The sequence below is a fragment of the Hippopotamus amphibius genome, chromosome 9, assembly GCF_030028045.1.
Source record: "Hippopotamus amphibius kiboko isolate mHipAmp2 chromosome 9, mHipAmp2.hap2, whole genome shotgun sequence".
In the NCBI taxonomy this organism is placed as follows: domain Eukaryota; kingdom Metazoa; phylum Chordata; class Mammalia; order Artiodactyla; family Hippopotamidae; genus Hippopotamus; species Hippopotamus amphibius.
The window spans coordinates 121,706,160-121,774,474 of NC_080194.1; the positions used below are offsets into that span (position 1 = coordinate 121,706,160).

Sequence of the window (68,315 nt, forward strand, 5' to 3'; positions counted from 1 at the left end):
GTGTCCCCCTCGCGCCCCTGGAATTCGCCTGCGCTGCCCTGGGTCCGTCCCCTCCCCTTCCGTCTGCCCCCCAGTCTCCGCCGCCATCCTCTCCCACTCCCTCTCTCCCCACCCTGGCCATCCTCTGGCCTCTGGACTCAGAGTCAGGGCAGAAGCCCCAGGGAGACTGAGCCGACAGCTCTGCCCACCACGCCTCTCCAGGCCCAACCTCCCCGCGGTGGGCGCCACAGTGGGGCTCGCCCAGGGGCTGGCGAGGGTGGGTGGTGCAGCCTGGAGGGTTTGTAAGGAGGCTGTGGCTGGAGTGCATGCGGAAAAAGCAGACCGCAGAGAGCGCAGAAACCTCAGGGCGCCCACGGAAGGAGGGGAGGCAGTGGTTGGCGAGCTGTGAGAAGAGTGCAGACAGTGGCCTGGACCTGGGGTTCCCAGGGTGCTTCACCCTGGACTGGGGAGGAGAAGGGGTGAGGCGCTGGCGGCTGGGGATGGAATACCTGCCTCTCCACAGCTTGGCACCTGTGCTCTGGGGCCCACCTGCCCCCTCCCCAGAAGGGAGCACGCGGCCTGGAGGTTCACCTGTGTGCCAGCTCCCCATCCAGCATCCAGGTGGGGCCCTCACCTGCCCTCTTGCCTGGCCCCTGCCCCTCCTGCCCGCCTGGTGTCCGGGGAGAAGGTGAGGGCGGGGAGCCCCTGTGGCCCAAAGTGTGAGGCAGTCCTGGCTGCTGCTGAGCTTCTTGAAGAGAACAGGTGCCTGGGGACAGCGGGCACTGGAGGGAAGGGTGAGGAGCCCCCCCGGAAGATGTGGTCGATGGCACCAGTGACAATGACCCACCCTTGGTCCCAGTGAAACAGTGACTGGGAGTTGTGCGAAAGTGCGCTGGGGGTAGAATGTGGCCTTGGCGACTTCTTGCAGGGCGTGCAGACCCCACAGAGACCCTGAGGAGGGGGCTCTGCTGGCCCGGCCTCCCTGTTGCTACACAGAGCCTGCCCACACCCACCTCAGTTTCCCCTCATGGGGAAGGGATACCCCAGGCCAAGGCTGCCTTAAGGACAGATGAGCGTGTTTCAGGGGAGGGACAGGAGTGGGGTTGCTATAAGCTGCACCCATGAGCCAGGCCCTCTGGGGGGAGGCAGGCCTAGATGGGGGCCCTTGGGTGGTGCTGGGGCCTGTCCTCTTAGCCACGATGTCCTGCCTGTCTGCCCCTGCCCTGCGCAGGTGAGGCCCCACAACCACCAAGCCACTATCTCAGTGGTGTCCACAGCTGCCGCGGGGCCGGCTCCCTCCTGCTAACCTTGCACGGGGTGAGCCTGGAAGGGGTTGGACAGAGCTAGTTCTTCCCTGGGGCATGGAGCACTTGAGCACTGAGGTCCCCTCCCTGTCCCCAGACCACTGGGGAGGCTCTGGCACCTTCTCTGCGGAGCCCAGGGCTCCTGGCACTGGGGAGGAGGAGCTGGGCTGTTTTGGGCAGGCGAGCGGGAGCAGCAGTTGAGTGCCACTGTGTGCCGGGCGTTGCGGCAGCGTCTTGTGTGCCTGGATCCATTTCCTCTGCTCAGTGGCTTTGTAGGAGACACCTGTTACAGGAAGCCAGGGCTCAGAGAAGTGGTGTGACTTACCCAAGACCCTGTGGCCAGTGTGTGGGGGTGGGCTGGGGCAGGAGGGCAGACTCTATTCCCTGTGCCACAGCAGTGGGTGGGTGATCCCTTCCTGGTGGGGGGCTCTGGGTCAGAAAGCCCCAGCGTTGGCCTGTGGTCGTTCCACAGCTGCCACCACCTCCCCCCTCCCCCGCCAAGTCCCTTACCCACAGAGGAAAGGGCCAGAGGGATGAGTCCTCAAGAGTGTGTGATTTCTGTGACCAAGGAGATTGCTGCCTCTGAATAATGGCTCTTGTAGAATTATGCTCCAAAGGGCAGGTGCGGCAAGATCCACCTAAGTTTGTTCTTTGCTGCTCTGAAGTTCAACTCAAGTGTTGGGGTGTCTGGGGGGAAGGGGGCCTGGCAGTCTGCTCGGCCCACTCTGGGTTCTGGGCGGCAGAGGCACCTGGTTGCTTCCGAAAGACAAGGCGCTCATCTGATTTAGAATTAAACTCACATTCAGGTGCACCTGAGCTCCTTCTTCTCCACGTAGTCCCCCCAAAGCCCCTCCTTGGGTATTTTTGGGGAGAGAGTATAGCCGCCAGGACTCTCCACCCAGATGCCCACACGGTCCACCTGGCTGTCTCCAGACCAGCGTCCTTCTAGAATTCATTCTCCATTGTCACCTCAAGGGAACTTTAAACATTATTTTACATTTAGTTTCTTTTTAAAATATGAGGGGGCCCCTCTGTGCCAGGCCCTGGGGAATAGAGATTGGCAGGCTAGCTCTTTGACCACCGGAGTGAGCCTGCAGGCATCCAGTCTCCAAGTGTCCAGGGTGGCCCTTCTGCCAGCTGGGCACCAGCCCTGCCCACTCCTGCCCCCAACCCAGAGCGCAGCCCAAGGGACCCCTAGCTTTGTCTTGAAATGCATCATCCCCAGGCAACCTACCTTGGCCTTCTTTTTAACGGAGTTTTTGTCACACACCTCGTATCAGGTGACAACATACAGCAGGTGCGCACAGCATCTGGACCAGCAAATCCAGCAAAACACAGGGAAAGGTCTGTTTCCCCTTCGGGCTGGCTGGAAGCCCTCCTACAGGTGGGGATTCCAGGGGTGACAGTGTTTCTCTCTCCTCGGGTCCTCTGGGTCCTCCTGGTCCACCCCCCCACCACTGATGGGACCTGTTGTCCTAACCTGCACTGCTCTGGGGTTTCCGGCCAGCCTCCTCACCTGCGTTCTTTAGGGTTTTCTCTTCATCCTTGGTGCTCTGTAGGTCGGCTCTGATGCTTTTTCATCTTTACTTTATCCTGCTTAGGATAGGGTTTCCCTTTCAAGCAGGACTCTTGTCCTCAGTTCTGCACCCCCACCTCTGCACCTGCTCTGAGGGAGTCCCTCAGGCCCTCTTCCAATTCCCTGATTCTCTCTTTATCTGTGTCCAGAATTTTGTGGGCCTTTTTTTTTTGGTCATAATGATGATTTTTTTTCACACCTGAGAGTTGTAATTTTCAAAAATAGACACTTGTTCATTTTATTCCTTAGACAGAAGCCAAATTCATTTCAGAATATTTTTATCCATGCCTAGAGGATTCTAAACATTTTTAGACGCATCTTAAGCACACTTGTTCAGTCATTTATTTTACTTCACCTGAAACGAATCCATTGATCCACCTTCTCACTATTGATTTTCTGGGCCATATTTTCCGGCGTCCGTTAGCATCCACGTGTGTCTGCCCATCAGGAGCAGAGGGTTTTTCCCTGTGGTTGTCAATGTTGTTTATTCTGCCCCCTCCTTGTCTACCAGATTTCAGTTACCCCCAAAACCCTGGGGTCCCCAGTCCAGGCCTGGCAGCTGTTGGGGGTACCTCTGTGCTGAGGCAACCCGGGGGGCACTGGGGGTCACCTGACCCTGGCTGGTCATCACGGCGCTTTCCAGCTCCACTCAGGCTCTTGTCTGGGTCCCCTGGGGGCACTTAGACTCCCTGCTAGCCCCCATCCCCCGCCCGAGGTCTCAGTCCCCATCCTCCCTTCCTCCTTTCCTTCTCATCAGTGGAGGCATTTATTTTCTCTTGAGCACCACCATTTTTATGAACTCTTTTAACATACAGAAAAGTACAAAAACAATATAATGGATACACGTGTGCCCATCACACTGAACTCCAGATGCCATTTCCCCATCTTTGCCTTGACTCTTTCTCTACAAAACCCCATCACCCCTGAAGACTTTCCCTCCATCCACCCTCCCCTTGTTGTTCCCCCCACAGCACACACGCACACACACGTGCATTTCCTCCTGGCCAGTGGCTCAGGGTGTATTTCATCTCTGCCTGTCATGTGTTTGCTTGTCCACCATGTGGGGGTCCTCACCTGCCCCTGCCCTCTCGGGTAACCTCTGTGTGGGGCTTCAGACATGCTGTCCTTGGGATGGGGTGATGGACCCACCCCAGAGCGTGTGCAGCTGTGTCCCTGGTCATCTCCTTGGCCCAGCGACATCCATACTGTGGCAGGTAGCTACTGGGGGCAGAGAAACCAGCTCCTCTTGGCCACGCGGCCAGGGCTCTGCTGGGGTGACACGGACATGGCTCACCAAGTGGATGCTGGCAGAGCCTCTGAAGCCTGAGGTCTGGTTTTTCAGCCACACGGAAAGCCCACACCCTCCCGATGGCTCCAGGAGGCCACCCAGAGTCTGGCTTTGGGGTCACCCAGGAGAGTGGGCCTGGCCCGTATCACTACACTTCCGGCTGGCCTGGGCTGGTGGTGCCCAGCGATGTCTCAGCCTCCTGATCCCTTCCCTGTCCCTCCCCCACCCCTCCCCACCTGTCCTGTGGGTCCCCGGGGAAGTGACTCCCACTGTCCTCAGTCCCTTACCTGAGAGCAGGGGGTATCAGTGCTGCCCCCAGGACTCCCCGAGGTCTCAGTGAGGCGGTGCCGGCCATATACTCGAGGGTGGCCATGGCTCAGCCAGGAAGGGGGCATGGGGATGGGGAGGGGTGTAAGGACAGTCCGGTCTCTGGGAGCCATCGTGATATTAACAGACGGCATCTGGGCTCACGGGGCCGCCTGGCCATTGCCGCCACGGCAGCTGTCCCGCTGCTCCTTCCTCTCTGGGCTTGTTTTCCAAACAATTTGCTTAATGTGATTCCTGGCCCAGTTGAACATGAGTAATCGTGTTTACCTGCCACCGTGGGGTAATCCTGCACCTCCCGGGCAGGTGGGGCCGGGCACTGGGGAGACACCCTCCGGTGAGCCGCTCCATGTCCTTCATTCTCTTGCAGTGGACACGCCCGGCGCCCCCGCTCACCCTGCCCTGCCGGCGGCCGTGATGGAGCCTCTGTTCCCGGCCTTCCCGCCGACAAGCTGGAACACCTCCTCGGCAGCCACCGGTAGCGGCGGTGAGAACTGGACGCTGGCGGGGGCGGTTCCCTCGCCGGGTGCCCGGGCCGTGGTGGTGCCGGTGCTCTACCTGCTGGTGTGTGCGGTCGGGCTGGGCGGCAACGCGCTCGTCATCTACGTGGTGCTGCGCCACGCCAAGATGAAGACGGTCACCAACATCTACATCCTCAACCTGGCCGTGGCCGACGTGCTGCTCATGCTGGGGCTGCCCTTCGTGGCCACACAGAACGCCATCTCCTACTGGCCCTTTGGCCCCGTGCTGTGCCGCCTGGTCATGACGCTGGACGGCATCAACCAGTTCACCAGCATCTTCTGCCTGACGGTCATGAGCGTGGACCGCTACCTGGCCGTGGTCCACCCCATCCGTTCCGCCCGCTGGCGCCGCCCTCGGGTGGCCAAGCTGGCCAGTGCCGCAGTCTGGGTCTTCTCGCTGGTCATGTCGCTGCCACTGGTGGTGTTTGCCGACATCCAGGAGGGCTGGAACACCTGCAACCTCAGCTGGCCGGAGCCCGTGGGCCTGTGGGGCGCCGTCTTCATCATCTACACGTCCGCGCTGGGTTTCTTCGGGCCACTGCTGGTCATCTGCCTGTGCTACCTGCTCATCGTGGTGAAGCTGAAGGCGTCGGGTGTGCGCGTGGGCTCCACGCGGCGGCGCTCGGAGCGCAAGGTGACGCGCATGGTGGTGGTGGTGGTGCTGGTGTTCGTGGGCTGCTGGCTGCCCTTCTTCATCGTCAACATCGTCAACCTGGCCGTCGTGCTGCCCGAGGAGCCCGCCTCCGCCGGCGCCTACTTCTTCGTAGTGGTGCTGTCCTACGCCAACAGCTGCGCCAACCCCCTGCTCTATGGCTTCCTCTCCGACAACTTCCGCCAGAGCTTCCGGAAGGTTCTATGCCTCCGCAAGGGCTACGGCACCGAGGACGTGGACGCCACCGAGCCGCGGCCGGGCCACAGCAGCCGGCTGCAGGAGGCCGCGCTGCCTGCGCGCAGCTGCGAGGCCAACGGGCTCATGCAGACCAGCAAGCTGTGAGCACCGAGGCGGCGGGTGGCGGGAGGGGCCCAGAGGGGCCATCCTGGGGGTGGGGGTGGGGAAAGTGCAGGAACCCGCAGCCACCTCTTCTGCTTTCCCTCCTGGAGACGGAGTGGGGGCTGGAGCAGAAGAGGAGACGTAGCCAGACAGCAGTGGGGGGAGCGGCCTCCCAAGGCAAATAGCAGACTGGAAGGGGCCTGGCGTGGGCGTATGCAAATGCCAGGCCCCAGAGGAATTCGGCTCCCCTGTCCTGGGCGGGAGCCATCCTCTCCGCAACCCCCCACCGTGAGACACTGCTCCCCACCCCAACCCAGGCCCAAAATGGGTCCTGGAGAAGATGCCTGGCAGCCTCGCTGGGAGAGGCCTTGGGCTCCTGGGGGCCTGGGCCTCTCTGCAAGGCTGGAAAGAGAAGAACCAGAATGTGGGGGTTACTTGCTTGCAGGCCCCCATCTGAGACAGCCCTGCCCGGTGCCCCTGCCCACTTGGGTGTCCTTGGTTGGTCCAGAGGAGGATGCCGACCCCAGGAGGGCGTGGGGAGCGGGCAGAGCTGTGCTGGTCACGGGAGAGCCTGGGTCAGGGCTGCCTGGGCCTGGGCTCGGACCCCGGACAGAGGCCAAGCCCTGGAAACGAGATCACGTAATGAGGGTGCTTGTGTTTGACAACCGCTCCCTGAATAAATTAGAGAATAAATGTTTGACTCTTTCCCAGAGCAAATATTGTCCCTGGAGCCGATCGAAGCCAGTGCAAATCAGAGCGAGTGGATCCTACGTGGCTGGGAAGGGGCGGCTGGCAAACACCCAGCTGGAAGTGGGCAGCGGGACACTTAAATGATAAGGCAGGGAAAGTGTACACAAGTCAGCTGAAAGGAAAGGCAGGGCTGGGGCTGCCCCGGCTCAGCTCCTGGAAGGGGAGGGTACGATCAGCATTTGGCCCTGGAGGATGCGGTGAGGTGGTGGGTGGTCTGCTCCTTCCGTGGCTGGTGGGTGTGGAGAGTGGGCGGCTCGTTTGGGGCCCCTGCCCCTGTCCCTGGTTGAAGGGACCCGCTGCCTCCCAAGTCCCAGGCTGAGTCTCTGCCACTCCTGGGCTCCATCTGGGGGGTGGGGGCCACACAGCCTGGCATTGGAGTCATGAGGAGCTGGTGAGCAAAACCACTCCTGCCTGGTCCTAGGGGGACCAGCATCCCGGGGAAGGGTGGGTGCCTGGGAGACACAGGCTCGTTCAACCAGCCACTCCCCACCACAAGGTCAGGCCACCCCCGTGTTCGGATGCAAAGTGCATCTGCTCAGAATGACTTTGGGGAGCAAGCAGGTGGCTCGGAAATATCCACCCAGGTCAATTTCTCCCAATTGATTTGACATCGCGAGCTCCCTCCCCAGGGCAGTGCCATCGAGAGCGCCCGTGTGCGGACTTCAGACGCCAGCAGTGCCCTGATCAGTCCTGCCTGTGAGGGGTGTGCGTGTGTGCGCATGTGCCCGTGTGTACATATGTGTGAATGTGTGGGTGTGCCTGTGTGTGAGTGCATGTGTGGACGTGTGTGCTGTGTGTGTGCCAGGGCCTGATGGGCCACGTGGGTGGAGGAGCAGATCCCAGGCAGCCCATGGACCCTGGGTCTTGGTGGGAGCCGGTGACCAGGCTTGGCCAGTGTGGACAGTCTCTAAAGCCCCAGGCGAGGCTGGGACACCAAGCGAGAGGGAGTGAGGACCCGGGCACCCCTGAGAGCCTGTCAAGGAGCAGGGACAGGAGTGTCCCAGGAGGAGCGTGAGCCCAGGGAGCCGTGGACGTGGCACGCTGGGCCTGGGGCTGCAGCCTGGCCTAGCCATTGCCTTCCGCACCCGGCACAGGCTGGGGACAGCTGCAGGGGCCACAGAGCCACCACACTGTTTGCAGGTCCCAGGTCCACAGGCTCCGAATGGCAGGGGAGGGGACAGAGCAACCACCCTCGGGAGCAGGGGTGACCTGCTTTACCGTCTCTCTGTCTCTCCGCATCGATGGGTTTTATTGGCCACTGGGCTCCAGGGGCTCCCAGAGTGACCTTGCTCAGGAAATCCGGCCTGTGAGGCAGGGTGAGGCCGCCTCCGGGATCGAGATGGGGCAGCGGTGTGGGGGGAGCTGTTTGCTGGGCAGGGTGAGGCGCAGGGTAGGAGGGGCAGGTGGTCGTGGCGCAGCCCCCATAGGCAGAGCCCGTATTGTAGCCCCACAGTGAGGGAAACCGAGGCTGGCCCACCCCGGGGGTGGAGCAAGGGGTGCGCTGGGTGGGGCCCCGAGGAGGGGTCAGGAAGAGCCCACCCTCTTGGGTGTCTTGGGACGGGAGGAGGACAGACCATGGGTAGAGACACCAAGAAGAACTTCCCACGGGAACCTGGGGGCTGCGAACTGTGACACTCTTTGGTGGTGTCGGGAACTAATGGAGAACAGGGTCTTTATTGGTAACCTGTCAGGGCTCCAGCGGAACCCTGGACCTCAAGAGCTGGGGGAGCTGAGGGCCTGGAGAGACCACGCAGTCCATGAACCCCTCCATCCTGGCCGACGGAGGATCCCAGTGCCACAGCGTCCCGTGCAGACTGGCTGATGCCACCCTGGCTCTTGAGGGCTGGTCTGGCCACCGTGAGCCTGAAATGTGTTTGTTGAATGAATAATTGAGTGATTGATGTGATGATTTATTGATAATTGATTGATAATTGAGTGATGGTGGCTCTGTCCAGTGGGGTCCTTACCTTGAAGGTCCAGTGACTGTCCAAGAACCTGAGGGGGGTCAACATCCCTGTCCCTCCCTCCCTGGGCTCTCACCCCTCTCCAGGCCCCTCGCTCCTCCCTGTTCCAGGCCAACCCCCTCCCCACTCCCTCAGGCTGCATATATGGACATGGTGGTGACAGCTATGCATTTGTTGTATCTGCATTGATGGGAGTCTGGGGGATCCATCTGGGGGCCTGCGTGGGTCCCAACATTGAGGGGGCAGAGTCTCCGCCTGAGCAAAGCTCCCTCCCCTGGCCCCTGCCTTTGAGGAGGGGGGTTGAGGCCCCTTCTCGGCCAGTCTCTTCCATGACATCTGCACATACAGGTGCCCCATGGCCATGGGGTATGGGGCACCGGGCTTGTGGGTGCAGGGGCGGGGGCCCCCCAGGAGGGGGAGGGGCATGGTCCTCCTGGTGCCACGCACAGGGGCTGGCTCTCCAGATGGAGGAAACTGACTGCTGGGCAGTGGGCACCGGCCACGATTCCCTTCTGCTCCCACCCTGTGTGGCTCCTCACGCCCCCCAATGTGTCCCCCCCTCCCCCCCACCCCCCAGGAAACAGGCAGCCCCTCCACTTGGGCAGTTTTAGGAGGGTTTAATTAAAGGACATTTTGCAGAGTGGTGAGGGATGAGGCTATCAGGACAAGGAGATCCGGGCCCCCCTGCAGCCGAGGGCAGCAGCCGTCCTGGGGACGGAGTGCCCACCCTCCCCCCTCCCTCTCGCCCATTGCTGGGCACCTGGAAGGTGGCCTTGTCCACAGGGGTCCGTGTTCTGGTGGTCATCAGACCTGAGAGGGTGGTCAGAGGATAAGGGTCCGTTTCCAGAGTCCCCCAACCTCTCCCTACACCGGAGCCCAGGTCCCAACCCTCCACCCTAGCTGAGGCCCCAGGGGCCATGCCGAGGGATCCTGGGAGCCAGGCAGCGGTCCCATGGCTGCTGGTGCGGGGGGAGGGGAAGGAGACCCCTGAGCTGCGCTGCTGCGGCCTCCTTCTCCTGACCCACGGCTGTGGCCTCCTCAGCCCTCTGGACAGCGGGCCAGTCTGCCCGTGTGTCCTCTGGAGCCACCCTGTTGGGGCCCACCAGGCCCTGCCCAGGGGTTCCCTGAGGGACACGGATGATGGTGGTGACCAGGCAGCTTGGCAATGAGCATATCTGGACGCGACACACTTGGTGGTCAGTACGGAAGGAGCATCCTGGGCCCACGACCACCAGGATGATGTTCACTCTTTCCTGCATGGACAAATCTCCTCTCTCCTCTCAAGATTTCCCTGTCCATTTGGGGGCTCCTTAGAAGGCGGGAGCCCCTCCCTTGCTCTCCGCAAGGCAGGAGCACTTCCTAGTGTCTTTTTTTTTTTTTTTTTTTTAAGTTTTGGCTTCAGGACTGACGCGGAACAATATTTTCTATTTTTACAAAGTCAAACCTATCCCTCTTCGGCTTGGCAAATTCCTCCCTTTTTAAAAAAAATCGAGAGGTCTTTCCCATCCAGAGATTAGCTAAATATTCCCACATGTTTTTTAGTTGTGGTAAAATACACATGCCATAAAATGTATACGGAGGGACAACACTTTGTTATCAGTTCGCCATGGATAGATAACCTGTATTGTTTCCACCTTTGGCTGTTGTGCATTGTGTGTGTCCCACATATTTTTTTTTAATTTTATTTATTTTATTTTATTTTTTTTGCTGCGTTGGGTCTTCATTGCTGTGCACAGGCTTTCTCTAGTTGCGGTGAGTGGGGGCTACTCTTCGTTGCAGTACGAGGGCTTCTCAGTGTGGTGGCTTCTCTTGTGGAGCACTGGCTCTAGGCGCATGGGCTTCAGTAGTTGTGGCGCATGGGCTTAGTTGCTCCACGGCATGTGGGATCTTCTCAGATCAGGGATCAAACCCGTGTTCCCTGCATTGGCAGGTGGATTCTTAACCAGTGCACCACCAGGGACGTCCCTCCCACATATTTTTAATGGTTGTATTGCTGACAACTCTTTCCTTCACTGAAATCTGCTTTAGTCTGTGAGGTGACCCTTGAATGCAAATGTCCCCCTGTCCCAGCTCCACTGGTACCTCAGGCTCTTGGCCTCTGGGTGACCAGCCTCTGGGGGCTCCTGTTGTCTACCTGGTGGTCACTGCACACATCACCACATCTTCCATCTCTGTTTTCATGTCCAAGGGAGCATGTGTCCACACAGAACTGAGCAGGTTCCTTCCTACCAGTTCTTCCCAGTGCCCTTCAACACTATTTTACAAAGTTAGAAAGTGGGTTTTATACACAGATGTTCACCATAGCACTGACCATGATAGCCAAACAGTGGGAACAACCTGAATGTTTATCAACAGGTGAACAGGCCAACCGTGGTCTGTCCGCACAGTGGAGTATCCCCCAGCCATGGTCAGGGGTGGGGCGCCAGCACACGCTGCAACGTGGATGGACACGAAGAGGCCACAGAGTGTGTGATTCCACATACGCAAAATGTCCAGAAGAGGCAAATCCACAGACAGAAAGCAGGGGCTGGGGTGGGGGTGGGGTGCCGGCTCACGGGAGTGGGGTTTGTGGGGGTGATGAAAACATTCTGGAATCAGATAGAGGCGGGAGTTGCACGACGTTGTGAATATACAAAATGCCACTGAATTGTTGACTTTAAAACGGTAAATTTTATGGCATATGGATTTCACCCAAATTTTAAAAAATGGATGTTTTGTTGGAATTCCACCAAATGGATAAACTGAGATGGGAAACTAGCTCCCACAGGATCCGGCTCTCGGGCTGCCTGTATTCTAGTCTTTTCCAGCTTTCTTCTCCCACAGCAGATGAGTCCTGATTCCACCGAGGCCCCGCAGTGGGTGCCTGGAGGCTGCTGGTCTGATTGGGGCCGTTTCCCCTCACTTGTGGAGGGATGAGTTTCATCCCTTTGTGGAGATGACATCTTCACCTCACCCCACCCTGTTCTCAGCCACTGTTTTTAAATAAACCTTGGGCGAGGGGCTGGGGGGAAGAGATGCGGACGCTGCCACCCACCTGCAGTGTCCCCTGGCAGGTCCCCATGCAGAAAGCCTCTGGCCGGCTGCCTCTTCGGGGTTCTCGGCCGCACTCAGGGGAGCCCCTCCCCACCATTGGTTCTCTGAACATGGGGGTGACCTTGGATTTGAAGTTGATCAGACACCCTCTGGCCTGACCTGCTCTGCTCTCCTGGGTCAGCGGCTGGGAGCAGGGTCTGTCCCGGGAGGCTCAGCCGAGCTGCCCCAGCACCTCTGGTCCAGGCACCGTGGACAGAGTGAGTGAGAAGGAGGCCGCGTGGCCATGGGGTCTGCAGACTTCACGGCAATGCAACCCCTCCACCGCTGGCCCTGTACCCTCAGGTCCCAGTGCAGCATGGAGGGCTCTGCTCCCAAGGTCGGACGGGGGAGCCGAGGCCACAGGGGGAGCTGGAAAGAGCCCGGGCTTTGTCTGGAGCTGCTGGATAGGGGCTGCCCTCCCGGCCCTGCCCGGTCAGGCTGGCCTGCTGCACGCAGAGGGTCTGGGTCCCAGTCAGAGTGGCAGGGGAGTCCAGGACCTGGGAGGACGTAGGGAGGTTGGGGTCCTTCCAACCCCCCGCATTCCTGTTCGGGCAACTTTATCTCTGCAGCAGAACCCTCCCGGCCACCACAGCCCCCATTAGCACTCCGAGGTGGCTCCCGACGCCCTGCTGGTTGCCAAGTGCCCTGGGCGTGTCCAGTTATTCCAGCCATAAAAGGACACAGGCCAAAGGGCCAAAGTGCAACCTGAGGCTCCTCGGCCCAACTCAGCATCCAGGGAGGGGCTGGGTTCCAGGATGGGGATGGAGGGAAGGGATCCGGGGCCTCCCTCTGGCTTCCTGAGGTCCCTCCCAGTACCCTCTTGTCTCTAGTGGGGCCAGGGCCTCACCAGCCCAGGATGTCCCACTCCAGCCCCTGACCCCTTGGCTGTAACAAGCCCCCCAGAGTCCTGCTACCACCTGCCATGTGCCATGGCTGGGCCTAGTCGTGCCTTGGGGCTCCTGGGGGAAGGGATCCCTTTGAGTCCTCAGTGTGCTGCATCGTGGGGTACAGACCCCTGCCTGTGCTGGGGCTTTGCAGTCACAGCCCCGCCCAGGCCTGAGCTCGGGGACCCATGCCCCTGAGTCTCAGCTTCCTCATGGGGCATCCTCATTGGCTGGAAGGGGCTGTAGGGCCTGTACATGGGATGTGAGGGTCTCATCCCTGGGAGCCCAAGAGCCCCTGCCCCCCCAGTCCAGAGCTGGCCCGAGATCCAGCCTCAGAGGTGAGACTGTCCCAGCCCTCAAGGCCCTGGGGTGGGCTGCTGGCAGAAAGCCCCCTCCCCCTGCAGACAGGGAGTCCCAGCAGCCCCTCCCCAGCGGGCCCCCCTCTCCTGTTCCCCACCCCGGGCCATACTAGGGGAGACAACACAGTGAGTTGCGGGGTCAGCTCCCAGTGCCACCCATGCTTGGGGATCTACACACCCTTGCTGGACCTCAGTTCCCCACCCAGGTCAGGGGTGTGGCCGGTCCCGGGACAGGAAGCCGCAGCCTGTGTGTTTGTGGGGGTGGGCCCTGCTGTCCACAGGTGGGTGTGGGACGTTCCTGGCTCCAGCGTCACTCAGGGTTGATGTTGCTGAGGGGTAAGTGAGCCCCATGGTGCAGGGGAGGGTTCCCTGTGTTCCCGGCTGCGTCTCCTCCTCCAGCGTGGTGACGAGGAGGTGCCTGTTTGTGAAAAGGATGAGTGGGCCCCCCCTCTCCCCACCTCCACCATCAGCTGAGGATGGTCTAGAGGGGGTCTGCGGGGCCGGGTGGATGTGGATCCCAGCCAGTCAGATCCGCCTCCAGATGCGCTGGGCTCCTGGGGCAGGGGGGGCCGTGATGAGGAGATAGGACAAGCCAAGCGGGCGTGCTGTGGGCCCGGGACCCCAGGTGGAAGCCCCCATGCCTGTCCAGCACCCGGGAGTCCCAGGCCAACTCAGCCCAGCCAGCCTGCAGCCCCAGCCACCTCCACTCGGCCCAGGACTTCAGCCAGCTCGCCAGGCTCTGGTGATTCCAGATGCTGCTCCTGCCGGGGCCCAGCAGCCTCACTGGCCCCGAATCTTCACTCGGGAGGGAGCAGCCACAAAGGGGGTGCCAGGGGAGGGCCAGGGAGGAGGCAGCGGGGGATGGGGCCACAGGGCTGAGCAGAAGGTCCCGGGGTGGCCAGAGGACCCGTGGCAGGAAAGGAACAGACTCGTAGTGTTGGAGGGATCGGTAGAGGTACGCAGGACACCAAGGCTTGTAATACAGGAAGCAACGTTTATTGTACCGGTACAGGCCCAGGGGATTCACATCCAAAGTCTGAGACCCGAACCAAAGGAAAGTTTCTCCTTTTATAAACCAGTTCCCGCGCTTTTTGGGAGCCTATAGCTATGCTTATCTATGCAGGAGTAAGGTACAGAAGCCAGAGTGCAGACGTTAGGTTTTCCCTTATCTCCTTGACTCAGATGTCTGGGCTGCCCATGGCAGGATCTTGTGAAGGAGGCCGTAAGTTACTTATTCGCTGAGGCTTGCATTCTCTTATGTTTGCCTTGTCCTTTCCTGCTTTTGTTATTAACCTGCCTCAGTCGTAGACTTGAGAGTGGGGCAGCTTGGTGGCTCTGACCGTCGGGTGGACAGAGGCCTCCTGTGGTCAGGTGAGTGTGGCCAACCTCCACCCACGCACACCCACAGGGGTGGGGCCAGCTTGCCTACTGCCTATCACCACCAGGCACATCAGCACATCTAAGTAGGTGATGATGCCCTGGGGGTCTGGGGCTCCCCAGGCTCAGGTGCGCATCCAGGTATGAACTTCCTCCCCCTTTTAGCCATTCCAGACAGACAAGGGGATGCCACGAGCCCCAGGCCTGGTGGCATGTTCACCAGGGACGAGAGCCATCCAGGCCAGGCCAGCACTCCCACCCCGACCTGCTCTGCTTCATCCCATCTCGTCACCTCTGCTGCCCTCAAACACCCTGGAATTCAGCAGCTTCCTGCTTCCTGCTATAGTTCCCTCCAGGAGGGCCAGTGCCTGCACTTGACCCCACCCCAAAACCCTCCCGCAGCCTCCCCAGCATCGAGCCCAGCACCCAGTAGGTGCTTTGTAACGTTCTCCATGGCGGTGGTGCCTGGCACAGCCTTTATAAGCAGAAAAGGTAGCTCGATCAGGGGAGCAAACTCCATCACATGTGGAGGTGCTCCAGCCCACCCCCCCATCCCCTGCCCACCATGCGCCCACAACACCGGTCTGCTTCCCAAATCTCTTGGTGTGAACCTTCTTCTGTGTCCGTCTCCAGCAGGGCAGGCCCAGGTCTGTCCTGCTCCTGCCACCCCCTGGCGCTCAGCTCAGCCTCTGCACAGAGTCAGTGCTCAGTCCGAGCTGGCATCAGTCCTGGGCTGCGGGGCTCCAGGAGGGAGTGTCACCGAGGGCTGGGCGTGGTGTGGGGGCTGCTAGAGCTCGGTGTCTGGCTTGACCAGGTGGCCACTGAAGGTGACGTAGAGGTCACCGCTCTCGCCGTAGATGGCGTTGTCGCGGTCCCGCTGGAACATGCGCACCCAGACGGCGTCACCCGCAGCCAGCGGCAGCAGCAGGCTCTGCGTCTGCATGACACTGCGCTCGCTGGGCTGCGCGTACAGCACGGCCACGGCCCGCCAGTTGCACATGATGTGCAGATACGTCTCCTTGTAATTCCAGGTGTGCACGTTGAGGCTCAGGAAGTAGATGCCGGGCGCAGCACAGAGGAAGCGGCCGGAGGCCAGGTCAAAGGCGCCGTCCAGGTTCACCAGCTCCGTGTCGAAGGGCACAGCCTGGAGGGCCTCGGTGCTGTGCAGTCCCTCTTGCCGGCCCACCGAGAAGGCTGCGTAGGCGCGCTCGCATGGGGTGCCCGGTGGCCCCACCTGCCCCTTCTGGCCCTTGTGGCCCCGGAGGCCCCGGGAGCCCGGCGGGCCCTCCTTCCCGCTCCTCCCGGAGCGACCTCTGACCCCCGCTTCGCCCTTCTCTCCTGTGGAGGGGAAGGGGAGGCCCCTGGTCAAGGCTTCCAGCGTCAGATTCTCTGGCCACATGACCTTGCAAGTGACCTCACCTCTGCAAGCCTCGGTCTCATCTGTCAGGTGGGTGCTAACCCGCCCTCCACGGGGCAATGGGAAAGCCACACCCTGAGGGCCTGGCAGTTCCGGGGCCTGTGCAGATGGTCACGTGGGGATGGCGGGGATGGCAGGGACGGTGGGGACAATGGAGGTCCGAGAGCTGCCAGAGGAAGGGTCTGAACCGGGCTTTGAAGGATGAGAGGGCTGGGAAGTTGGTGACCAACTCCAAGCTCCGTGCGGCCTCCCTCCAGCCCTTAGGGTACTGCCCTCCTGGAGCTCAGCCTCTCTTGCCTCTCGAAGGGGATGCTGCTCAGGGACCCAGACCGCCTCCCCACCTCCCCTCGGGGAGGGTGCGCAGAACTGAAGGGAGCCTCGGGCCCCCCTCTGTCCACAGCCCCTTCCCCAGCACACCCTGCTTCCCACCGGCGGGGGCGGCTGTGGGGAGCAGGGAGCGGGCCCGCGTGTGTCCCCCCCGGGGCCCAGCCTTCCTTCCCATGCCCCTCAGTGTGGGGTGTCCCTGCGGGGCTGGGGCAGTGGGGCTGCCTCTCCAGGGACACTCACCTTTGAGGATGGAGATGTCGATGGTGGGCCGCACGTGGGGCAGCCCCAACCACAGGTCCCCACTGCTCACACGGGCGTGCGCATGTGGACCAGGGGCGGCGGGGGGCCAGGCTGGGCGGCAGCAGTGCACACACGGCCGGCGTGGCAGCCCCAGGCCAGGCCAGGCCCCTGCGGGCAGCACTAGGAGGAGCAGGAGGGCAGAGGCCACCATCTGGGCCAGAGCCTGGGGCGGGGCAGGGAAGGAGGAAGAGGATGCGAGAGGAAGACGGGGAGAGGAGGAGGGACAGCCCTGCTGAGACCCCACCCCCACAGCAGCCTGGCTGTGCCCCCCTGTGTGGGGGAGACAGTGGATGGGACCAGGGAGCTACCTGGGTGGGGAAGGACAGTTGGGACCCCTCAAGGGGCTGCAGCGGGTGTGGCCTCATCCTGCAACAGACAGAGCTCTTGGCAGAGCCCTCCTGGACACTCAGACCCCCACCCCAACAGACATCACTAATGGATCCCCGCACACTTTCACCTGGACCTGGATGTGGCCTCAGAATCCTCCCTAACACAGCACCTGGGGGACCACCACTGATCGGAGGGCCAGCACAGGGGGCCACTCACCAGAGCCCCTGCAAGTGGCTAAGGCAGCCCCCTCCCCTGGGAGCTGGTGCTTCCCGGTTCCTTTTCTGGGGCTGCTCCCTCCTTGTGCCCCCTCCCTCCCTGGGCATGGGCCTTAGTTCTGGGTGGTAGCAGGTACTCGAACTGCCTGTAGTCGGGGAGTCCCAGTCCCCAAAGCCCCCATGGCTGGAGACCCCACACTGGCAGATGCAGGGGGACCTGTGTGGAGGCGGGGGCTCTGAATCAGCCCTCCAAGTCCCCCACCAACCTGGGCTGGCCAGAGCCCTCGGGGAGGGACAGCTAGGCTGCTTCAGGGAAGTGCAGCAACCCTGCTGCCTTCCAAGTTACCCCCCACCCCGCCCCTCCCCAGCACCTGGGGCTCTGGTCCAGGCTGGTGGGGCCTGATGTGAGGCAGTTTCTGCCAGACTGCCTCGCTGGGCAGAAGGCAGCACCCACAACCTGACCTTCCGGAGGGGAGGGAGGGTAACTTGGAAGGCCACCCTCTGTGGCCCCAACCGTTTATGGAGAAGATGGTCTTTAACCCCTACCAGTCCTGGGCCTCTTGCTTCCACCTCCTCTCCTTCAGGAGACCCTGCCTGACACCTGGTTCATCTGAGTCAGATGGAGACTCCACTTTCTGGCTCAACCAACTGCTGCTGGGGAGCCCTGGGTGAGCCCAACATGGACGTGGGCCTCCGTTTCCCCTGCCCTGGTCTCCCCATGGCTATATCCAAGAGGCTCAGCTAGTGTTGGTTTGCTGCAAGGGCAGGCATGTGAGGTTGGGGTCCTCACTCTTCCCTGTATCCTGGCCACGCTGAGCAGAGACTCAAGCCTCCTCTTCCAGGAAGCCCTCAGGGACTGCAGCCCAGGGTGAGGTCCTTCCTCTTACATAGTAGGTCTGAGACCCACTCCCAGGGTGAGCTTCTCTGGCGGGTGGGACCCCTTCTCTCCACCACGTCCCCCTCAGAGCCTAGAAGAACCTCACCCACCCCCCAGCCCCATTAGACCCTGCAACGCCCTCCTGAATTCCTCCCGTGGAGGAACCTGAGAGGAGCGAGTATCTCCTGGGGAGTCCACCCCAGAGGCAGGCCTGTGCTGCTGGGGTCCCTACCTTGTTCCCCTGGAGTTCTGGGGTCCCAGGCGTCCTGGCCACCTGGCCCTGCCCAGAGTGGCTGTGAAGACCCCACCCGCCCCCACCCTCCTTGTTACCGTTTCACGATCGGGTGCTGTTGCCTGCCTGGCGTCTCCGGCGTCTCTGCCCAGCGGCCCGTGAAAGAGCCCTTTCATTCCCGCCCCCGGTGCCTGTGGCTTCCCTCTGGGCCGTCCAAGACTAACAGGCCTCAGGCCAGCTTCAGAGCTCCGGCGCAGGAGGCTCAGGGGCCTGCCACCCGCCGCCGGCCTGCCACCTGCCGCAGCGTCTGAGCAGCCCTGCCACGGGGTTCTGTGGTCCTCCTGCCAGCGCCTGGGCCAAGGTGTGGCTCTGGGGGCCTGGAGTGTCTGGGACTGGGGGTTTGGGGGTGGGGCCATGAGCTGGCTGCCCTCCGTCTGGGGTGCAGTGACAGGGGAGAGTTGGGGAGGCTGGCTGGAGGCCAAAGTCGGCAGAGACAGACCACCATGCCTCTGCCGAGCCCACCTGGTGACGGGGACGCCCTCCTGTCTCTAGCTGGGGTGTGAGGGCTGGGCCTGGCGGGGAGAACAGCATCTGGCCGGGCCCGCGGTGTCTGCCCCCGCCTCCCACTGCACACTCCCAGGGCCATGGTGCCCAGCGGGGCGAGACGCCTGCTACGACACTGTGCCGGGGGCCCTCGGCACTCGCCCAGCCTTTCAGTGGGTAAGGGCTGTGTCTCGGTGATGCCAAGCCCCCGGCAGGAATGACTCACAGGGTCCCCCAGGCAGCGGCAGGCGGGCGCTGCGGCCACACCAGGGCCTGCCCTCATGCTCGCGCTGGGCCTGAGCACTTGGACAGCGGGCCCAGGGGCAGGGCCTGGCGCCTCAGCCTCTGAACACGCGGACATGTGACTCCCTGGGAAGCGTCTCCCCCACCACCACCACCAAGCCAGGCTGTCTGGCAGGAGGAGGCACTGACGTGGCCTGGGGAGCTGTGGCCGCCATGCCGGAAGGCAGGCAGTGGGCAGCCGAGGCGGGCACAGCCCAGGGTCCGGCTCTCTCCTCAGGCTCCTGACGCCCGCCCTCCTCACAGGGAGGGGCCCTGCCTGTGGGGGCTTCTCGTGTCAGGCTGAGGTGGGGTGGAGCTGGTGAGGGCTGTGCTCGGGGGACCATGCCAGCCGGAGCCAGTTCCCAGACACCCCCCCCCCCGGCTCCCCAGAGCTGACAGGTCACACTCCAGCGGGGCTCGGCGGCCCCCCACGCCTTCTCAGCAAGCACTGCTGGAATCAGGATGTGGGCGGCCTGGATGAAGTCCTCTCTGTAGGCGCCACCCAGGGCTGGACGAGTCCAGGCTCCGGGGGGAGCTGCTGGGCCCAGGACTGGGCCAGGGGCTCCTCTTTGCCCACCCCACTTTTGTCTCTGGGGCTCCTGGGGCTCCCAGAGAAGGGCAGATGTCCGAGCTCCGCTGCTCCCTGCGTCTGACCTCGGTTTCCCCACCTGTAAAATGGGCACCAGTGGACTCAGAAGGGGCTGGAGCGTCCCCTGTGGTAGATGGAAACGGTGCGGGCTCCAGCCACCCTCAGGGCCCCGATGTCCCCTCCGTGCCTCCCCACTCCCCACTCCTGCAGGAGCCAAATCTCTGCAGGTGGGTGTAGCCGTCTGGTCCCTTCCAGACTCCCCAGGAAGGTTAATTCTCCAGCGAGACGCAGCCACAGCCTCAGGAATTTGCCATGTGGTCCAGAGCCACCCATCAGCTCCAGGGCCTGGTCATTTGTGTCTACAAGGGGACAACATGTCCAGCCTCATGGGTGGTCATGAGACAACGGCAGATGCGTGCCCAGCCCCCCAGCTGTGCCTGCGCCCGGCCAGCCGTGGAGATAATGACCTCCGCACAGCACCTCCACTTAGCTCTCCATCAGCAGCCACCCTGGCGGCGGGGGGGCTCTGGGATGAGGAGGCCCTCGGCGCTCATGGGGACACAGTGCCGCACAGCCCGCCTCGGCCTTGGGCGCTAATGGGGGTCTGAGTGGCTGGCGCGCATGTGGCCGAGTTATTATCTCCTGGCCTCTTCATGGACGCTCCCCGGGTCCTGATGTTGAGCTGCTGCTGGGCCGCAGCCCGTGGCCCAGAGCTCGTCTGCGGGGACGCAGTGAGAGGGCCTCATGGCCACCGTGAGAGTGCCCGGCCCTCCTTGGGGGGAGCCCCCGATGCGGTACCCAGTTCTGCCCAGAGCCGTGGACACTGGGTGTGGGGCCAGGTGGGCCGTGGCACTCTGCGGCTCCCACCCGCCCGCCCACAGCCCCGCCTGACTCACTTGCTGGCTGAGGAGGGAGCTGGATGAGGAGCTTGGCCACCGAGGTGAGCAAGGTGGCTGGGGGTGGAGGCCCCCCACCAGGACTGACCCCCTCCCCCCCACAAGCCCCAGCGCAGGGTCTGCCCCCTGCTGCGTACCCTGTGCCCGGTGGGAGTGGACCCACAGCTCCCCCCATGGTCGCTGACCCAGGCCCTGCCCTGCATGGCTGCCCACAGCCCCGGGGCCGCGTCCCTCAGGGGAGAGTTCTGACACCGCGACCCCAGGCTCATCCCCCACTAATGAGGGGAATGCTGGCCAGCCGCTGGTGACAGCGTCCAGGGCACGTGGAAGAAAAGCAGCAGGGCTTCCGTTATCATTGCAGCCACCAGAGGCTGTGACAAGCGGTGACGGGAGGTGACGCTCCCTCTCAAACATCCGGCAGGTGGCCAGGTGGGCAGAGAAACCGTCTGTGCCTTGGCTATGCCCTGCGCGGTCAGTGGTGAGTGATGAGGGGGGCCTCGACGGTCCCTTGGCTGACCCCTCTTCCCAGGTGGTGACTGGCGGTGCCCCAGGCAGGAGACCCTTGGTCCCCCATGGCTGGGATGATGGGGTCACAGGCAAAGCCCACCTACCTAGACACATGCTCTTTATTTGAGGGGGAGATGGGTCACTGCACCCGCCAGGGTGCCCATCAGGTCACTGGTAGCCAGCCAGCTGCAGGACAGTGGGGTAGCGGGCGCGGTGGGCCATGCACTTCTGACGGTCGATGAAGAGGCTGTTGGTCTTGATGGCGATGTCCTCCTCCAGGCTCATGCGCGTGTCCTCCAGGTTGCGCAGAGACTGCTCTGCTTCCAGAAGCTTCTCCCTCAGTGCCGCCAGGGATAGGTTCAGCTCCTCCACCTCGCTCACCAGCCTGCAGGGGTGGGAGGGAGGGGTGAGCTGGGGCCACCCTGGGATGCCTGGCCTTCCAGGCAGGGAGGGCGAGGCCCAAGGTCAAAGGCTGGGAGCCCTGCTGGGGGGTCATGGTCAAGACACTCAGCTATAGAAGTGCCCCCAAAAGGCTCAAAGGGAAACCCAGCAGTACAGCCAGGATGGCGCTGGGCCAGGAAACCCCATGACCTTCTGTTCCTCTGTTCTTGGCGTCTGGAAGTGGGACGTTGGTCCGGGAGCCAAGTGAGGTCCCAGTTTCCTAAAGGAGCTGAGGGGCAGGGAAGGAGGGATGCCCAAGACAGGGGCATGTCTGCTTACAAGGAGACTGGGCGCTCGATAATTTAGAAAACAGAAGACGTGACCCCACCTACACCTCAAGCTGGGGACGTGTGTCCACCGTGACATCAGAGGTATGGACAGCCACGAGCAGGGTGGTCGGGGCAGCTGTGCAGCCTGGGGAGCTCTGCCTCCTAGACCCTGAGATTCCTCACCAGGGTGAAGTGGGAAGTGCGGCTGCCCCTGGCACTCGGAGCCCGACACAGTGTCCCCCAAGGGATGCACAGCGTCCAGTATGCTGGGGCACTAGTGGGGACATGGGAACCTCACGTGTGCACATGTGTGTGTGCGTGTGTGTGTGAGACATGTGCTTGTGTGGGGCCCAATGTCTTTCCTCTTCACTTCCGCGGGGCTGTGTGTGCGGGGGGACTTCAAGGGGGCCTCAGAGGCTGAGGAAGGCCTGGAGGAGGGTGGACGGCACCCGTGTGGTGGATGGTGACCAGGCCCAGCCCAGGACGGCCCCAGCAGCGACAGGCACCTGAACTGGGCAGCTTCTCGGCACAGCTCCACGTTGGGCCGGTGAGAACGCTGGTACAGGCGGGTCTGGGCCACCTTCAGAGGTGCCTCCTTGTCCTTGATGGCCTGCTTCAGTGCCGCAACATTGTGCTCCTGGTCCGTGATCTCCCGCAGCGTCTGCACACAGGGCAGTCCCCGTGGGTCTCCCCATCTGCCCCGAGCCCTGGGCCGTGACGAGGCGGCCCTGTCCACTGGCTCTGGGGGAGGCGTGGGGGCCGGGAGGCTGTGCATGGCCACCTCGGCCCTCCCATGGGCACCTGGAGGCCTGGTTGGGGTGGGGAGCGGACAGCGGAGCTTGTTGCACAGCAGCTCTGGCCTGAGAGCCCCAGCCCTGTGGTCACTAGCCCCTGACCCTGGACAGGAGCTGGAGAGACAAAAGCAGCAAAGGTCACCCTGAGAGCCTAGGGCCAGGGCGTGCCAAACCAGCGTCAGCACCAGGGACACCCCACTAGGCAGCCAAGCCCCACCACCTCCTTCCACCTTCCCTGCTCCTGCTTGCACCCCGCCCCCGTCAGTCACTCTGGTGGCAATGCCACCACCCCCACATGTCACTTGGTTTCTCATCAGCTTAATGAGGGCCCTGGGAGGAGTGGGGTCCCTGCCTCAGGGGTCCTTCAGGCTGGGCAGGGGCCAGGCCAGGTCGTGACCAGGGCATAGTGGCCAGTGGGGGAGAGGTGGTCTGGGCTACCAGGTCTGAGCCTGGTCTTTGTGATGAGCAGGGTATGCCCAGCCCCAAGGGCTGCCCTGGGCGTGGCCAGGTCTTGGGCAGGCTGCGGAATGGGCGTGGCCTGACGGCGGAATGGGCGTGGCCTGACGTGGGCTAGGCGCGGCCGGGGCGGTGGAACCTTGCGCAGGTGGTGCTCCAGCTTGTGGCGCGCGTCCTCTAGCTCCTCGCAGCGTCGCCCGAAGGCCACGTTCACGGCGTCGCACTGTAGTCGCAGGTCTTCTGATGTGTCCTGCAGGATGCAGTCGATGAGCTTCTGCAGGTTGACCGAGGCCAGGCGTTCGCGCTCGGCGCGGTGCAGGTTTTCCTGGGTGAATTTGGCCCAGGTCTCGGGCGTGGAGGCACTGAGGGTGGGGAGTGGACCGGCACCGCGGTCGGTGGGGGCACCTGCCAACGGCTCCGGTGTCCACCTGGGCCTCCCCGCGCCCGCCGCGCCCCATCTCCCCTGAGCCCCAGCAGAAACGACCATCCCCAGTTCTAGCGCCACTCCTCGCCCCACCCCGCTGTCCCCGCGCCCCCAGCTCCCCACTCCGTGTCTCGCGTGCCTCCTGCGCCCCCCGGTGGTTCACCTGCCCCAGTCCCTCCTGCTTCCCTGCGCTGGCGGTGGCCGAGCGCCCCCTGCCGGCCTCATGCTGAGCTGCAGTCAGGTTCCCCGCAGCCCCAGCGCCAACCCCGACCCCGCATTCCGGGCCTCAGGCCGCCTCCCCCACCCTGGGTCCTGCCTCCCTCTGCAAACCCCAGCCCCTGTGGTGAACCCTGTGTGCCGGGCACTTGGGCCGGGGTCCCGCTCGCCTGCCCATCCCCAGCAGCAGAAGCGCTGCACAAAGGACCCCCACTGGAGAGACTGTGAGCCCAGGCGGGATCTCGCAGGTGGGGGCGGGGTGTTTGTGCATCGCCCCAGCAAAACACCCCACCTCTCCTCGAACTTGGCGGAGTGCGGGTAGAACTGCACGTCGGTGCTCTGGTTGTGGTATCGGCAGCAGGCCTCGTCGATGTTGTAGGCCTCCACCTTGTCGGACCAGTCCATCTCGCAGGTCTCCTTGTGCTCTCGATTCAGCCTGAGGACAGCACGCAGGGCCTTTGTCTTTCCGGGTTGGTGAGCTGGACCCACCGCGACGCTGGGCGGGGCAAGCCCTCCAGGAGCCAGGGGCTCCTCATCTGGCAGGGGTGGTCCCCGGGTCCCTGGCCTGGGCTCTGGATGCCCAGGCCCCTCGGCCATGCAGGAATCTGCCACCCCCACCTGCCCAGTGCCCCCACCCAGCCCCTTGCTCCTGGCTGTGACTGGGGACACCCTCACCTCTCTGAGCCTCAGGGCCCGGTCACCCCAACTTCCTGCCCATAGCTGGCCTGAGGGGTAGGGGGCAGGGGTCATCCAGAGGGCCGCCCTGGAGGCTGCCCAGACCCACCGAATCTGGTTCACTGCCTGCATGATGGTCCTTTTCAGGAGCTCCTGAATGTTCCGGATGAGCTCGGCCTCCTGGGGGAGAAGACCCCCATCCCTGGTGAGAGTCTGAGGACGGCCAGGCTGGTGGGGCCCAAGGCAGCCTCTCATATCTCTAGGAGGAGCTGAGATTTGGGTCGGTGATGAGTGGACTTGGGGGCTCAGCCAGAACCTGCCCCCTGCTGGTGGCCTTGGGCCCCAGCCTCTTTCCTGGAAATGGGGGATGAGCCCAGCTTTCTTGCCTGATTTATTCTGGGCTCTTTGGGGCAGTGCAGTGGGTGTGTTCTTCTGAGGGCTTCTATGGGCTGTGGGGAGGGTCACCCAGGGGTGGTTCCCACTTGCTAGGTGCTCAGCACCTCCTGGGCTCTGGGGCCACCCCTGCAGCCTGCCCAAGACACTGAGGGCACCAGCCTGCCCACTGACCCCTGGACAGCCTGGCGACAGCCTCTGAGTACCCCGGCCACTGGGGACCAGGAGCCCCGCCGGGGCTGCCCCTAGGGACCTTGGGCTCAGAGAGGCCTTACCCACACCAAAGACACAAGGGGAAACCCTGTATTTCCTCCTGCTGCCCTGTGTAGGAAAAACAGGTTCCCCGATTTGAATTTTCGCCTCCATTGGGCTGTAAACCGTCGTGTGCTCCGTTGACTCGTGGGTCTGCCTCCCTGTTCTGCACCGTTGTCGTCCATGTACTTCTGGGCGGGGGGCCTGGCTCAGGGCAGAAGGGTCACTCCCGGAGCCTTGGGAAGTTCTTGAATGAATGAGTGTGAGGGCAGGGTGGTGGGGGCGCAGAGGAAGGGCCTGGGGCTGGAGTTGGGGGCGAGGCACTCAAGGTTCTGGCCTGAACTTGGAGTTTGCAGGGGGTCCCCAGGTGCCTGGGCTGGCAGGCTGTCTCCTCCATGTCTCATGAGTGCCTGTGTCTGCAGCCTGTACACACGTGAGGCTCTTCCGCACCAGCATCAGGGGCCTGGCCTGGGTGATTCCCTCATCCTTTGGGGGCTGCCCCAAAGACAGGTCCTGCCAGGTTTGGAGGGGAAAGGGCTCTTTGTGGGGTGCATGTGGCCCCCACCCCACTTTCACCCCATCCAAACCTGCACACTGGTCTGACGCTGGATTTCCAACATGGACTTTGGGGGGTGGGGCTGGGGATCTCTACCTCAGGGAACTCAGGGTCAGGCTTAATTTGACTCAGAGTGACCAAAGGGGCTCTTCAGCAGGTGCTAGGACCCTGGGGGTGACTGAGAGACCGCCCAGCAGGTGCAGGTGCCACCACGACCTGACTACATCCCAACCTCAGGCAGCCACTCCTGGGCCTCAGCTCAGGCCCTTCCTGGTTTTCGGGGGGATGTGTGGAGAGGTGTCAGGGTTTGGGGGGGACTGGCCAGGCCCTACCCTGCCTCAGTGGCCTCTGACTGTCCCAACCTCAGGCAAACCTCCCAATACACGTTCCAGGTGTGAATGCTGCCGCAGCCTGGGCCCTGCCTCACCCCCAAGTGGCAGCTGCAGTGGGGCAGGGGGCACAGCAGGAACCCTGGACCCGGGGCTAGGGCGAGGGGACAAGCACCAAGGTCCAGCCCCTGCCCCCAACCATGCTCAACCCCCCATGCCTCCAACCCAGCATGTCCTGGCTGGGCCCACATTGCAGGGAGCCCGGCCATGCCCAGCACCCACTGTGAGGACCAGACTGTGGGAAGGCCAGACCGGCACCCTCCTGTGGCCAGGGATGCCACCTCCCTTCTGGGCAGCCTGAGTCCTGCCCCTGCCCCCAGCTGGGGCGGCCCTAGCACCCAGTCGGTTCTGGTCCCCCACCTACAAACAGAGCCAACTTCTCTGTGCCTGGGCGTGTGCCTGGGTGTCCCTGTGTGTGCTGAGGGGTGCAGGCTCCCTGTGCCTGTGTGCAGCCACGTGGTGCACGGGTACCAAGGCCTCTGCCAGCCGCGTCGTGGGGGCACACGGGTGCCCACTCTCGGCCCGGGGAAGGTCACGTTCCCTGGAGAGAGGTGGGGCGGCCAGGCCTGTGGTTCCAAGGGCCGGGAGGGGCCGAACCTTCAGCAGCTCCACTTCCACGCAGTCGCGCACGAGGTCGGGGTGCTGGCGGCGCTCCCGGCACTGCAGGTTGTCGGTGGCGATGGAGAAGGGCACGGCCGTGGCGTCCAGGGCGCGCTCCAGCCGCTGCTTCTGGACCAGCAGCAGGTCGGTCTCCGCGACCAGCTCTTCCACCTGGCGCTGCAGCTCCGACTTCCAGCAGTGCATGTCCTGGAGGCGCTCGCCCACCTTCTTCGTGGAATCCTGCTGCGTGCGCTGCGCCAGCGCCTCAGTCTCTGCCGCCAGCTGCTGGCTCTCATGGCGCTGCCGCTCTGACTGGTCGCGGTCGGCGAAGGCCTGGTGGTAGCGGGCATAGCAGGTCTGGAACCACTCATCCACCAGGTACTTGGCCGTGCGGAACCCAGCGGTGGCCAGGCCCGAGGACGTGTGGGCACCCGTGTTCCGGGCCACATCGTACAGCTTGTGAGGCAGCTGGCATGCTGGCACTGTCTGCGGGGCAGGCTCCTTGGTCAGGAGTATGTCTGTCTGTGCCATGGTGCTGCCTGGGCACGGGTAGGAGGGGAGAGAGAGGGAGGAGGGCCGCTCAGCACCGTCAGCAGGGTAGCTTCAGCCACTCTGTCCCCAAGCAGGACAGCTTCTGGTCTCCTGGAGACAGGTACACGCCAAGCTCTGTTGTTGCTAGGTAACAGGGATTCCCCCCCCCCCCACCAGCAGCCCTCTTAAAGGGCCAGGCAGGCCCCAGCCCCACCTGTCCTGATCACGTCTGGCACCTGCCTGGAGGAACTGCACCTGGGCCACCCCTGAGGCCAGGCCCTTGTCTCCTATGTCTTACTGGTTCCAGTGGGGCTCTCCTCACTGGCACGCAGGTGTCTCTGATGGGGAATTGAATTCTGTCTCCAGTGGGTACCTTGAATCAGATGCCCAAATATGTCCTGCAATAGGTCCTTTCCTGGGGACAGTGTCCCCAAGGCCACCCAGGAGCTGGTGTGTTTCTCCTGGTCCCCGGGGAGTGGGGAACCTCTCCAAGTGCCCCATCCTGGGCTGGGGGCCCAAGCACCCGGGCGATGCCCAATATGGCCAATAGAGGGCGCCATTGGCCTTGAAATGTTGTGCGCTGGGCAGGGCAGCGGCTCCTGGGCCCCTGGGGGTCTCCCGTGTCAGCCCAGCACTCTGGCCTGGATGACTTCTCACACCCCCTACCCTGACACACACACCACCCCCCGGGGGCCCGCAGTCCTCGTAGCAGGACATCCACACCCTGCCCCAGCACGGTCCCATGGCTGCCTCCTCCCTACTCGGGCCACACGAGCCCCTGGAGCGCCTCAGACACACCAGCCTGGGCTCGCCCTTGGCCTGGGCCCCCGTGCCCTCCTCTAGGGACCCTGACCCTTGGCACCGGCACCCCTCACTTGGCCGATGGCGTTTGCATCACGTGGCACACAGTATGTACTTCATAAATGTAGGCTTTGGAGACAGCAGCCCAAGACTTCCCCCACCCCAGAGCCCGTGCTCGGGGCTGACGGCCTGAGGAACGACGCTGAGCCTCTCCGTGCCTGGTTCCCCAGGTGGCAGTGGACACCAGGGCCTGCTGGTGGGAGAGGGACTCACGGGAGGGACCACTGTCCACCTTTGCCTTAGAACCTGCTCTTCATACACCACTTTTCTGTGGCCAGAGCAGGGCGGGCCTGCCTGGGTCTGACCCAGGGAACCAGCCAGAACACGCAGGGCTGGAACCGAGCTCCTGACCTTTCACGACCCTGGGGTGTGGTGGGTGGGTCGGCCGGGGGGGGCCCTCTTTGCATGTGGGGGTCCAGGTCTAACTCTCCCCGTGACAGGAGGCCCCCCTGCCCAGAAAGCTCATTCTCCCCATTTGGGGAGCGAGGTTACGCCGGCCTCTGCATGGAGCTGCTGTGGGCACGGCCTGGGTGGAGGCCAGGAAATGGCAAGCCTAGCACCTGGTACTGGAAGTGATAAGGGCCCCCTTGGCCCCTTCCCACCCCACAGAGCGCCCCTCCGCCAGCCTTGCACGGTCTCTGGGCGTGAGTCCCCCATTACAGGGGCTGAGGTGAGCAAGGTCCGTGCAGGCGTGTGGGTACAGCCGTGTGTCAGGACGCAGAGGCGGGAGCGTGGATTTATTAAATTTGTTTGTTTCCAAATTGCATTTGTGTCGGGAAAATTGAGTCTCAGGACATGTGGGGACTGCCCAGCACCCGTCTCCCCAGCAGCATTCAGGCTGCCGTGGGGTCAGCAAAGCCCCGAGGCCCCTACGTTCCCTTCCAACTGCTTGCATGCCCCCGAGGACGGGGGACTCCCCTCCTCCCAGGGCAGCTCTGGAAGTGCCCTCCAGCATGCTTCTCCCTCAGACTCAGCCCTTCTCACGAGCCCTTCCCAGGCCTTGGCCTGATCCTTTAGGGTCAATGGAGGCAGGAGGAGGCAGATGAGAAGGGAGAGGCTGGTGGGGTAATGACATCCCTTCCCAAGGGCCCCTCGGGGCCGGCAGCTACTCCCCCTCTGTGCAGAGGAGCGCTGAGCCACAGCCCTGGCAGCACAGGGAGGCAGCGGCAGAGAGGACACAGGCCCCTGGCTCAGCGTCCGCCTCAGGACCCAGCAGAGGGAGCAGCTCAGGGAGGATACAGGCCCTGGCATTTTGGGGGAGGCCTGTTGCAGGGAGGGGCATGCCCAGGGGCCCTGACTTGAGCCCTCTGTGCCCCGTGGCTGGAACTTCTGACCCCAGGGTCCCCTTTCATGGATGCAGAGTTGGGTGGGTCAGCTGAGACCCTAGCAGCTGGGGGTGGGTTTCCAGGCAGCTGGAGGCCACGGAAGGTGCTCTGCCTCGACTGAGCCCCCAGGTCAGGACCCAAACATGGGGAGGGCAGGGCCAAGTTCATCTGGGCCACAGCTGGGGCTTCTGGCCAGGGGTGGGGGCAGGGGTGCAGCTCCGTCATGGCATCCCTGTGACAAGGATGATTAGGAGGGAGAGGCCCACCTGGAGGATGGTCGGGAGGCTTCTCTGGGCCCCACCCCGAGCTCCCAGCGTGTGTCCTGCAGCACCAGCCCGGAGGTGGCTGCAGGGCACCGAGCCCAGCTCTGCAGAGGATGCCCAGGACACAGAGCAGCCCAGGAGAGGCACCCTCTGCCCCATCAGCTTACGAAGGGCCTGACCCCAGCCTGGCCTACAGGGCTTGGGGTCTGGGGTCCCATCCCCACACGGGGCTTCCACACAGTGGGTCACTCTGGGACGGCTATGACCCATGCCAAGTCACGGTTCCCAGGCCCCCTGTGGGCTCCAGTAATGGGTGAGCCTGGTGAGAAAAGCCCCTCCTGCTGGGTCCAGCCCGGCTCGCCTCCAGCCCAAGGCCCCCCGCTCGCTCAGTCCCCAGCCCGGAAGTTGCCAGATGGGGAGACGGGAGCCTGTCACTTCTGCTCAGCTTCACAGCCTGCAGCTCGCCCCAAGAGGCCCAGGTGGCCGTGACGGGCCCAAGGTCACTCAAATGCCAGGGGCAGAGACTCAGCCATCTGGCCTCCTCGGACCTCACCCCACCCCCCTGTGCCCTCCCCACTCTCCCACTTGGAATGACAGCTCAAGGAGCCTCTGGCCTCGAACAGACCACCTGCCAGGTGCAGGCAGGAGGCGCCTCCTAGATTGTCTCTCCCGGGGCCAGTGGAACATTTTAATAATGGGAGGATTTGAAGCGACTCAGACAGCCCTGAGCCCAGCCTTGGCCACAGTCACAGCAGATGCCGGGGGAGCCCAGGGAGCAGGGAGGGGCCCCACATGCAGGAAGGGATGGGCAGACCACCCCTCCAGGTCCAGCAGCCCAGAGCGTGGACAGGAGGCTTAGAGGGAGGGGGAGGGGGCCCAGGAGGGCTTCCTGGAGGAAGTGTCCCCTCGGCCAAAGCTTGAAGGGCACACAGTCCAAATGGGGGCAGGCCCCCCCTGTGGCTGTGGGGCACGAGGGTGGTTTGACCCCCAGGGCAGCTGTGGCGGCCCTTCCCTGGGAGGCGTGTGGCCCGGCAGAGGGCTGGTGCTGCAGGATGGGACGAGCAGACGTAGCATGTGGGTATGGACAGGCAGGCCAGGCGGGAGCAAGGCTGTGGCCAGAGGCTGGCCCCCGGCAAGGTGGGCTCCTGCCAGGTGGCCGGGTGGACGAGAGGGAGGCTGACAGGCCGAGGACTCGCTTGGCCTGGCCCCGGGGTGGTGGGGGAGGTGGGGGCACTGAGGGCCACAGTGCCCCGTCCACGTCTTGCCAGGGAGGACTCAGTTCATCCTCCTGGAGGTGGGTGCTGTGTGCAGCAGCAGCAGGCGCCGTGGCCTGGTCACCAGGGACCCACCATGGGACCCCGCCTCCACTTCCCCATCTGTGAAGTGGGGGTTTGGGCAGCCTCTCCCTTGTGCTGTGTGAGGATGGAGGGAGATGTGTGTGCAGCCCCTGGCACGGCTGCCCCCTTGTCTGGGTGGCCTTACCCCCTGGCCTGGTTCTCACCCTCACATCATTTCTGGGCGAGGTCTGTGGCCGTCTGCGTGGAGAGGTGGCCACAGGTGGGAGAGAAGGCTGGGAGGGCCGAGAAACAGGTGATCTTGGGTATCCACCCTGGAGGGACCGGCAAGGACATGATGGTTGTCCGGGCAGCAGGGGGCCTGGAGCCTGACACCGTGCCCTGGACCTTCACCACCTCTTGGGGACCCTCCCTCTAGAATTGCACACGTGTCCAAGCTAAATGGGCTTTATTTGTATGTATGTGGAAGGTTAGTTTTGTCTCTGAACCTTGGAGAAGTGGCCCTCCGTAGGGGACGTCCTATGTGCCCCAGCAGTGCCCTCACCTCTCGCCACCCAAGGTCCAGGGGGAGCTGGTCCCAGGGTAGTGTCTGGGCTGTGTTTGTGGATTTGCTCTGCTCCCTGATTGTAACTTTCTGGACTCTGCCTCCCGGTGGGTGAGGCTGCTCTAGAGGCCTGTGCAGGCTTCCTGGCGGGAGAGGCTGGTAGGTGGAGCTGGTGGACGGAGCCATGGCAAGGGGCGTGTCTTTAGGCAGCCCGTCTGCTGTTGTGTTCTCGCCCTGTTGGCTGTTTGGCCGGAGGTGTCCCAGCACTGGAACCTAGAGGCTGTCGGGTGCGGCTAGGTTTTGGTGCTGGTGACCCAAGCAAGATGTTTGCCTCCAGCGAGGGTTCAACACTCCCCGATATTTCCTTCACCAGCTTTTATGAGCCCAGAGAGAGCCACCGCTGCCCCCCGCCTCCCCAGGAGACCCTCCAAGATCAGCAGGTAGGTCTGACCCAGGCTCCTGTGGAGTCACTGCCTGGGTCCTGCTGCGCAGGAGATCTTGTGTGCGCCTCCAGGTGGAGCCCCTGTTTCCCCCAGTCCTGTGGCGCTCCTGTGACCAAGCCCCGCTGGCTTTCAGAGTCAAATGCTCTGGGGGCTCCTCCTCCCGTTGCCAGACCCCCAGGCTGGGGAGCCTGACGTAGGGCTCAGAGCTCTCACTCCTATGGGGGAGCTTCTGAAATATTATTATTCTCCAGTTTGTGGGTTGCCCCCCGGGGGGTATGGGGTCTGATTATCTTGTGAGTGCTCCCCTCCTAGCGAAACCGCACGACTCAGATGGGACTCGACCCCACTGAGACCACACACGCCTGGTCTCAGGACTTAATGAAGCTCAGGTTCTTGATGTCTCGTCGCAGAAAGAATTCACTGAGAGACAAAGGGATAGGTAAGAAGTGGATTTATTTAGAAAGGTACATAATCCCTAGACAGAACGCAGTCCGTCTCAAAAGGCGAGAATGGCCCCAGGGCATGGGGTCATCTCGGAAAATGAGAGTGGCCCTGGGAGAAACACACTCCACAGACAGAGTGTGGGCCATCTCAGAAGGCGAGAGGCCCCAAAATATGGGGTGGTTAGTTTCTGTGGGCTGGGTAATTTCATAGGTTAATGAGTGGGAGGGGTCTTCCAGCTATTTTGGGGAAGGGGTGGGGATTTCCAGGAATTGGGCCATCGCCCACTTTTTGGCCTTTGATGGTCAGCCTCAGAACATGGCACCTGCGGGCGTGTCATTTAGCTAATGTAGTACAGTGAGCGTATAATGCGGTTCAAGGTCCACTGGAGGTTGACTCTTCCAACTTGGGCCTCATTGGTTCTAACCAGTTTATGTTGTATTCACAACAGCTGTGTCGTTCTTAAAGGGTGTGCTCTGCCCCCTCCCTCCTGTTTTACTACCATCTCATCTTATTGTGGTTTCTTCTTTGTCTTTGGATATAGAATATCTTTTTTGGAAGGTTCCAGCCTTTTTGATTGGTAGTTGTTCAGTGGTTAGTTGTGATTTTGCTGTGCTCACAGGAGGAGGTGTGCCCAAGGTCCTTCCACTCTGACAGCTTGTCCCCTGGTCTCCTAAATGGGTTTTAGAAGAAGCTTTAAAACTCCAGAATGGACGAGATAGCGTGTAGAGCCCAACTGCAGGGCACAAGGAACAAGGTCCGGACAGGCACCTGCCAGCGAAGCAGGGAGTCCACGGCTCCTCCTGCCGGCCGGCGACCCAGAGAGCCACCCCTCAGGCCCTGTCCCTGTCCGTAAATTAACGAGCCACTGCTGGATTGAAGAACTGTGCCTGGCACAGAGCAAGCCCTGCAGGAGCATTTGTTTCTATTGTCACTGCTTCTTTGTTGTGTGTAATACACAGAACAGAAAATTCACCGTGTTTACCATTTTAAAGTGTACAAGTTGGCAGCATGTAGTAAATTCACAAGGTTGTGCAAGCACCACCTTCATCCAGTTCCGGGACTTTTATGTCACCCCACATGGAAGCCCCGTCCCTGTTAGCACTCATGCCCTACACCCTCCCCCAGCCCCCGGCAACCCCTGATCTGCATTCTGTCTCTGTGGATTTCCCTGTTCTGAATGTTTCATGTGAACAGAATCATAGATATTTGTCCTTTGGCATCTGGCTTCTTTTGCTGCACAAGCTGTTTTCAAGGTGCATCCAGGTTGTAGCCTGTGTCAGTGCTTCATCCTCTTCATGGCTGAGTAATATTCCACCAGTTACATCGTGTTTATCCTCTTCAGCTGGTGGATGTTTGGGTTGTTTCCACCTTTCAGCGGTTGTGAACAGTGCTGCTGTGAACATAGGCATCGGGTTTTTATTTGAACATTGCTTTCAATCCTTTGGGGGCATATTATTGTTTTTATCACCCAGACACCACTTGAAAATAATAGAAATCTGAAGGACGTCCCGCCATCATCACACCCTCATCGAACCAGAAGAAACAACGACAGGCAGTTCAAAACCCATTGTGGGCGGGGCTGCAGAGAAACCCACAAGTGTCTGTCACGTGGGCCAGGCCAGTCAGGTCAGCTTTTCTGGAAGCAGTTTTTGGCGGGTAATATCAAGAGCCGTTCTTGCACCCGACTCAGCAATTCCAGCCCTTGAAATCCAGTCCTAGGGAAAGATTGCAAAGAAGGGGGACTCTTTAAAAGAAAGAGAAAAGGGACTTCCCTGGTGGTCCAGTGGTTAAGACTTCACCTTGCAGTGCGGGGGTTGTGGGTTTAGTCCCTGGTCCGGGAGCTAAGATTCCATGTGCCTCACGGCCAAAAAACCAAAACATAAAAAACAGGGGCAATATTGTAACAAATTCCATAAAGACTTTAAAAATGGTCCAGATCAAAAAAAAAAAAAAAATCTTAAAAAAAAAAAAAGAAAAGAAAGAAAAAAGTCACTTGTACCAAGCTGCATAGCAGTGAAATTTATAATCAGAACAAAGTAGAAAGAGGCAGTGTATCCAACAATTGGGCCAGTGGGGCCACAAGGAAGACTCACTTCCAAGGACACGAGGGTCTGGAATTTGGACTCAGATAAGCGGTGACTGAGATGTGCCCATGAAACAGAGGGCACTACAGTTTGGGGCACTTTAATCACAGCGTGGTGCTGCAAGGCTGTGCTTCCCTCAGGGAGTCAGTTCCCCATCCGTGGAGGAGTTCAAGAAACCATGAGTCAGGTTGCGGGGGAGAGGCCTGGAACCAGAATCGGACAGGCTGTCCGTGACGCCTGGGAGAGCTCACGCTGCCTGCTGCAAGGAGGCACAGAGCAGGCAAGGGAGCGGGACCTGGAGTCGGCTCACAGGAGCTGGACAGAGGCTGGGCAGCTGGGAAAGGTCATGGCCGTCCCAAGGAGGAGGCTGCACAAAGGGAGGTCTCACCCTGGTCTCCAGGGACTCCCATGAGAAGTAAGTTCCTGGGACCCTCCACCCACTGTCCAGTGGGCCTGAACTCCGTCCACCCACCCCAAGGACCGGCAGAGGGATCGGGGATGGCGAGGGGGACGCCAAGCAGCCCACAGAGCCGTCCCGCCACGCTCAGGCATCTTGCAGCCTGTCCTGTGCACCTGGTTCTGGCCCCCAGGGGAAGGGCACCAGTCTCGGATGCAACACCTTGCTCCATTGAGGGAGGCCCTGGGGCAGACGCTCCGGGAAGGAGCTGCGCTGGGCCCATGGCTCTGCATCTCCCCTGAGGGCTCTGGGCAGTGGTGTCCCCAGTCCTTGGGCTCTGTCCCTGTCCACTCCACCTCGTCCTCTGCAGGAGCACGTGGCTGAGCAAGACACGGGACGCCCACCCTTGGGCTCTGGATGAACGTCCCTCGAGCACGCTTGCCAGCGGAATTTTCGGGGAGCCATGGGGTCCAGAGCCACACACCCCACTCCTGTGGCCCCACCCCGGCATCTGCTGGACACTCACCCTGAGGGCCGCTGGGTCCCATTTACAGATGAGGAGACCAAGCCCCAGAGAGGAGCAGCTGCTCCGTTGATGTCGCGCTCTCTGACCTCAGGGGCTGAAGGCTGGGTTCCTCTCCAGATGTCTGTCCCTCCAAGGCACGTCCCCACCTGGTACTGCTTCTCAGTGGGGGAAGCTGCGGGCTCTGAGGTCGGGCATGGGCCCAGTGTGCTCACCTGGACAACAGGGGTTTTCTTCTCGTGGCCAGAGACAGACCCCAAGTGCCCGGCATCCTCTGTTCGGCAGCAGCCTGTGGGCCCACATCTGTGCACACAGAGGCCCCAAGCGGCCCCCTGAAGCTAGGTGAAGCCCTGGGCCCCACTCTGGTCAATGACAAGGGAACAGAAGGAACATGTCATGCACGGGCAGAGTGTCCAAGAGCTGGTGCCGATTCTCCACCTGCCCTGCCCTTGCTAGGTGGCGGGTGGCGCGTCCCTGAAGGAGGATGGCATGAGGCAGGCCCTGGACGGCCCACCAGAGACCTGAAATACATTTGCTATGGGAAGCCACCAAGATTCCTCTGTCAGTACTGCAAAACCTGGCCCAGCCAGGACCTGGGTCATCCCAGGCTTCAACACAGCCACCCTCCCCACATCCATACATCCTGGAAAGCTCCCCACCCCCTTTCCTGCTAGCTCACCCCTCCCCCAGGAAGTCTGCCCTGATTGCCTCCTGCAGTCTCTCAACTGGCTTGGGGCTTCCTCCTTCCTCTGCCTTCAGTAGTCCAGAGACAGGGGCACATCCCAACATTCACAAACCTTTGTATGAGTAAAAGGAACTTAGACCCAGCTAAGGAAATGCAAGAAACCAGCTTGAAGCGTGTGCAAGGTGAGAGGTAAAGGGAGGCCAAAGGGGCCAGGTGGGCAGCTCACAACACAGAGCACACTTTTGGGTTCCAACCATCACCTGCCTGCTCGCTGAATACCACTCCCATTAAAAAGACAAACCCAATAATAAAGAACAAACCAGACAAAAACTGCCCTATCCACCAGAATTTCTGAGGCCCCTAGTGGACATCAGCCAATAGGTTTCCAGGCTGACAAACCAAATGCCATCCAGGGCCACATTAAAAGAGGTATATGTTCCCAAATGAGGGAGGTTATCATCCTACTACTCCACTCTGCACTGGCCACAACATGTGTGGGAGATTGGAAGAGACTATTCCGAGGGTGGGGGTGTTGGCTAAGTGGGGCATGCCCAGGGCAGAGCAGCCAGCGAGGGCAGAGACTGATACCACACCCCCCCTGGGAAGAGTGTTCGGAAGGACAACTTTGAGAAGAGGATTCAAGGGATGGCTGAGCATCAGCACCCCCTCCACGTAATTCAGCCCCTCAAGCTCTTGCAATGCGTGGACACACCTTCTAACAGCGCCTCAGGGGTGTTCCTTGGGTACGTGTGTCGTGCTCACCGCCATGCCCTTCACGCCTCCCACCCTGGGGAGCCTGCTGACCCGGCTGTAGACTCTCCTCAGTCCTACTGGGGGTGGGCACTGTGGGTACTCCGAGGGGGGGCTCCTAAGCCGGGCCCGACTCAGGCATCCTGGGCCTGCCTCCCGCCTCCCAGTCCAAGAGTTTCTGCAAGAACAGCCAAATCCCTAATTTATCAGCTCAGCTTTATCTCCAAAACCTCCTACAATTTCCCAGAGAACAAAATTAAATACAGGATTTAGGAGAGATTTTGCGTCTGCCCGAGCAGGGCCAGGAACAGGCTGACATGACGAGGCCGCTGACGCCTGGGCTGAGGGTGGGCGGGTGGGCAGAGGGTGCCCAGCCCAGCCCCCACCCGGCCCTGGAGCTCAGCGGCCACAAGCCACATGCAGGGGTCACAAGCCGCCTGTGCCCGTGTTCCCCTTCTCCACTGCCCCCACCCCATCATTCCTGGAGAGCCTTTCAGAACCCTGTAGCGCCTCCACCACCTGGGACCCAACGCCTGGCCGGGGTGGACACAGGTGGTCCTGCCATGGGCAGGGCAGGATTTAATCTACATCGCAACCAGCCCTTTTACAGGCAAGGAAACTGAGGCTTGGCGAGGTCAGGGCATCTCCTGACTCTCAGACCCCAGGCAGCAATGGGGCTGGGACGTGGCCTCAGGTGTAGCACCTGAGCTCCCACAGGGCCCTCGCCCGCCACCCATGGGGCTCCCCCACCTTCAAGCATCTCCAGTAAAATCCCCGGACATGGCTTGGGGAGCTCCCCCAGTGGGCGCTGCCTGTGTGCCTTCACAGTCCACACCCGGGAGACGGGGGCAGGTGTGCTAGCTCCGCCAGGGGACAGCAAGGGGTCTGATGCCTGGACCCTGCCCCATGCGGCCCACCCCCTGGCCCACATCCACCAGTGCTCTGTCCCCATAACAAACCGTGCCCGTGAGCATCGTAGGGCTATGCGTCCTTCTGGAGAATCACGGAATCTCCATGGTCTTGGGGACCCCTGGGCTTGCAGTGGGGTCAGAAGTGAGGGTCTTAGGACAGTCCCTAACTTCACAGCCTCCTACAGGCTGAACAGGAGGAAGTTGGTGGGCCAGGCAGGGAGCCTGGAGGGCTCCCTGCCTGGCCTGACCGCCCACCACCTGCGCTGTCTGCCCTGTGTCCAGGCACCTCATCCCCAGGCTGGCATACACCACCAGCGGGCTCTGCAGGCTCAGAAGGACCACGGGCTCTGGCGCCTTCACCCTGTCACCTCTTAGCCAGGCTGGGCCCAGCAGACCCCCAGAAGTGACTGGACTGACCAGCAATGGTCACATCAGCATCCTGGAGGCCCTGGTCCCAAGGTGGCAGATCCGGGGTCATGGTGGAGGCAGCAGAGGTTCTGGGCATTGGGTCGTGAACAGGTCTGGGGTCTGCCCAGCACCCCCACCAGCTAGGCGACTTTGCGGGAGCTTCTTGCTGCCTCTGTAACAGGAATAAGGGGACAGGCAGTCCTTTTCCTGGGAGCAGGCGTGGATGGGGCGACAGTGAGGGGGCTGGGCTGAGGACTTTCGGGGCATTGGTGATGTCGGGCCCCTTCTGGGGGACACTGTTAGTGTTTGGGCTGAACCCCTACTGAGCCCTGTGTCTCGGGCCTCAGCGCTGGCTGTCCCGGACGCCCTGCCGTTCTGGGGGTCTCAGTGGCGGCTCACCGCTCCCCCCTCCCCCCGCCCCCATGCCTCTGCAGCTCCAGGAGGAAAGACAAGCGGGGACCTGGGGCGGCCTGGGGCCTCGAGTAGGTACATGTCCCAGGTGGCCCTAAGCTGCAGACGGTGAGATCCGGGGGACTGGGGGCTGGAACGGGTGTCAGGGGTGTCCCCTCTCCCCCACTGCACGGGGGAGCCCAGGATACAGCAGGGACGCCTGCCTCCCCACTCTGATCTCAGCTGGCTTGCCCCTGGCCCCCTGGCCCTGCCATCAGCCCCCAGGGCAGTTACCGGCCTGCACCCCCTCCCCCCCGCCCCGCTCTCCTCCTCAAGTCGTGGCCCAGCGACCTTGGGCCATCCCAGCGGAGTGTCGAGGAGGGAGCCGAGTCTGATGTTATGAGGCTCCAGCAACATCATCTCCAAATGCTTCTGTCGGCAATCGAGCCGATTAGGGGTGTGCGGGCTCCAGATAAGAGCCCAGGGGTCATTTGGAGGGCAGGCGCAGAGGACTGGAGGAGAATGCATTCTCTCTGCCCACCCCTCCCTCTTCTCCAGCCCCTCTGTAGGCTCCAGTCAAGGGCATCGAGTGGATGCCCTGAAGCCAGCCTACTGGACGAGCCTCACCCTGCCTGAGCACTGTGTGACTTCTGGCAAACCCCTAAACTCTCTGTGCCTTGTCTGCAAACTGGAGCCATGGTCTGCTTCTCTGGGTGTGGGGTGACTACGGTGGGGTGTCCAGCGCTCTGCCTGGCAGGCTGAAGGCCATGGGGGGCTGGGGGCTCCTGTCTTCTTGGTGCTGGGGGATTCTGGGGCCCATTAAGGAGATGGGTGAATCTGACACTCCTCCCATAGCCCCATGGTGCTGGTGGTGGGGTCTGGGCCTGATGCTCGCTGAGGCTGGGCTGCACTACCTCCCCCGCATCAGACAAGAGGAGTCAGGGTCCCACATGCAGTGTGACTGGGGGTTCTCCCGGCCCCAAACCTCCCCACACAGGGAACCCTCACATCACCTTTCTGTGGTTGACCACTTCACGCTCCCCCTGCAACAGCAGCTCTCAGCTGGGGGTGGCTCTGCCCTGGCAGACCCTTGGCAACATCTAGAGGCATTTTTGGTTGTCACAGTGGCAGGGGAAGGGGTGCCACCGGCATCCAGTGGGTAAAAGCCAGTGGCACTGGTTAGTTCCCTACAGCACCCCAGGCCCCGCTGTGCCCAGGCGGGGAGACTCTCCCCTGGAAAGGGCAATGCTTTTCCTGCTGGATATCCTGAAAGAAAGGGTTCTGTTCTCTCCAAGACAACATTTTTCCAGCAGGAAAGAGGAGACGGTGGCCCTCCCCCCACCCAGCATCCCTGGCCAAGGGCATCCCAAGTGCATCTGAGGGGACGTCAGGTTCATGGCGGCACCAGGACCTTGGCGGCCCCAGAGAAAACGCAAATAGCCCCAGTGTAGCCCCTCCAGGGCCACAGCGGGAGGCCTGGCTCCACCCAGCACTTAGCCCGAAGAGGGCCTGAAAATAGAGGACGTCGGCTAGACGGCACACAAAGCCCCAAAGGCCCTCACGGGAGCAGTGGACATGGCGTGGAGCCACTTAGCTGAGAACCAGGGCCACTCAGAATCTCCAAGAGGGAGCAAGTGGCTGGTTAAGTGCTTGGAGGAGAAGGGCAAGGTCACTGTTGGGCCTGGCTGAGGGGGCAGCTGCAAACTTCCCACCCCGCCAACCTCTCCCTGCCCGGCCTCCCCCCATCGGCAACCCCGTCCTTCCCACAAAACCCCCCAACCCTGCATCTGCTGCCCTGCTCCAGGTTCAGCTGCACCCCCCACCCCCGCCTGGTTTTCCAAGCTAGGGTCAGGGTGGGGGCACGGTCCCCAGGTAACATGAGCCCCCTGCTTCAGCTCCTCCAGTCCCCGGATCTCTGTGCCGTGGGCAGCAGCCTCAGGTGTCAATTCAGCTTCCGGGTGTTGTCCTGCCCCAGGCAAGCGGGCCGAGGCAGGCTGGGACACTTGGGTCCCTGGCCTGAGCCGGCCAGCTGGGGCTCCAGAGGTGGCGCAGACACAGCGCCCGAACAGGGACAGGGACCCAGGAGGCAGGGGCTTGGTCACTGCCCTCTCAACTCTAGGTGCTCCCAGAGCTGGGGGGAGCTGTTCAGGCCCCCATCCTGGAGGGCCACGGCATGGGGGCCACGAGGGGCACAGAGAAGTCCCCATCCTAGGCCCTGAGCCCGTCGAGCACCAAGGGGAGGCCCCAGCCCTTCGTCTCTGGTCTCCCCACAGGCCCGCGTACCGTCCGCGGCCAATCCAAGTGGAGCTCCCCCGCACTCGGTGACCCTCGCCTGCCAGCAGTGAGTGAGTCACAATGGTTTTCGGAGACCCTGTGAGTCCCAGGGTGTGCCCAGAGCTCTGGGGGTGAGTGGGGGATGGGATGGGCCCTGACCCCACCAGCCCATCAGAGACCCGATCTCTGCCGGCCGTGCACCTTGGCACCTGGTCCTGTGGACCACAGACCCAGCTAATGTCCACCCTCTGGGCCCCCCAAGGAGGGCAAGGAGGTTCCTGGGACTTGGGGTCTTCTTTGTGGGTAGGGTAAGGTCAGATGTGTCTTCCAAAGAGGGGGAAACCTCCCCACGAAGCAGGCAAGCCCGCGGAGGGAGGGCACTAGCGCCGGGCGTGGGGGAGCAACCCCTGCCCACTCCCAGCCCCCATCAGCACCGCCCCTCCCTCACAACCCTGGGCAGCTCTAAATCGCCGGCAGCCAAGGCATCAACCGCAGCCCCGACACAAAGGCCAGTGAGGAAGCCCAGCCGCCAGCTGCTGGGACCAGACCCCCTCCTGCCTCCTGCCTCACTAATGCACTTTGCATTATTGTAAATCTTGCTTTCCTGAGAAGAGTGAGAAGGGTGCTCTGGGGACCCTGCCTCTGTAAGGGAGCTGGCGCCTCATCCTCACAAACACCATTTACTCCCAATTTACAGAAGGTTCCTTCTGGGTGGATTCTGTATGCCTGCCCCCCACCCCCACCACAACGGCCCCGCAACCACGGCTCCTGCCAGCCCCCCGCCCTGGCCCGTCTGCTCGTCAGGCTGACCTCGTGGGTTCTCAGAGCCCAGATCATTCTGCCCCCGGCCTCCCCCAGGCTGCTCTTCCTCCCATCTCTCTCCATCCTCAGCACCGGCCCTGGGACCCCTCCTCCAGGAAGCTCTTGAGGATCCCCAGCTCCTCCTGGGCCTCCAGCTGGGCCTCTGCATCTGCCCACACCTCCGCCTCCAACAGTGAGTGGCTTCATGAACACAGGACCTGACCAAGCAGAGGGACCCCACCAGGCTGAGCTGGTGTCACTCCTCCAGGTGACATCGTGACCACCGCCAGAGGGGCCACCGCTGGCTAGATGGACAGTGTCCAGCATGAGCTCAGCCCTGGAGTGGGCAGGAGGAGCCACCAGCTCAGCCCAGCCCAGCCCAGCTGGCCAAGCCCCAGCTACCCTGAGGCCAGGTGACTGGCCAGCACAGCGTCACAGTCAAAGGGAGACACTGGCCAGAGGCACCTGCGCGTCACTGCTTCCCCAAGAGCTGGCATTGTGGTCCTGGGGGAGCCGGGGGCTATCTTGAGTATCCAAGGTTTCCTTTGTGTATTACAAACCAAGAAGAGCACCAAAAGATGTAAAGATGCATTGTTCATATTTTACATGAGACATTAACTGTCCATAACCATTATTTGAGGTAGAACGTTAGCTTCCAAGGGCTGTCCTAACAAAGGACCACAACCTGGGGGCTTAACCCAGAAATTCATCCTCTCATAGTCTAGAGGCCAAAAGTTCTAAATCAAGGTGTCTCAGGGCCGCACTCCCTCCACAGGCTCCAGGGGAGGATACTTCCCGCCTCTCCCAGCTTCTGGGGGCTTCCGGTGTTCCTTGACTTGTGGCTAATTCTGGTTCTGAGGCCAGGATGGGCTTGCGCTCAGTGTGTTGCTGGCTGGCTGGGAGCTGGCGCCTGCATGTGCTTTAGGAGGACGAGAGATGGGGTCCGGGGGAGGATTGATTCCTGCATGATGGGAAGCTGGCACAGGGGGGGCCGTGAGAGCCGGGACCTGACCCTATTTGTCTCATTAACAGATCCGGGGGGGAGAGGCCGCCTGTCCCCACCCACTCGCAGTCCTGGCCAGAGAGGGACACAGATGGTGGTGTCATGCCAGCTCTTGGTGGTGGTCTACTCTGGGAACGTGGTCTGTTTCTATGGCGATGGGGCCTCCTGGTCTTGATGGGAAATTGCTCACCAGACCTTGGGAGTGGGGTGAGGGGGTGGGGCCAAGTTAAGCCCCCCACCTTTGAGCAAGGAGCACACTCTGCTTACGGAGCATCCGGGGTGCCCAGGACCCATGGTGTGGAGGTTGGGATTGGCCACAGCAAAGCTTCCTGGGCCCCATGTGGACTTGAGCTCCAAAGTGGAGGGTCTGCCCCTCCCTGACCAGCTGGGGAGACAAGTGCTCACCACTGAGACACCAGATTCACAACATCCCTGCCCCCACATCCAGTAGCACCCTCACAGTTAGGTGCACAACATCCCGCCCTGAACTTTGGCCTTGGCATCAGTGATTAACTGTTATTTTTAAAGTCTTTAATGGTGCATGAGGACCTAATGGGGTTTGCCATCAGGTAAATTGTCCCAGATCAATAGGGAGAGTCAGGACTTAGTGGCCCCACCTGGGTCCCACTGTCTGTCTGTCCCCCAAGCTCAACCCAGAACACTCTGGAAGGTTCCAAAGACTCGGTGGCTGGGAAATCATTTCTGGAAGGACAGAGTTGTTGGGTTGGGATGGGGGAGGCTTGGCTGTGTCCCATAGCACCGTGGCCCGCAGCCCCTGCCCGCCTGTCTGGGAGCCACTCCCGCTCTCCTGGAGGCATCAAAGGCCTCAGAGCCCCCACGAAAGGCGCCCTCCCCACGAGGTGCCAGTGGCTGGCGGGGACCCCCAGGGTCTGCGTGGAAGCGAGGAGAGGGGTTCCGTGGCCCTGCCTTGAAATTCCGTACTGCCAGGTCAATGCAACACTAAAACAAACCGCTTCAGAGAGTGGTGTGCAAACACAGGCAGGTGGGCACCAGAAAGGCACTGATGGAGCAGAGTGCCTGTCTGAGAGAGGAAGCAGGGTTCCCAGGTTTGTGGGCAGCTTTCACTGGACCAGAAGCCGTGTGAGACAGCCTGATGCTGGGGCTGGCTTACCCCAAGCGCAGGTGTGTGCATCGCTCCTCCTCCATCAGGTTGGAGGCTTGGTCTGCCCCCCAGTTTCCAGGGTGGGCTCGGCAGAGCGTCTCAGCTTGGAGGGAAACCCCGAATCCTTCACCCCAGCAGGCAAGGGCTGGCCCAGCTCTCAGATGCAGGGGGTTCTGCAGGGGCTTCCTGGAGGCCTCTGTGAACAGAGACACCAAGTGGGGAGCAGACCTGGACGTAAGAGGGCTGGGGACACACAGCTTGGCCCTGTCTCCTTCTGAAGGCCCCTCGGGCAGGCCCGACTCTCAGGGTCTCAGTCCCAGGGAGCCCCCCTCCAGCTCTTCCAGGGCCCCCCAGTGTCTGGTCTCTGGCACCCAGGCTGCTCCTAGGGCCTTGGACAAGCCCAGGTTGTACTCAGTCAGCATTTGTCCAAGGAATGAATAAACCTATGGCAGCCAGGCCTTCCACAGAGGGACGGTGTGGGCTGCGAGCCTCCCCAGTCCAGAGGCTGGAGGGAGGGCTGCCCCCGCCCAGTGCAGGTGCAACAGAGCGGACCCCATGGTCCCCTGAGAGGGACCGGGGAGGGCTGCAGCGTCCCGGGCACATGGGGAGTCCTGGCCGCAGGACAGGTGGCTGTATGGGAGCCCCGGGTCCATGCCCCGGGCTGGGTGGGGGCTGGCTGGGAGCCTCTCCATAGACACCCCCCAGCTCTGAAGGGCATCCTCCAGCTGCCAGCACTTGGGACTAGACTGAGCGTACGTTTTGCACTTAGAAATCTCGTGTGTGTATCTTATGTTCAACAAAGAGAAAGCCCCAAGTTTGTCTGACTCACGTGTGAATCTGCACGTTTGTGACAGCCCCCCTCCTGAGCCCACATCCATCTGCTGGTTTGAGCTGCGACTTCACAGGCTGGGGAAGGCCCTTCCTCCTGGGAGATGTGAGTTTCCGGGTCTCGGGAAACCCAGGACCCCTCAGGGAGGCTCGGCTAAGGCTGCCAGCCTCCGGGGGACAAAGGCCTGGGGTGTCCAGGTACCCCAATACCCAGCCATCCTGAGCCACTGAGGGGAAGGCTGTGCCTGCAGGACCCTTGGAGGGAGAGTTTGTCGACTCAGTTCTCTGACCCCTCATTGAAGGACAACCCCCCCCCCCCCCGCCCCTGTGCCCGGACAATCCTCAAGACCTGTGGGTCCCCATGATGCAGAGACCTCCATGTGGACCACGGAGGCGGTCACCTGCTAACGAGGCCCAGCATGGGGGGCACAGAGATCCCCTATCCCTCAGGACCCTGACCTAGAAGGCCCAGGGCAAGGGTCATCACGTCACTTCCCCCTTGAAAGCCAGCACCCCGCCCCCCACGCTGACATCTGCGCCCTCTGGCACTTCCTGATTCCTGCCTCTTCTTGAAGCTCCCAGGCCAACAGGAGGGTCTGGGGCTTGTGTGGCCTAGACCAGGCCACCCCACATTGGGCAGGATGCTGACTGCAAGCCAGGGGGAGCCTGCAGCCTGGCCCCGATGGCCCTGCCTGCCTCACTCTTTGGCTGGGGTGCCTGGGCTCTCAGTGCCTACAGGGGAACACCCTCAGATCAAGGATGCCCTGGTCTGTGTGAGGATGTGCACCTGGAGGGAACAGGTGATCCAGGTGTGCGACCAAGCACAGACAGCCAAGGACCTGGGGAGCTTCCCAGGGGAACAGATCAGCACACCTCCAAACCGCTTAGAAGGGGTGGGGCCTGTGTGACTGGCGGGGGGCCGAGGCTCTGTGTTGCTGGTAGGGTGGAGGGTGGTCCTCCTTGGTGGTGCCACAGAAGGATAGGGTCACAGTCAGTAAGACTCTCCTACAATGCCAGGCTTCTCCTTCATCTAGTCCCCAGTGCTTCCCAGTGGGCCAGCAGGGAGCACCCCCACCCCCAACCCCACAGGAGGCCTGGGTGCAGGATGGAACAGGACCACAGTAGGTGCTGGAAAACCTAGCCATCCCGCAGGGTGGACTGTTTGGTTCACCTGGCCAGGTGCTGGGGTTTGGCCCACAAGGAGTGGACCAGAGTAGACCAGGCTAGAACCTTGGCGGGCAGTGTCCATGTCCTTCTGTCCCCAAGCCTGGATGGAGACCCCCACTGTTTTCAGCCTCACTCCCCAGGAAGCCTGGCAAGTAGTCAGTCCCCCAGGGCAGTGCTGGGCTCCCAGGGAGGGGCTGTCTCTGGTCAAGCCTCCCCCACGGCCAACCTCCTCTCTACTGGAGCCCATGGGGGTCCCCAGTCCTCTGGCCAGCAGGGTCCCTGGGCCATGGGTCACCCAAAATCCTCAGGGAGCAACCAAGTCACTCAGGACACCTATTGCACTTATGGGAAAACCGGGGGTTTGGGAGCCTGGGAGCCACTCCCTGGCCGCCCGCTGGCTGTGGAGACGAGCTCAGAGCACCATGTGGGGGAGCTCTGCTGGTGTTGACACTTGCCGCCAAGGACCACCAGGAACTGCTGGGCGACGGGCTGGGTCTGCAGTCCCCCAAGGGAACTGCAGCAAGACCCCAGGCCTGGGTTCCACCGTCATAGCTTCCCGGCCTGCAGCTCTAAGCCTCTTGGAGAACTTCTGAGACCCTCTCCTGAGTAGGGGCATGGAGCATAGCATATTCCTCTCCAGGGACCCAGCGTGTCTGGGGCACAGTTCCCTACTGCTAAGCAGCCAAGCACAACTACTGGAACCTGGGGCTCCTCCACCCCATGGAGCCCAGACACAACCGGATGCACGTGGCAGTTGCCTGGCAACCCCCGCTGCCAGCGCAGGGCCCCCACGCCCACGCAGGCCGGTCCTCCCTCCTTTAGCACCTCCAGCCCGGCCAGTCTGAGGGAGGGGACCGTGGGCGGAGGACACCGCAGTGTCTCAGCCAGGGCTGGCCCCTCTGCAGACGAGACAGGCAGCCTCTCCTGGTCCCCTGGGCTGGGCTCTGGGCTGCAGGGCCTGGGGGAAGCAGTCCTGGTTGATGGGGGCATCTGCTGGCCCACCCTCCGTGCTCAATGTCTGATGCCCAATCCCAGGAAGAGGAAGAGAAAACGGGGCCCCAAACGCCAGCAGCGCCTGGGACCCCTTAAGCCTCCGAGTGATCTCTGGTGCTCGGGCCTCTGGACCGGCCTCAGACCAGGAGACACAGGCCAAGTGGCAGGGCTGGGCCAAGGTCCCGAGCTGCTTGGCCCTGATCAGAGGCCAGACTGGCTTTTTTGAGAAGTGGAAACCTGATTTTAGGCCGGCGGGTGCTGTGCTCCCCCCACACGTGTGAAGTGTGATCTGAGCTCACCTGGTCGGGTGTGATGCTCCCAGTTAGAGCCAGTGACATCTTCTGAGTGAGAGGGTGAGGCCCCCCACCCCCATCACACCTGGAGATAGAGGCCGCGTGCCCTGCGTCACCTGAGGTCACATCCTGGGCCAGAGCTGGGACTGAGACCCGGGCCCACTGTGTCTCACCCATCCTGGGCTCGGGGGACAAAGAAGCCCCCTCCCGCTCCGGAGCTCACCCTGGTCTCAGGGGCTTCCTTTGTGCCATTTGCTCTCTGCAGGGTCTCCCCAGCCTTGGGTGCCCAGCCAAGCCCTTAGGTGGTCCTCTAGCCTCCCTCACTCCTGGGGACAGGGGATCCCCTGCCTGTAGCCCCTGCTCTGACAGATGCCTGGGGGGCTTGCTGCCATCCACCTGGAGGCAGGCTGACCACAGACACCAGCTCTTCCTGCCTGGTCCCAGGGCCTCCCAGCGTCCTGGCCAAGACCACGTTCTCTGAACAAGGAAGCGCCCGGACAGCCCTCTTCCCAGGGCCACGCAGGTTGTTCTGGGGGATGGTGGGCCGGGGAGCGGGGCTGGACCCGGGCTGACCCACACCACCCCATGTGTCGCTTACCTCTCCTTTGATGTCCGCACTCTGGACGAGGCTGAGGGGCTCTTTAGGCTTAGCTGTGCAGGACACCTCAGGTCCTGTGGGGGCTGCGGAGAGCGCCTGAATGGGCCTGGCCTCCTCCCAGGGGTCCCCCGCCTTTTGCACAGGGCCCAGAGGGAGGTCACCCTGGGCCTTCCTGTCCCATCCCTCCCTGAGTGGGGCCTTACTCAGGCACCTGAGAAGGTGTTCCAGGAGGGGGCGGGGCCCAAGCAGCCACCCTGAGGTCTCCTGGCTCTCACTACGGTGGGTGAGGGGGGCGTGTGGAATTTCCGGGAGCCCCCCTCTCCTGACAGCCTGGAGAAAGGCCGGGTGGTTGGGGTCTGTGCCTCCCCTTCCTCCCCCGTCCCTCGGGGGCTGCTAGAAGGGCTGGAGTGGCCAAGCCCAGCAGTTCCATTTTTCCAAGATGAATCTCTCGGCAGGTCCTGAGTGGGAGGGAAGCAGCCTTTCCTGCCCCATCTCACACGGCAGGTACCCCCCCCCCCCCACCGCCGCCCTCTGGGTCAGGACAACAAAGCCCCACACCTGCTTACAGATTTTGACACTTAAACTTACCTAAGACTCCCGGGTCTCCTCTGGAGAAAACACCGTGTTTTTCAGGGCAGAAACCTGCGTGTCATCCCTGGGTTCTCACCTGCAGAGCCCACATGCCTGAGCGTCTGTGGATGAATCCACATGCAGCCCCTCCCTGTGTAGCCCTGACCACGTGGGGAGGGTCTGGAACGCACAGCACACAGCACAGCAGTGTGGGCTCAGAGTGGCTGTGCCGGCAGAGATGGGATGTCCAGGCGGTGCTGAGGTGCTGTCTGTGGGTCCCCATGCCTGTCCACTTGTGAACAGCCTCTGGTGGGGCCATCTGGCTGGAGCATCCGGCCAAGATGGACCAGTGTGGCCAGTGGGCTGAGCAGAGGTGCCTGAGGACCAGCAGCCCCTTCTAGCGTAGGCCCCTCCTGAGAGCCTGGGGGTCCCCGCAGACCTCAGGGAGCCCAGGCTCGCCCCACTCAGAACTGGGGGCTCTTCTGCCTCCTGGGGCCTAAACCTCCATTTCCTTACCCACAAAATCAGTGGTGGGGGTCCTGTGCCCCTTCCAGGTTGTAGGGGGCAAAGGGCTGTTCCTGCCTGGCTCTCTGCAGGGCCGGGGGACACTGGTTATCTTGGCCGGGAGCTGGCTCAGGGCTCCAAGAGCCCAAATGTGACTGTTTGTTGGAAACAGAGAAGCAATATTTGTGTTTCAAGACCATCAGCTCTGGAAACCAAATATTTTGTTTGGGGATCAGGCCTCGTGCACCATGACGCGCAGACGCCCAGTCGCCATTTGGGGAGGAGGTAAGGACGGACTCTGAGGGTCCCTGGCATCACTGAGCATCCACCCCCAGGTGAGGGGGGGGATACGCACACCCCATTGGCAGGTGGTGCCCTGTGACCGTTCCCTGGTCTACCCTGTCCCTTCATGGAGCTCCTCTAGACATCGGGTGGTGGAGGGGGTGTGTGGAATACCACCCACACACTCGGGTTACAGCCCTTAAGAGCCCCTAACCAGGAGACTGGGCGTAACCCCGGCCACCCTCAGGGCCCCTGAGGCCCCTCCGAGGCCTTTGCCCCCAGCCTGCCCCCCCACCGCCCATTCTCCTGGAGGCCTCCATCTGAAGCCTCTTCTCGGGGGCCTAGTGGCTCTGACTCCCTGGGCATCCGCTCCCCTTTCCTCTGCTCCTCTGACTGTTTAGCGAGCCCCCCACCCCAGGCTCAGCCAGTGCTAATACATTTACTAGGGTGTTACCTTGCTTAACCGTCAGGAAGACGTCCTGAGACTCCAGACTCCAGGAGTCTCCCAGCAGGGATGGCCCGTGGAAGCGGTGACCTCTAACCCTGAGGTCCCCCCAGCCTGCACTTCCTGTTAGTGGGGGGGGGGGGTCCTGCCTTGTCCGATTCTGCCTTTCTGCCTTGTCGCAGGACCCTATCTGTCCTCATCACCCCTGGCAGCTGAGCAGTACCTGGCACACGAGGCGCTCACTGTGTCCTTGTGGAATGAACTAGGGACTCAGGGGGCCAGCTCCAGGGTGCCGTCGCCAGGGATCTCTGTTCAGTCCAAGAAGCCAGAGCTCTCCTCTTGCCCTGCCCCCTCCCTACTTTCTATCAGACTCCAAGCTGAGCCCAGTCCAGCCCTCCGCCTTAGAGGCTAGCTTTGCCCACTCCCTGGGGCACTGGACAGTCTACCCCCGCGGACCAGAGGCACAGCTTGTTTACATGAACTGTGTGGGCAGAGGGTCCTCAGTCCCTGGAGCCTGCAGCAGCCACAGCTGGCCTCCCAGGGAGAACCCCAGGCTGGGGCTGGGGTCAGGTCACCAGGAGGCTCCACCACGGGCTCCGAGATGCCGGATGAAACCTTGGCCTTCGTCAGCCTCAGCTGGCCCTCTGGGAGGAGGGGTGGGGCCCCCACCTCTCCATGGGGTCCATTCATCCAGGTGAGAGCTCCTCACCTCCCCCCCCAACTTCTGACTCTCAGGAGGCTCTAGAGCTATCTCTGCTTTCCAGATCTTTACCCCACCTTGGACGGTCCCTGGGGCTGGCGCACTCCCTCCCCTCCCACCGTGCCTGGGCCTCCAGACCCTGTCAGGCCGTCTGGGGGGCGGGGGAGGAACCAGAGGTGGGGTCTCTATCCCACCAATGGGTGATGGGCACGCAGGTGGAGTGTGTGTGGAGCGGCTCAGGGGGTCCCAGGGACTAGTGCTATTCATCATTGTGCTATTACCCCAGTGTGTGGGGCCAGGGCACAGGGGGCCCAGGAAATTAGGTGTGGGCCTCCCCGAGCTCCAGAGAGCCTCCCCCAGCCCAGTCCCAGGTTCCGGAGAGAACCAGGTGTTTGAAGCCCTGTGGGGTCTGGATGGGCAGCCAACTTGAACATGTGATGGGGACCCTCCCCAGGTCCAGCTGGCCGGCAGTGGGGTGGGGGAGCAGCCCCTCCCTAGGCTGGCCCCACCTGCTGGGCTGTCACTGCTGCCTTCAGGAGCCACCGGGGTGGGGGAGGCGCCCGGCTACCACGGGACCACCAGGCTGATATGAGGGCCAAGGGGCTGCATTAGGAGAGAGCTAAGCTCTGCCTGCCGGCTTCAGCCCCCAGCCCAGGCCTCCCCCACCCGCCCTGCAGACTGTCAGCTGATGCCCCCAAACTCCAGCACCAGGTCCCCACGTGGCCTCCCTCGGGCTGGCTTTCGGCCTCTGGATGGCGTCAGGAGGTCTTCCACGGCCGCCTACGGCTGGTCCTCATGGCTGTTTCTGTGGAGACCAACCCTGCCTGGCCACACAAGCTCTGCCCCCAGGATGGCCATGGAGGCAGAAATGGACACAGTGAGGTCTTGAGGTAAGAGGGGGGCAGGAGCTGGCACCAGGGCCAGGCGGGAGTCCTTGTGCTTCCTTAGGACACAAGCAGAACTTAGGACTTGGCCCAGGACCCTGGAAACAGCAGTCCAACAGGAAAGCAGGACCCCCTCTAGCTACACTTGGTGGGGACACCTGCGGTGACAGTGCCTCCCCCAGCCACCTCTCCCAGGGGAGGAGTGGTAGCTCGTGGTCAACCCAATAGGTCTCTTCCGGGGACCCACACTGTCCACACCTTCCCACCCAGCCCTGACTCCCAGAGAGGGAAACAGAAGGCACTTCCTACCTCACTAATTTTTCCAAGATCTTTACCTCTGTTGAGGAATAATTACATGCAGTGAAAAGCTCAAATTTCAAGAGTACAGACCTCATGGGGTTTTGAAGACTGAATAGGAGTTTGTCCTGGTGGCCAGAATGAGAAAGGATATTCTTGCTAGAAAGACTGACCAGTAGCAGGAGAGTTTCCTGATGTGAACCGTGAGGGAACAGTGATGCGCCTCTGCTGCTGCTATGGCCACCCATTTGTCAGAGCTACGAGACAGATTTGCTGAAACTCAGAAGAACACCACCCAAGGATTAATCACAAGGTGTTTGAGGTGTGGCTAGATCACGGGCTCATCTATGGAGACCCAGTAGAAACTTGGAATACCTTCCAGTTGCCCCTGAATCCATGTTCAGGGAACTGTGTACAAGCTGAGGCAGCTCTCAGCCTGTTCCAGGTCTCAACATCTGTTACACTCTGGTCACTCATGTAGACAAGCAGCTTCGGGTGTGAAGTTTGGAGATCTTTTCCGGTCCTGCTTGTGACGGCAAGACCCGAGGTACATTTCTGAACCAGCTCACAGACAGCATGGCAGTGGGGTGAATGGTGGCCCTGAAAAGACAGGTCCATCTCCTAACCCTCAGAACTGTGACAGTGACCCTGCTTTAGAGGCGTCGTTAAGTGACGTCATCCTCCTGCCGAAGGAGAGCCAAGAGGCCCTTGTCCCCCCTCTCCCCACTGCTATCCCCACAGCCCTCACGCTGAACTGGCCCAGGAGTGGAGTCCGAGCCTGGTCTCCGCCTCCAGCCTGCACCCCACCATGCGGCGTCTGTGTGTCACATGGGCTCTGCGGCTCCGGGGCAGGGGGGCCTCCTTCGCCCAGCGTAATGGGAGGCAGGCAGCGTCTCTTCTTCCTGCACCCCATCCTCATCCTTCTCCGCAGCCCCACTTGATATCTGTAAGGAGGGTGGTTCTGTTCCCAGGTCCCTCTCAATGAACCCTGACCCCTGACTTGCCTGCCACCCCAACAGTGTTGCCTGCTCTGGGCAATAGGGGCCAGGGCCCCACTGACACCCCAGGCCTGGAGCCTGAAAAGCAGGTCAGAGCCCAGAATGAGGGCCCAAGGCACGGGGTCGGGGTGCAGAGCAGCCAGGGGGTATGAGGTGAGTGGGCTGAGTTTCCTGCCTGAGAGCAGCAGTTCGGGGGAATCTGGGTCACAGCCTTCTCCTGGCCTGGCAGCCACCTCCCAGCAGGCCTCCGCTCCTCCCAGGCTCTGTCCTGCTTCCCTCTGTCTGTGTGTCTGTCTCCCTCCAGCAGGAAACCAATCCCTGACAGGGCCCGGCCTTAGTGCTTTGCTTATTTATTTTACAGCCCCGTGACCTCCCTGCCGCAAGTGCGATTCTCCAACCCATTTTACAGGCAAGGGAATCGAGGCTCAGGGGAGCCACAAGGCAGAGTGCCCAGGCAACGTCCCTGCCAGTCCTCGGGCCTGAGCCCACACCCACTCCCAGTGGCCAGAGGGAGGCTGAGCCAGGTTTGCACGTGTCTCCTGCTCCCAAGCGCCCCCCACCCCCTGTGAGGATTCAGCCTCTGGGCCTCCCCTCCCTGCTCTTTTTCTCCTTTAGCCCTGGTCATGCCCTTGGGTCCAGCCCCAGACCTGGACGGCCTCAGGAAGTTCTGGGTCCACCTGGAACGCCGCCATCGTCCTGGCCCGGGGTGTGGGCTCTGTCTCTCCCGGTTCCCAGGGTCTGCAAGACATCATGAGGGGCCGGCAGCCCTGCTCACTTCCTCCGTGCGGACTTGACACTCCGCAGACGCGGCTCGGGCCACGTGGGGTGCTGCGTGTGGGAAGCTGCCCCCCAGGGTGGGAGCAGGCGGGCGGGCAGGGGCGGGGACCGAACCAGACACTTGGAGCCCCTCCAACCTCGTTCCCACTGCACACCAACCGCAATGCCTGCAGCCACCCGCAGGCCCATGGGTGCAGAGGGCCGTGGGGGCCCCCGGACCACCGGGTCTTGCTGGCCCCCTTGGAGTCACTGGGGTCTCGTGGGGTAAGGGCTTCTCTGAGAGCCCTGTGGGGACCCTGGGCCCTGCAATTGGACAGCTGCCTCCTGCTGGCCACACGGGGACAGTGGGGCTGGGAGACTGAAGGCCCAGGAGCTCTGCCCCAGCCCCATCCACTGTCCCGTCCATCCCATTGCTCAGCTCACTGACACCTTTGAGAGGAGTGGAGGGGTGGAGAGTGCCACCTGGAAATTCCACAACAGCCCCCCTGGCTGCACCAGTGCTTTCTTGGGAGACAAAAGTCAAACCTTCTAGTTCAGAAGGAGGATTGAAGTGGGAGTGGGGGAATTCAGAGATGGGCAGTTCTCAGTCTCTGGGAGGCGGCCGGCATAGACTGACGTCTCTGGTCACTGAAGATCCCAGCTGTCCCCAGCACAAGCCCATGCCCTGCCTGGTCTCAGCTGCATCCGTGGACTCTGAGTCAGGAACAGATGACCACCTGCTTGGCCCCGCCTGCCCATCTGCATTGAGGGACGGGACTCAGACTCTTGAGGGGCCTGGGGCCACCTGGGGTCACACACCATGTGCAGGTGACCCTAGGTAGTAGGTTGAATTGTGTCCCCCTAAAGATAAGTCCAGGTCCTAACCCCTAGTACCTGCAAATGGGACCTTATTTGGAAATAGGGTCTTTGCAGATGAGGTCATTGGGGGACCCTGGTCCCATGGCTGGTGTCCTTATGAGAGAGGAGATTTAAAGACTCAGACACACAGGTGAGGCCATGTGGTGACGGAGGCAGAGGCTAGAGTGACGCAGCCACCAACCGAGGAAGCTGGGAGGGGCAGGAAGAGTCCCTGAGGCCTCCTCGATCTCAGACACTGGCCTCCAGACTGTGGGAGGACGAGCCTCTGTTGTTTTAGGCCATCCGGAAGCTCCAAGAGAGTCGCACGCCCTGTGTCCTCCTCACCCTGCTCCCTGCAACTGTCCCTCCAGCTGCCCACCCCCAGGCAGCCTCCCTGGCTGTACAGCACAGGACGTGAGCCAAGTCTGGCCCCACGGCTCCTCCCCGCCTCCCATGCCACAGACTCTGGTGGGTCACTGGGACCCCAGATGGGCAGCCTTAACTGGCACTGCCCAAAGAGGGCTGGCGGCAGAGGGAGCTGGGCCTGGGCCTCCCTGGAAGCCCAGGTCCTCCTGCCAGGTCACCCATGCTTCAGACTGGGAGCTGCTTAGTCAAGGAAGGCACTGAGCTCCCACTGCACGCAAGAGCTGGTGGTGCTGCTGACCCTGCAGCGTTTGGCGTCCTTACAAATGGCAGGGTACAAAGGGACATGCAGGGGGTGACAGTGTGTGTAACAGGGAACTTGCCCAGTCCAGGAGGGCTTCCTGGAAGAGGCAGCATCTTGCAGTCAAAGGAGAGCTTGCAAGGCAGTCCCAACCCCCCGCCCTGCTTGACACAGTTGGTGCTTAATAAACAGGGCCCCACGGAGGGGGCTGGAGACACCCTCTGCGCACCCAGCACGAACCTCCTCTGGTCAGCCCTGATAGTTGGGACCAAATCATCCCCTCTGAAGGGAACCCCTTGAGCTCCTGCTGTTTAACTGGAAGGCAGGCCTGACTGTCTACCTGGAAGGCAGGCCTGGCTGTCTGAGGCCTGCCCCCATCTTCAGGATCTGTCCCTGACGTCTCTCTGGGCCACAGCGCTCCCTGTGAACTCATCCTGTTTAAATATTTAATCCTGTTAAATATTAAACCTCTTCCAAGCCCCAGTTACGATCAGATCGATTCTGGGCTGTGGCTGTGCTGTCTCCTGGAGCTCTGCCTCCTGGCTCCCGGGTTGGCCTGGAGTGTGGGGGGCGAGGGCCTAGTGGTGAGGGTGGCCTTGGCCCCACAGGTGCTGCCCGGCCCAGGGCTGCCGCCCAGCACACAGGTGGGGATAGGAGCTGGTGCCCTTCCCTGGGCTCCCAAGGAGCTTGGGACACTAGAGAAGTTTTCTCTACAGCCCAAAGCAAGCGTCAGCCCTGTGCTCCAGGAGCAGGGACCACTGATCCCACGTGACTCTCCTGCTTTCCTGGCCATAGCCAGAAGTGGATGGAAACATTCCCGGGAGGTGGGGAGTGGGGGCATCCCATCTGGAGGGGAGACCCTGGGAGTCAAAACCAACCTCTAAGACCAGTTTCAGGACTTTCCTGGTAGCACAGTGTTTAAGAATCTGCCTGCCAATGCAGGGGACATGGATTCAATCCCTGGTCCGGGAAGATCCCACATGCTATGGAGCAACTAAGCCCGTGCAACACAACTACCGAGCCTGTGCTCTAGAGCCTGTGAGCCACAACTACTGACCCTGCGAGCCACAACTACTGAGCCCACAAGCCACAACTACTGAAGCCCGTGCACCTAAAGCCCGTGCTCCGCAACAAAAGAAGCCACCGCATTGAGAAGCCTGCTCACTGCAACAAAGAGTAGCCCCTACTCGCCACAACTAGAGAAAGCCCGCACGCAGCAACAAAGACCCAACACAGCCAATAAATAAATAAATAAATAAATTTATTAAAAATAAAAAATAAAAACAGTTTCAAATTGTGAGACATTGGGACTTCCCTGGTGGTCCAGTGGTTATGACTCCGCACTTCCACTGCAGGAGGCACGGGTTTGATCCCTGGTCAGGGAACTAAGATCCCACATTTCACCTGGCACGGTCAAAGATACAAAACAAAAACGAAAAAAACAAATTGTCAGATATTTCAAGCCTGCTGGGAAGTTCCGAAAATAACAGTGCTAACCCTGGACACTCCTTGGAGATTAAACACACCTGTGCATCACGTGGCTTCAGGTGTGGGGTTTTTGATAGAAGTTGCATTAAGTTTATAGGTTAATTTTGTGAGAATTACCATCTCTGCCATATTGAGTCTTCCTGCCCACGGACATCACAGTTCCCCATTTTTTTAGATTTTCTTTTATATCTTTGAATACATTTCTCATTATTTTCTTCAACACTGTCATGAGCATCTTCCTTCTCCCTCAGCAGTCCCTCTGGCAAGAGTCAGGGAGTGGAAACCCTTTTGGTCCAGGTTTGTCTGAAGTGTCTTTGCGTCTCACTCGGTGCTGACTGGTGGCCACACGCAGTCTCACCAGACCCTCCTCCCTCCAAGCCTTGAGGATGTTGTTCTGTCCTTTCCAGGGTCTGCTCTCCGTCTTCTGTCCATTCCATGAATCACTAAACTCCCTCTCTACTTTCATGAGGACCCTGTCCTCACCTGGGTCCTGCAGCCCCACTTGGCCCAGCCTTGGTGGGAATTTGCTTCTATTTATCATATGTACCCATATTTGTGTTTCAGTTCATAGTGTCTCTAGAGTCTGAGGCTCTTTAGCGTTCATCAGTTCTGGAGAAGTCTCAGCTGTAACTCTTCAACCCTTGCATCTCCTTCCTTCCTTTTCTCTCTCCTCTGGAGCTCCTTCTAGGGCAGGGATCAGAAGTACTCTAGGCTTTGCGGGCCACAGTATCTCTATCAACTACTTGACTCACAACATATGAACTCCTGGGAGTGACTGGTTCCAGTAAAAAGATGGGGGTGGTGGGGCCAGTTGCAGCCCTGGTCACCCACCCCTGGTCTCCTGGCCTCTCTTTCATTTATTCTGTCTTTCAGCCCCTCTGTGGGGCACTCATGGTTGTCCCCAAACCTTTCTCTTCCAATTCACTAATTTTCTCTGCAGCTTCGCCCGATTTGCCATCCACCCCACCATGCACTTTGTAATCTCAAAGGTCATCTTCACATCTCCGAGTTCCACTCCCCTTCCCCATGACATCCCATTTTTTCCTTGGGGTTTTGGTTCCTTCTTTTGTGTTTTTCATGCTCTTTGACACGCTCTTGCCTGTTCTTTGTCTCCGACATTGTGTTAGCTCATTTTTAAAAATTAAGAAAAAAATTCCCCAGGGGAATCTGCCCCAATTATCTTTTTGTTCAAAATAGCAACATGATGATTTACTCAATTAAAAAAAATGGTTCTGGAATAATTCACTGCATATTGATCTTTATTGAATAAACAGAGCACTTCAGCTTCTGATTTATAATAATGCTTTAGATTTGCACTTCCCTGATGATTAGTGGTGATAAGAATTTTTTCCATACTAACCCACTGTCCATTTGCATGCTTTCCTTGGAGAAATGTCTGTTCAAGTGGTTTGCAGATATTTTCTCCCATTCTGTACTTTGCCTTCTCACTCTATTATTTCCTTTGCTGTATATATCTCTAGTTTGATGTAGTCTCACTGATCTAATTTTGCTTTTGTTGCCTGCGCTTATGGTGTTATATCCATTAAATTATTACTAAGCCCAATGTCATGAAACATTTTCCTTATGTTTCCTTCTTAGTTTCAGGTCTTATGTTTAAGTCTTAAGTTGACTTTTATTCATAGTGTAAGATGAGGGTTGAATTTCATTCTGCTGCATGTGGATATTCAGTTTTCTCAATGCAATTTGTTGAAGTGACTATCCTTTTCCCATTGTGTATTGTTGACACCCTTGTTGAAAGTCAATTAGCTAAATGTATGTGAATTCATTTGTGGACTCTATTCTGTTGTGCTGGTCTAAGTCTGTCTTTATAACAATATCATATTGTTTGAATACAGTAGCTTTGTAATATATTTTGAAACCAGGATGTGTGATGATTCCAGCTTTTTTCTTCTTGCAAAGACTTCTTTGGATGTTTGGAGACTTTTTTGGAACCAATAAAATTTAGGGTTGTTTTTCCTAAAAAAAAAAAAAATTGTTTATTTATTTATTGGCTGCACCACACAGTATGCAGGATCTTACTTCCCCGACCAGGGATTGAACCCATGCCCCCTGCAGTGGAAGCACTGAGTCCTAACTGCTGGACCACTAGGGAAGCCCCTGCTCATGTTTTTGAGCTCATGGTGCTGGTTTCCTTGTGAGCTGAGCCCCAGCAGGACCTGGTTGGAGGGTTATCCTTTCAGAGGAGTTGACAGCATGTGGTCCAAGGGCCTGGGGTGTCACTGGCCCAGCTTTTAGATCATGTCTTGGCTGGACGATTTCTAGACATGCACGACCTGTGTGAGGCTAGGCTGTAGTTTCAAGTTCTGGGACACACCTCACTCTCTCCCACCCAGGGGCCAGGTGGACACAGATGATGCCCGTGCCTAATGCTTTCCAGCCTCCTCAATTCCAATCTCACCTCACCTGGATGCAAGGCCTTGTCTCTGCACAGCAGTCAGCACTAAATCCCCTGGTTAGGAGGTGGGGACTCACGCTGCTCCAGCCCCTCATCCAGATGGTGGGTGCAGGTTCCAGGCTCACCACCCGGTCTTCACACCCTCTGCCGTGGTCTGTCCGTGTCCCCCCAGATCCAGGTGTGGAAAGCAGACTCCCAGGTGATGATGTCAGGAGGTGGGGCTTTCAGAGGTGACCAGGTTGTGAGGGTGAAGCTTCATGGTGGGGTTAGTGTTCTTACACACAAGAGCCCACAGGGCCCCCTCCGCTGCATGAGGACACAGAGGCCGGCAGACCAACCACACTGGCACCTGGTCCTGGACGCCCAGCCTCCAGAACTGTGAGAAGTGCTTTTCTCCTGTTTATAAGCCACCCAGCGTGGCATTCTGTTATAGCTGCCAAAGTGATCACGACATCCCCTTCATTTATTATTTCCTTTCTTTCCTGGTGAGCCCAGCTGAGCCCTTAAAGTAGTATCTGTTGTGGTTTACAGGGCATTTCTAGATGTGGGTGGTTGGGGTTTTCAGTTTACCCTTTTCTCCTCACCACTGCTGCCCGGGACCCCTCTGCCCATCCCTGCAGAGCCCAGAGCCCCTTCGCCAGAGCCCGGCTTCCACTGAAGACCCACAGAGAGGCAGAGGCCACGGCTTCCAGTGGGCACCCGGAGGCCAGTGTGGGCTCTGGGGATGCAGAGCAGGCTTTGTCCTCATCCCAGCGGAGCTCTCAAACACAGACTGTCCACGTTCCAGATGAGAGAAAGAAAAGAGAGAGGATGCGGGTTCTGGCACCGCCGGAGGGTGACTGGCCAGGCAGCTGTGTCAGCTGCTTGTTAAAGCTGCAAGGAAGCTGCATGAAGGAGACCCATGTGACAGTGGAAGGTGTTTCCCTGGGGACGCCAGGGACACCCCAGGCCTTCCCCGAGGCCACAATGAGGCTTGTGCACGAGAAGGAACGGGGCCAGGTCTCCAATGATGACCGGGCAAAGGATCGAACGTGGAGGGGAGTCAGTGGTGGACGCTGGGGCTTCTTTCAATGGTGAGGCGATGGGCCGTCATGCAGGCAGGGGCCTTGGAGGGAGTCCCGTGAGCTGCCCCTCACCTGGCTGTGTCGTGGAACAAACGCTGGCCCCCCAAAAATACAGCCCCATCCTAATCCCCTGACCTGTGAGCGGGACCTCATTTGGAAGAAGAGTGTTTGCAGGTGTAATTAAGTTAAGCTTCTTGAGGTAAGATGATCCTGGATTACCCAGGTGGGCCCTGAATCCAGTTCCTTATAAGAGAGGGACAGAAGACACAGACACATGTGGGGAGTAGGCCAGGTGACCAAGAGCCAGAGATGGGGGTGATGAGGCCACAAGCCAAGGGACGCCGAGGATGTGGGCACCACCAGGAGCTACTGCGGCAGGACTGGGCTGACCCCTGTGCCTTCAAGGGCGTGTGGCTCTGCAACACATTGGTATAGGATCTCCAGCCCAGACATGAGGATAGATGCCCGCTATTTTAAGCCTCTGGATGGTGATGATTTGTCACCATGGTCCCAGACATGCACGCTGGGCTCTTCTAGAACAGAGACCCCTTGGTAAGCACGAACACCAATGCTGCTTTGGGAACTCACCCAGCGACTTCCGTGTAGAGACCGTACGTGGTCACGGGGCCCTGTGTGGGACTGACCGGTATCCCCACTTTCAGAGGGAAAACCAAGGCTCCCAGAGGTCAGCCCCTCGGCCCTGGTGATGTGGGCCCCAGGGACAGAATCAGGTCCTGATCCCAGCCCTGCACAGAGGGGTCAGGTTCGTCTGACCTCAGGTTGGAGCAGTGTCTGCCCTGGAGGCGAGGTCGGCCTGCTGAGATGGACACACGGGGCTCTGCTGGGGGGTGGGGGTGGGGAGAGGGAGGCCTCTAGGGGTATGGGGGTTCGGCAGGGGCTTCCCGCCTGCCCCTCAAGACAGCCCTTCCCTCAGACCTTCCCCAGCTGCCCTCCGAGAAGGAAACCCACTGCACAGGGTCCCTGAGGACCCTCGCCCACCACCCCCCTCCTCTCAGCAGTTGGAGGCCTCCAGGAGGGCTGTGTCCACCCCTCCCCTGGCCACAGAAGCATGGCCAGGAGCACATGCCAGAGGCCACGGGGCCTCAGCGGGGTGGTGGGGGGGGTGGGGAGGATTCCGAGTCTCCCTGGGCCCTTTGCTGCCTTCCTCAGGGCTGATCAGGGCAGAGATGTCACTTCCTTCCCCTCGGGCACAGGATCAGAGGGGAAGGAAAAGATAAGAGCATGAGTGAGAGAGGATGTGTGTGGCCTGAAATCAAAACCCCTCCAGGAACCATGTGCTGGTGGGAACCTGAGCCACATCAGGACACATGACATGGTGCTCAGGCCCTGGGGCCCCAGAAGCTGCGCAGCCCACGACGGGGTCACCCACCCCCTCTCTCCTCCAGCGTGTGCGAGTCTCTCCCTGGAAGGCTCTTTGTGACTGAGGACAATGCGGCCTACCGCGAAATGCACTGATGCAAAGCAAATCGTACCATTCACCGAAGGTGGGGGGGCCATTATCTCTGAGCACGGATGTTTTCAGGCAGCTCTTGTGAGGTGTGATTCACGTGCAATAAGCCGCACATGTTTGAAGTCTGGCACACTCGGACGCCTGTAAAACCATCACCACGATCAAGATAGCAGAAATGCCGACCTCCCCAGAAGTTGCAGCCTCCTCCATGACCCGGCTCTGTCACTGCAGGTAGACTTGCATGAATAGAATAGGATGTTGTTCAGAGTATGTCTCCTCACTGCCTGCTTCTTCTCCTCGGCGCCTCTGCTCTGGGCTCCATCTGCGTTCACTCACCCCTCCTGCCGTGTCCTCGTGCCAGGGGTTCCCCTGGTGAGGGCCTTTGGGTAGTTTCCAGTGTGGGGCTTGAATTTGGGGTCTGAACATTTGTGTCCCCCCAAAATTCACACATTTACACCTGATCCCCAGGTGATGGTGCTAGGGGGTGATTAGGTCAGGAAGGTGGGTTAGTGTCCTTATAAACGAGAGAGCTCCCTCGCCCCGTCCACCCCTGAGGACACAGTGGGAAGATGGACACAGCATAGAATCTGCAGGTGCTGTGGTCTTGGACTCCCAGCCTCCAGACAGTGGGAGATAAATGTCTGCTGTTTGTAAACCACCCAGTTGGTGGTATTTTGTTCTGGCAGCCGGGGCTGCCCGCAACGGGGAATTACAAAGAAGCTGCCGAGAACCTTTAGACAAGTCTTTGTAAGACTTATGCTTCCGTCTCTCCTGGGTAAATACCCAGCCGCAGAAAGACCAAACTGCATGTGCGAGTCCATTTAACTTTTTGAGAATCAGCCAAATTCTCCCCCAAAGTGGCCACACCGCTTTCCGATCCTGCCAGTTGTGTGAGAGCTCCAGCCGACACCTGGTACCAGGAGCCCGCACTGCAGCCCACCTGACAGGCGAGGGTCTCTTGTGGCTTGTAGGTTGGCTCTGCATCTCCCCAGTGCCTAGTGATGTTGGGCTTCTTTTTGTGTGCTTCTCTGCCATCCGTATGTCTTCCTTGGTGACATGTCTATTCTAGCCTTTTGACCATTTCCAAACTGGGTTGTCATTTTAATGTGTCTTGGTGTTTCTTTATCCATCCTGAACGCAAGCCTTTCTCATGGACCCAAATTCCAAGTGCCCACTTCCAGTTTGCTTCTTACTTGGAGTTTCCTGGTGGTGTTTTGTTGTTGTTGTTGTTTTGTTTGTTTTTACTATTTATTTATTTGGCTGTGCCAGGTCTTCGTTGCACCATGTGGGTTCTTAGTTGGGGCTTGTGGGATCTTAGTTCTCTGACCAGGGATTGAACTTGGGCCCCCTGCAGTGGAAGCGCAGAGTCTTAACCACTGGACTGCCAGGGAAGTCCCTGTTGTGTGATATTTTAAGTGGAAGTGTTTCTAGCATTGCTTTGTTGTTTGGTGCCGGTCCACACTTTTGTATGTGGTCCCATGCTCTTGCTAAGCTCCGTATTGGTTCTGGCTGATTTGGGGCAGATTCTGCAAGATTTTCAGACAGTCCTTATGTCTGCATAAATGGTTTTACTCTTCCTTTCTCAAGCTTTCAGCCTTCTATTTCTTGTTCTTGCCTATTAAATGGCCTAGGCCTCCCGCACTGTGTTGAAGAGCAGTGGCCAGAGTGGGCGTCCTCATCTCATCCCTGATCTTAAGGGGAAAACTTCCAGCCTTTCACCATTGAGTGTGAAGTCCACCGTGGGGTTTTCACAGATGCCTCAGTCAGGTGGATGAAGTTCCTGCTATTCTGGGCCCAGCAGGAGGATGCCTAGTGGGTGACCAGCAGGCCCTGGCCGCTGACCTGAGGCGCAGGGACCCTCTTGTTGCCCGCGCAGGATGCATAGCATCAGTGCTGGTCTGCAGGGCAGCTGCACATCCCGAGTGGGGCCTGACAGTGATGGGCTCCATCCTTATCTTGGTAATGAAGCCGAAGAAGAGGCTATAAATCCAGGGAAACTAAAGCATCCGCATCTGCCGGACAGAATCCGTCTCCTGCAGCTGCTCTCTGGCCAGGAGATGGGGCAGGAGCTGGAGGAGACTCCCGGAGGTCAGGCGAGGGGCTTGGAGAGGCCGTGTGGTCATTGCCCTCTGGTCCCCACACAAACCCTCCTGGACTAGCCTGGGGACCTCCCGTGTCCAGGGCTCTGTTCTAAGGGCCAGCCTGTGGAGGGGAGGTGTTGCATGGGGCTTTGGGGACCAGAGAGGGACTTCGAGGGGCTGAGCTGCCAGCATGAGTCCAAAGCTCAGTCCCAGACTCACCCTCCCACCACTGCTACACCCAGCATGAAAACAGGTGTGCGGGTGCCCCTCCCCGAGGCCTGGGTGCTGAGCTGCTCTCAGCTCAGGGGAACCTCCACTTCACATGGAGAGGACCTCGGAGCCCCCTCCCCTGGGAGCACTTGGCTCAATATGCCAGCTGAACCCCTGCACAGCCTGGCCCACCCCTGCTGCCCTCAAGCCCTCATCCCCTAAAAGCATCCCTGGGAGCCCGATGCTGCCTGGCTCTGCAGACCCACCCTGTGCCCCTGAAACAGGCCCTGCCTCGGAGCTAAGGTGGTTCTCCCCTTGGGCTGGGGCAGCCCAATCCCCAGACACCAGCCTACAACCAAGCCCTGCTCGGCCCCCACTGTCTCTCACCCCAGCAGCACCTCCATGCCCTTCCCCACCCTCATCACCCCTCTGCTCTCCACTGTTGACAATGGGGAAAGGACTTGAGAGACTAATTCACACTAAAATGTCAATGGTTGTTACAGCTCAAGACACAGCCCTTCCCAGAAGGATGTGGTCTTTGAAAAGAAGACCCCAAAGGGGGCAATGCTTAACCCAACATTGGAATTTCGGGGGAAAGGCTTTCCAACGTTCTGCACACTCGCGTGAGTCCCTCCCTCCAGGTGAGGATGAGATACCCATGAGTCCCGCAGGCTGGTGGCCTGTGGGGGTTGGGTTAGATTAACTTGGCAGGGCCCACCCCGCATGCCCCACGGGCTGCTTGGTGGCCGGCAGTGGTATGGATGAGATCAACAAGGCCTGTGTGTACCCCAGGCTGCGGTGGCCAGCAGAGCAAGGGACTGCACCAGCTCGATGACAGACGCCCGCCTTATCACAGCTGCTGCCAGAACACACTTGTTATAGTGGCAAATGACGCTGTTTTCTTTTACCTTCACCTGTCTGACAACAGTTAGAAGATGATTTACTAATAAACACGGGAAGGAAAGAAGCATCTGTTCTCCCCTTGCTGTCTGAAGCCCAAGGGTGATTGAAGGGCCAGCTGGAATCATTGCTCACACCCTCATTGGGACCAGCAGGAGGGAGCCCCTGACACCCACAGCAGCCTTTCCATCTCTTTCTGCCTTGAGCTCATGGAGCTCCCAGCTGAGCACCTACTGTGTGTTGGGGAGGAGGGCAGGGGCCCAACACCCACCTCCCGAAGCCCCAGGTGTGGAGGGGACAGTGTAGGGTCTATTGGCGTTGAGGTCTGCACTCGGAGGCTCCCAGTGCCAGGGCAGTCACACCCAGAGCACAGTAGGTGCTCAAGAAACAGGTGGATGAAGAACCCAGGAAGGCTTGGCTGAGCAAGAGCGACTCCCAGCAACTCAGGGAGGGGTCCGGAGACCCTGGGAACCCCCTGTGGTGACAGGAGCAGGTGGACAAACACTGCCCTCCCTCGCCCCTCAGCCAATGATTCTGGGGTGTGACCTACCTGATCCCACAGCGGTCCCAGCAGGACTGAGCCCTACTGCCCATGGAAAGCTCAGCTTCCCAGAGGAGCGAACCCATCTCTTAGGCAGAACCTGTCATTTTATATGATTTACCCTCAGGCCCTTTAAACTCCGAGGCTGCCTCATCCACTCAGCATGCCCCTTCTGCTCCAGCGCTGCCCACCCCAGCTGGAGACCCGGAGTCGTTCTCCCCCCACCCCTGTTCAGTCCTTCACCAAAGGCCCTGGGTGCATGGAGAAGGAACACATGCTTTCTTGGACCAGTCTTGGGCTGACCTCACACCTTGATAGCCCCCTCCTCCCCCTGTGCCCCCGACCAGGCCAGCTTCTCCAGGGCCTCTTCCTCATCTCCAGCCTCTGAGACACCACCTCACAGCCTGACACACTAATTCATACTAAAGTGTTGATGGCTGACCATCAATGCTGGCTTCGCTGGGTGGGGGGGTGGGGGGGGGGAACTCCCTGGAGTGCCTATTTCCACTGGGAATATGACATGGCAGCTGGCAACAGATCCTGGTGGATGGACACTTGGAATGGCTGGGCAGGGGTCTTTCCTGGTTACCCTCCACTGTTGGCACAGCTACTGGCAGGTGCTGAGGAGCAGCTCATATATGGAGAGGGTGAAGGGGGCAACCCCAGGGCTGCTGGCATGAGAATACTCCTTCCCCTCGTGGACGGGCCCCTCCTCCCTGGGTGCCAGTCTCTCTGACTGACTGGGAGGCAGGTGCCCGGGAGGCTGCTGGAGGCTGGTAACTCTGTGGGGCCTTATCTCCAGGCCATCCCGTGCCCCAGCCCTGCAATGGCTCCTATGGGGGTGCCACTCCCCTTGGGGCCCCTGGAAGGCTGGCACTGCCTGGCACTAGCTGAGCCTTGACAAGCTGGGGCTGCCGTCTCACCCCTCATGCTGCTGTACCCTGAGCCTGCTGGTGACACAATGGCTTTCCAGGGCCACAGTGGGGCCTGGCATGGGGTCTGCTAGTGTCACCGTGGCCTCAGAGACTGCAGGGTTGGCCCAGGAGCCGAGAACAGTGGGACATCGGTCCCCCCTCTTCCCTGGCTTCCCACCGTGCCTGGAACCTGGCCTGGGAAACGCCTCTCGGAGATCTGGCTGGTCAGCCCCCCAGTGACGGGGAAACAGGACACACCCCAGCAGTGGCTAGAGGCCTGGGGGCTCGGAGCCTCGAAGGCCTTGGGAAAAAGGCTGTGTCTCTTCATGCTTCAACACAGAGCAGCTGGGAACTGGAGGCAGGGAGGAAGGACCAGTGCTGCTATGGGTGGCCCCCAGACTTACCGGCCAGGACTCCCCGTCACAGGGGGTTGGTCCCAGGGCCCAGCGCCTCAGTCAGGCCTGCTGCCTGTGAGGGAGACCCAAATGCCCCAGGCCTGGTCTCTGCAGGCTGGGCACCCCCCTGGGTCCTCCAGGAGAAACCCCATCCCTGTTGGGGTCCCAGCACATCCTGGGGCTGCGGTGAGCCCCTCGGATGGCCACCCCCAGCCCTGTCCCCATGCAGGGCGTGTCCTCCCTCTGCCTCCTAGTGCTGCCCACCCTGCAGCCTCCCACCTTGTCCCTGCCTGGCCCACCCACCTGCACAAATGCACTTCCGGGCAGACAGACCGGGCCCCGCATGGCCTGAGTGGCCCCATTTCTTTGTGGTAGAACAAGACTAATTTGGGGGCTGCTGACCAGCTCTGGGGACCCAGGCGAGCCGGATGGCCACCAGGTTGCTTCTTCTCAGGAGCCTCCCAGAGAATGCTGGGGACCCACCACCCCAAGCACAGGCTCTGGAGTTGGGTACCCAGGCCCCCTCCTGCTGAGCTGGGGTGGGGAGAGGGGTCAGCACTGCCCTGGACGGACGGGGACACAGAGAGGGGGACAGTGCCCGCTGGGCCCAAGGGGCCGCTCTGGACCTTGCCTGCCCTCTCGCCCTGGGGCCCGTGGCCACCCCACCTCCAGGCATCCTTCCCCAGCCTCCAGGACGTGGCCGACAGGCACTGCCTGGCTGGGCCTCCATCTCCACCACGGTCTCTAGGTCCCCAGCTAGGCCCACAGCCCACGAGGGCAGGGTCCACGGATCAGCAGCAAAGCATGGAGACTGTAGACACGACTGGGAATTAGCCCAGAGGTGGCGCTGGCCTGGCTGGGCCTGTGCAGGCCCACAGTCTGGAAGCCAGAAGGTTCCAAAGTCTCCACTTGGGGTTGAATCCTTCTGGATGCCGGCCCACCCACTTTTGCTTCAAGGACAAAGATTTCCGGAAAATGATGGGGGGTAATTCAAGGTGCCCCTGGCGCCCACAGAGACAGTTCCCAGCCCTGATGGGTCAGGTTGCTCCTGGGGGCCAGGAGGCTGGCCTGAGCGGTGGTGCCTCCTGCCTCCACTTCCGGGCAGGAATGGACCCAACGGGGCTTTTCCACACCTTCTGCTCATGTTTTCTCAGCTCTATGAGCCCTGACTGCCCATCCAAGGGGCTGGCCCAGGCCAGCTCAGCCCAGGTGGCCACAGTCCATGGCCATATCCTCGAAGCACTGGGGTTCTGACACATGGGGCCAGATCACCTCTTGTCAGGAGTTAGCACTCTGCCACTAGGCAATCTGAAACTCCTGGGGGAGGCAGGGATTCCCCATCCAGGAAGGGACGTCGGGAGTGCTGGGTGGTCGAGGCACTGATGGCCGCGGCTCTGGGTGGGCTGGCAGCCCGCTGTCACGGCAGCGTCTCCTGTTGGGAGTGTCTTCCCCCGCTCTGAAAAACGTGAGCTTCCTGCAAGTTCCGGCAGCGAGCACTGGAGAAGCTAGTATTAAGTGGAATCAAAGGAACATTAAACAAAGCAGAAACGATTTACAATAAATTATGTAAATGCTGTCGGAGCCTCTGCCTCTGCCAGGCCTTAGTGGTGGCCAGGGTGCAGGCACCACATCTGCCACCTCAGTTCCCTGATTCTGGAGCTGGGGAGGCTTTCCCACCGTCCTCACAGCTGGGGGAGTGTCCCTCGGGAGGGGCTGTTCGAATACGTGCAGTTGAAAACTTAACCTATTTAACCAAAAATCGAAACAGTGTACCCGGTGTGAAGAGGGGGTAGGAATTGGAGGCGCCTCCCTCCCAGCAGGTCCCCTGTGTCCCGCTGACTGCTGACCACTGACCACCTTGGTGGACGCCTCTGTTTGGTTCTCTCCAACAGAGAACAGGTGCAAAGTCAGGGCCACCACAGTACACAGGGCAGCTCTGGCCCGCAGAAGCCCTTCACAGGCTGTCCCCCACATCACCTACTCATCCCAGGGCTGGCTCACCCGTCCTTCAGATGTCACCCCCTCGTTCTGTCCCCCTGGGTCACCTGTTGGTTCAAGGGTCTCCACCCTGCTGGGTCTGAGCTCCAGCGCCGGCACGTGGGGGTGAGAGGGGTGAGGGTCAGGGAAGAGGCTGGCATGCAGCCCACCCAGTGGGAGGCCTTGTCTAGGTCTCAGGAGAGCTGGACCCTCCTGGGGAGTCACTGATGGCCAGGGCCAGGTGGGCAGGGAGGCCAGTTGAAGAGGAGCCTGGGGTCTGTGGGGCCAGCAGATTTGACCTTTCAGGGGCCTTGCTCTGCTAAAGACCCGAGCCTGGGAAGGGACCCCATGAGTGAATCTGCCTGCAGGCAGTGGGGTGGGTGGAGCTGGGGGTCCGTGGAGGAAACGGGAGTGGGGGAGGAGGTTGTCCAACACCTGTGTCCGGCCTCCAGCTTTCCCACAGCCCCTTCAAGGTCCTCTGGAAGCACCCAGCCTGCTCATCACCCTCATTTCCTCCCCCCAGGTCAGCCCTTGTCCCTCCCCACTCGGGGAGGGTCTATTTTGGGGGCACTCAGCGCTCAGGCAGGAGGGTCTGTA

At 60.7% G+C, this 68,315-nt stretch overlaps 3 protein-coding genes across 3 annotated transcripts; 1 reads left to right on the forward strand and 2 right to left on the reverse strand.

Annotated features, from left to right (window-relative positions):
- The first annotated feature begins 4,852 nt into the window (after nt 1-4,852).
- Nucleotides 4,853-6,011, forward strand: SSTR5 (somatostatin receptor 5). Its single transcript, XM_057750617.1, has one exon. The coding sequence runs from the start codon at nt 4,889-4,891 to the stop codon at nt 5,984-5,986; it is 1,098 nt and encodes a 365-aa protein (XP_057606600.1). The 5' UTR covers nt 4,853-4,888; the 3' UTR covers nt 5,987-6,011.
- A 9,165-nt stretch (nt 6,012-15,176) lies between these two features.
- On the reverse strand, nt 15,177-16,584 carry C1QTNF8 (C1q and TNF related 8). Its single transcript, XM_057695899.1, has 2 exons — nt 16,374-16,584; nt 15,177-15,727 (listed from the first exon to the last, which is right to left on the reverse strand). Exons 1-2 carry the CDS (start codon nt 16,582-16,584, stop codon nt 15,177-15,179), a joined length of 762 nt encoding a protein of 253 aa, XP_057551882.1.
- A 4,430-nt stretch (nt 16,585-21,014) lies between these two features.
- On the reverse strand, nt 21,015-26,998 carry TEKT4 (tektin 4). The gene is made up of 6 exons (XM_057695183.1): nt 26,367-26,998; nt 24,289-24,359; nt 23,797-23,940; nt 23,004-23,226; nt 22,121-22,275; nt 21,015-21,289 (listed from the first exon to the last, which is right to left on the reverse strand). Exons 1-6 carry the CDS (start codon nt 26,898-26,900, stop codon nt 21,073-21,075), a joined length of 1,344 nt encoding a protein of 447 aa, XP_057551166.1. The 5' UTR covers nt 26,901-26,998; the 3' UTR covers nt 21,015-21,072.
- Between the last annotated feature and the right edge of the window lie 41,317 nt (nt 26,999-68,315).

What these genes read in the sequence shown, in the direction of transcription:
- SSTR5 (XM_057750617.1), top strand. Translation starts at nt 4,889, where the DNA reads ATGGAGCCTCTGTTCCCGGCCTTCCCGCCGACAAGCTGGAACACCTCC.
- TEKT4 (XM_057695183.1), bottom strand. Translation starts at nt 26,900, where the DNA reads ATGGCACAGACAGACATACTCCTGACCAAGGAGCCTGCCCCGCAGACA. An exon ending in TCCGCCAAGTTCGAGGAGAG is followed by an intron (nt 23,227 to 23,796) that starts GTGGGGTGTTTT and finishes CCCCACCCTCAG; the next exon opens with TGCCTCCACGCCCGAGACCT. An exon ending in TGGAGCACCACCTGCGCAAG is followed by an intron (nt 22,276 to 23,003) that starts GTTCCACCGCCC and finishes CCCTGTGTGCAG; the next exon opens with ACGCTGCGGGAGATCACGGA.
- C1QTNF8 (XM_057695899.1), bottom strand. Translation starts at nt 16,584, where the DNA reads ATGGTGGCCTCTGCCCTCCTGCTCCTCCTAGTGCTGCCCGCAGGGGCC. An exon ending in CGACATCTCCATCCTCAAAG is followed by an intron (nt 15,728 to 16,373) that starts GTGAGTGTCCCT and finishes TCCCCTCCACAG; the next exon opens with GAGAGAAGGGCGAAGCGGGG.